Source organism: Lissotriton vulgaris, chromosome 3_1 (assembly GCF_964263255.1).
Source record: "Lissotriton vulgaris chromosome 3_1, aLisVul1.2, whole genome shotgun sequence".
Taxonomy (NCBI): domain Eukaryota; kingdom Metazoa; phylum Chordata; class Amphibia; order Caudata; family Salamandridae; genus Lissotriton; species Lissotriton vulgaris.
The window spans coordinates 1,063,966,227-1,064,038,315 of NC_141689.1; the positions used below are offsets into that span (position 1 = coordinate 1,063,966,227).

The 72,089-nt window shown below is 46.9% G+C and overlaps 1 protein-coding gene across 1 annotated transcript; it reads left to right on the forward strand.

Annotated features, from left to right (window-relative positions):
* Positions 1 to 28,124: 28,124 nt before the first annotated feature.
* Positions 28,125 to 49,119, forward strand: TZMP1 (transition zone microprotein 1). Its single transcript, XM_086963622.1, has 4 exons — positions 28,125 to 28,187; positions 39,757 to 39,826; positions 42,136 to 42,158; positions 46,569 to 49,119. The coding sequence occupies exons 1-4, from the start codon at positions 28,125 to 28,127 to the stop codon at positions 46,677 to 46,679; spliced, it is 267 nt and encodes an 88-aa protein (XP_086819748.1). The 3' UTR covers positions 46,680 to 49,119.
* Positions 49,120 to 72,089: the final 22,970 nt, after the last annotated feature.

A 72,089-nucleotide genomic window follows, 5' to 3' on the forward strand; every position in this document is an offset into this window, starting at 1 on the left:
AGTGGTGGTGTATGTGGTGGTGGTGGATGCGGCGGTGGATGTGGTGGTGGTGGATGTGGTGTTGGTGGATGCGGTGGTGGTGGTGGATGTGGTAGTGGTGGAAGTGGTGGTGGTTGTGTTGGATGTGGTGGTGGATGTGGTGGTGGATGTGGTGGTGGGTGTGGATGTGGTGGTGGATGCGGTGGTGGATGCGGTGGTGGTGGAAGTGGAGGTGGATGTGTTGGATGTGGTGGTGGATGTGTTGGTGGATGTGTAGTGGATGTGGTGGTGGGTGTGGTGGTGGTGGAAGTGTTGGATGTGGTGGTGAGTGTGGTGGTGGATGTGGTGGTGGATGTGGTGGTGGATGTGGTGGTGGATGTGGTAGTGGTGGATGTGGTGGTGGATGTGGATGTGGTGGAAGTGGATGTGGTGGATGTGGATGTGGTGGTGGTGGATGCGGTGTATGTGGATGTGGTGGTGGAGGTGGATGTCATGGTGGATGTGGAGGTGGTGGATGTGGTGGTGGATGCGGTGGATGTGGTGGTGGTGGATGCGGTGGTGGTGGATGTGGTGGTGGTGGATGCGGTGGATGTGGTGGTGGATGCGGTGGATGTGGATGTGGTGGTGGATGTGGCGGTGGATGTCATGGTAGATGTGCAGGTGATGGTGGATGTGGTGGTGGATGTGGTGGATGTGGTGGATGCGGTGGTGATGGTGGATGCAGTGGTGGTGGATGGGGTGGTGGTGGATGGGGTGGTGGATGTAGTGGTGGGTGTGGTGGATGTGGTGGTGGTGGGTGTGGTTAAAGTGTTGGTGGATGTGGTGGTGTGTGTGGTGGTGTATGTGGTGGTGGTGGATGCGGTGGTGGATGTGGTGGCGGTGGTGGATGTGGTGTTGGTGGATGCGGTGGTGGATGTGGTGGTGGTGGATGCGGTGGTGGATGTGGTGGTGGTGGAAGTGGTGGTGGACATGTTAGATGTGGTGGTGGCTGTGGATGTGGTGGTGGCTGTGGATGTGGTGGTGGATGCGGTGGATGTGGTGGTGGATGTCATGGTGGATGTGGAGGTGATGGTGGATGTGGTGGTGGGGGTGGTGGTGGTGGATGCAGTGGATGTGGTGGTGGTGGTGGTGGTGGAAGTGGTGGCATCAAGTGCGGATTATACAATATAAAATAATGATTTATTTTGCGCTGACTCGCAACCTTAACCAGCCATGATCATTTAGAAATAAATAAGACTATCCACTTAGCTGTGTGAATACAGCACATTCTACAGCCGATTAATAAAAAGTCACCAACACAACTAAATAAAGAGCATGAAAAGACAAATAAGAAAGCTGGTGAAAAAGAAAACACATTGCCCAAAAAATAGTGCTTCTGCAAACTGCATATATTGTGCAAAAGAAACGGAGCATTACTGACAAAGACCAATAACTTACTTAACAATTCTTTTTAGCAAAGAAATCCACTGCAAACTGCATATATTGTGCAAAAAGAAACGGAGCATTACTGACAAAGACCAATAACTTACTTAACAATTCTTTTAAGCTAAAGAAATCCATTGCAGCGCACGTTCAGTGACTAAAAATTGAAATCAAAGCAACCACATTCATCCATCAAAAGAACAGCTCAAGAAGGCTGTATGGTGGGCATCGTAAATAAAAAGTGCACTTTACACGGCAGGCCGGCCGTGAAACTGAAAGCACGGCCGGCCGGCCGTGAAAGCCTTTGATCTGGCAGGGGGTGGAGCGGCACCAAGCTGGGCAACAGATGGCTGGCAATTTGATGCTGTGCACGTGCATTTTAGGTCAATGCGCTTGCGCATTGACCTAAAAGCGCACGGGCACAGCACCAAATCGCCAGTTAGTAAAAGTTTGTTTAAAGCCCTATAGTCTCGCTTCTCTATCAATGCGCATGCGCATTGATAGGTCACGAGACCTAAACAAGAGGATGGGGGCGTGTGGGAATTCGGTTAACAAACTATCGGCATTGCTGTGGCGGGGGAGCGCATTCCTTTGAAGTCTGACGGGGTGGGGTGGAGGGGGGGCGGACACCAAAAGGGTTTCGAATCACATGGCAGGCTTTCAGTTCAGGGGCACGCTTTCAGTTCAGAAGTGACAGTGTTGATCTGGGATATCAAAACAGAGATTTGCACGCTTTTAAGGCATACATTCGACTATGTATAGGAGCATAGCAAAGTAGCAGAGCACAGAGAGCGAGGCTGCTCATACCCAGTGGATTTAGGAATCCGTTCCATAACAAAAAAACAAAACAAAAAAAACAAGTGTGAGAGAGCAGAAAGGAGTGGGGCTAGGCTGCAGCCTCAACAAGCTCTCGGCATTGCTGTGGTGGGGGAGCGCATTCTAGGGTGACCAACCGTCCATAAATTTCATGGACTGCCCGTTATTTGGGCCCCTTGTCGGTTGTCCGTGAACATTTCTTTCACGGACACCATTTGTCTGTAATTTTCGGGATGGCAGCCAGCTGTGCTGTCCCCCTGGGACAATCAGAGTCAGCTCGCACTTCTCTGAAGCTGCAGCAGCCCCTCCCCGACCTCGCTCAGTCTAAGTATGGCCCCATTGTCATTCTGATGTGGATGATTATCATCTAAAGAATGACAATGGGCCAAAGGTGTCGAGAAGCAGGGGGGGGAGGAGAGGGTTCAGATCAGTGTTCCATGGCCCTTCCTAACTTTGATCTGTGACCCGCAGATCAGCACAGGGCAGAATAACAAACAAATAAATAAAAGCAGGAATGATCACTGTGATGCAGCTTTGAGTGTTGAGTGTGTGTGTGTGTGGGGGGGGGGGAGTCAGAGGGTGCTGAAGTAGCCAAAAGCAGCAACAGAAAGAGAAATAATGATAATGTGTGGTATCTGGTTCTTGGTAAATCAAAAAGAAGCACAAGGCAAATGGAGTGAGAAAGCAAAGTAAGAATAGAAAGCAAATAATGAAAGAAAGCTGGAAAGATAGAGAAAGATTTAGATTTAACAATGGAAGGAAGGACAAGAGGATGGTCAAATGGAAAAAGGAACACAATATAAATGTTAATGTGGAATATGGAAATATGAAAAGAAAATGAAATATACATTTAAAGAATAGAGATAGTGAGACGAAATGAAAGGATGCACAGACAAAGATGGAAAGAAAAATAAATGGACGATGTAAAGATGAAAGTAGAGAACAAAGGTGGATAGAAAGGACATAAGGAAAGAAAGAAAATGAAAAGACGGAAAGTATAAAAGACAAACGTCAATATAGGTAAATGTAGTTTATGGCCAAGTTTCTTTCTTGCTGTAAAAAGCATACTTATACATTATTTTTGCAAATTTTCCTTAGGGGAACAATTTTCACAGACTTCAAAAGGAGAGACCGGGATAGCTCACTATGCTCCTTTATTTAGTGCCATATAAAACGGGGGGTATTTTAGTTTTTTGGCCTCTCCCTTCCAATGGGCCCTTGTGTAGTTACAGCATGTGGTGTGCCATCCTCTGCATATTTCTAAGGCACAGCATGCTGCTTTTGTGGAAGAGCAGTGCTGGAGAACTAAGCTACATTTTGAAATATCCGTCAGGATGAAAGGCAAAGCCTTCTGAGTGCTTTGCGCATCTGCAATTTGTGAGCCATAAAAAATGTCTATTTAACTCTGGTGATTAATGTATCTCTTGGAGAGATCTGAGGTTTCACTAATCCCGGTTTTGACTCATTATAAAGAAGCATAGAGGCAAAGAGGCATAATGCGCCTCTTGTAAAGCACAAAGTATAACATGCAGAGCAAAGTATTTATTTGTATAATAATTGTAAAGACAACTCCAACCACTATGTTATGTGTTATACCCACAGTTTGGATTTCGGGGTCACTGGAATTATGTGATTGTGCGGCTTCAACAGTTTCTGCATGATTATGGATTTGCCGGATTTGCCACATGTGTCACATAATCTATCATTAGCTGAATATAGCTGAAGATTCTAATTTAAAAAGTTTATTCCTCAAATGGTTAAAAAATAACTAAAAAGGCAGTTATGTGTTGCAAAGGCCCTATGTAAAGGTTGACCTTCCTTTGCATATTACTATATTTGGGTGTTATACGGGTACTAATTAGGTGCAACCTTTGACCAGCAAGTGTTAAAATGTGCAAAAATGAGAAAATAATATGGTAATACTATGACACAATGTGAAGCATTACGCTGCATAAATTCCCTTTTCTTGCCAAATAATTTAGTCAACCCTGCAGCATAATTTGGCGCTCCCTGTCGCATAATTCCAGTGGCCCTGCATATAGTACCTACCAGTATGGATGCCATGTGGCTCATACACCTTGTAGCCCTCCTTGTCTTAAGAAGCATTTCCTATACATTGATTTATGTACTTATGGGTCATTGTCTCTGAACAATAAGTATGTGAGCTAAAGTTCTCAGCACCCTACATTGGGCTGAGCAGCACTGTAAAATAAATGACACTTACATGAGAGAGGGTCAATATAGAGATGAGGGGCACCATGGGAGGTAGTTAGTGACTGAATCTGTGCAGAAGGAGGTCTTTGGTGAAGGGGTGTAATGAAGGCCTCTGCATCCCCTGCCGTGCGGGTGGGACAACACTTCAAAGGAACCCCAAACTGTAAACAAAATATCATATGAAATACCACAAAAAGACATGCACAGTTGCTCAAACCTGTGCACATTCCAAAACGGTGAGGTGCACGATTGTCTCAACTTATTATAAACTTATTTTGACGTACTTAAGTTGGTTGTCTATTTACTTACTTTTACACTATTGTACGACCTCCTCTGAAGTGTCTGAAAATGTACTTTTTGTCTGAAATTTCTGTCCTGAATTTTTCCCTTTTGTCCTGAATTTTGACCCTTTGTCCTGAATTTTTAAACTAACTGTCCTGAATTTGCAACTATGCCAGTTGGTCACCCTAGCGCATTCCTTTGAAGTCTGATGGGGGGGGGGGGGGGCGGAGGAGCGGCTTCCTTTGAAGTCTGATGCCGAGGCTCAGACAAATGGTGTATGGTGTGCGATGTGGCTGGTGATGTGTACGCACCTGGCTCACATGAACTGCACCTGATCCGCAGTTTGGGTAGACTTTTGAAAGCCTCTTACTATAATCTCGCCGAACAATGCTTACGCATTGGTTCAGCGAGAGCTAAAAAAGTATGGGCATGTTGTGACCCTTTGGTCCTGTTCACTTTGACCACTAGAATGCACTCTCTGATAATGTTTGCAGTTATGTGGTCAACCACTCCTCATTTAGCAAATTTGTCCTGCAATCATGGCTCTTGTCCCTGCACCGTGTTGCGCCATTGGCTCACATTTTGGGTCCATACCTCATTTAACCCACTCAAAGGACTAGCAACTCTTACTCTTTCAGCTCTTTATAATTGTGAATGTGTCTCCTTTCAGAGGCTAGGAGGGGAGAGCATCAGCACAGGAGGGTTCCTGCACAAAGCAGCTTGAGGTAAACATGGAGGAGCTGCAAATTCAGCTTTTGCCGATAAGTAGCCCTGAATCTGTTAATAAATACCATGCTTGGGACTTGTCTTTGAGTATGCCTTTAATTCTTCAGGTGGACAAAGGCACATGGAAACATATTTTATTTTGGTGAATATGCCATGCAATAGAGCACGTCTTCCCTGTCCCTGGTACTATCCAAGATTTGTTTTAAACCACACAGTTACTAGCAGCTTTTACATTGTTTACAAATTCTTTCTGAGAGAAATGCATTCAAAAAGTCATTCCACAAAAGCACACAAATTGGTCAAACGAATGACCAGGATCAAAAACCATGTCTTCTGATTCTCCATCTCCAACTATTCCAATAGCTCACAACTACAGTGGCAGTGATTCTAATGTAGGTGCCAACGGACTGCCCTTGCTATGGTAATGTTACTGTGTTTGTGGGCATGCCTAAATTACAGTGTTTATTTACAGCATATTAAGGTGAAGTAGTAAAACTGAGATTAGGTGTCAAGCCTTCTAGTTCCATGGGTAAAAGATTCTGTAGGACAGCTGCCTTTTCCTGTGGTCTCCCGAGATTTATTTTGCCTTTTGCTGGACTCTATATATTTTTTGCTGGCTTCAGAAGTCTGTGCACTTTACCCCTGCTTACCAGTAGTTAAAGGACTATGCACCTCTTTAAACTTGGTTGAATTGGCTTACTCCTTATTGATATATTTAACTTGTGGTAGAAGGGGCGATCCCAGAGGCCAGGTTATGTCTACCCGACTCCTCCGTGACCCGCCTCTCCCACCAATAATGCCGAGCCTTACGAGAGATCTCCGCCGGGGAAGACCTCAAGTATTGAATCGTACACACGAGGACCACACCACACTTATGAACAGACACCACACCGTGGGTTTTCGATATCAACTTCTTTATAATCACGTAAAAGAATTAGCACTCTTATATACAACGATCGAGGGATCGCAAAAGTCTCAAGGCTTCAGGGAGGGGGTAGACAGTCTCAGTCTCATAAGCCAGTACGAAGCGTACCCTGCGCACAGCTCTCAATCCTCGAGCCGGCGGGTTACGGAAGGTGGTAGTTGCACTGGTGATCCTACTCACTTGAGGATGACTCAACTCGTGTTGGTATCGTCGATAGTCCAGCCGGACTAGAGTACTCCTCGAGCCGCGACAAAGTCAGCAGGGCTCGCTCCGGAGGGTAGTTCGTGAGGAGCCACGACCACGTCAGCAGGGCTCAGAAGGTTCGGTGTAGATCAGGGTTCTTCAATCTGTGGGGCGCGCCCCCCTGGGGGGGCGTGGCGCCATCCCAGGGGGGGCGCGGGCTCCACTTCGATCTTCCCTTTGTGCCCGTTTCTTTGTCTGGGTGATTCTCCCAGGAGGGGGCCAATTCACGGAGTCAACAGCGTGCGAGGCAGGGGTCTCCTCTGCTAAAAACGAAAGCAAACAAACAGACACGCTTTCAGTTTTAGCAGAGGAGACCCCTTGCCTCCCACTGCAGCTGAAGCTGTCAGCTCTGTGAATTAACCCCCTCCTGGGAGAGTTAGCTCTTCCCAGAAGGGAGAGAAGGTTTCGCAGAGGTTTTGAGGCACGGGCAGGGTGGGCTCTGGTCCAGGGCCCCAGCCTTTCCAGGGGGTGGGAGTGAGGGGGAGTTGGGGGGGGCGGGAGTCCTTCAGTTATTTTGGGAAGGGAGGGAGAGGTTGAAATCCGGGTTTGGGCCATGAATCGGGACAGTGGGCTCTGGTCTGCGGTCCTCGTGTGGGCACCCGGTGTTCAGGGATGTTGGTCTGCAGATTCGAATTTTAATCATAAAAGGTGTGAGGGTGGAGTGGTGGATGTATGGGTGGGGGGTGGATGGATGAGTGAGGGGATGGATGGTGAGTGAAGGGGTGAATGGATGGTGGGAGAGAGGATGGATGCATGAGTGGAGGGATGGATGGGAGTGGATGATGTGTGTATGGTTGGAAGGGTAGATGGATGGGTGGATGGATCAGTGAAATGGTGAATGGATCGATGGGGGGGGGTGGATGGTGGACGAGTCGGTGGGTGGATGGATGAGAGAGGTGATGGATGGATTGATGTATTGATGGGTGAAGGGATGAATGAATGGATGGATGAGTGAAGGGGTGGATGTGGGGATGGATGGGTGATTGAGGAGGGTGGATAGACGGGGGGATGGATGGAGGAGTGAAGGGGTGGATGAGTGGTCAATGGATGGATTCATGAGTGGATGGATGAGTGGGTGGATGGGTGAAGGGTGAAGGGTGGATGGAGGGATGGGTGGCTGGGTGAGGGGGGAATGGAGAGAGAGGGGGAGGATGGATGGATGGATGGATGGATGAGTGATGACATGGATGAATGATTGGCAGAGTGGATGGGCAGGTGTGTGCATGGATGGGTGAGGAGAGGAGCATGGAGATGGATGGGTCAGAGAGTGCATGCATGAGTGGGGGGAGGGTGGAGAGCGGGATTGATGGGTGGATGAATGAGTGGGGGGTTGAGTGGGTGGACGGATGAGTGACTGGGTGGATGGATGAGTGGGTGGGGGGACGGCTGGATGGGTGAGAGGGTGGGTGGTTTGATGGATGAGTGGATGGATGGGTGGAGGAGTGGATGGATGAGTGGAGGAGTGGATGGATGAGTGGAGGAGTGGATGGATGAGTGGAGGAGTGGATGGATGAGTGGAGGAGTGGATGGATGAGTGGGAGGATAGCTTGGGTGAATGGTTGGATGGATGAGTGGGTGGATGGATGGGTGGAAGAGTGGATGGATTGGTGAGGGGATAGATTGGGTGAAGGGATGGATGGATGGATGGGTGAGGGGGTGGATGGAGGGATGAAGAGGTGAGATGATGGATGGAGGGATGGAAGGTGGATGGGTTTGCAAGTGGTTGAAGGGGTTTGGATGTGGATGGGACTCAGATGGAGGGACGGAATGAATGGTGGGGGAGTTGGTGGATGACAAGGTGTACATGATGGATGGGGAGGGTTGTGATGACTTCCTTTGCTTTCTTGGTGCCATGAGAGTTGTGGTTCAGAGTGGAAGGTATTTGAATTGTTTGGCTGCTCCCTTGCCTATGTGTTACTGTTCTGTATTCTATGTTTGCTCATATGTGGGATCTATGCATCATGCGTGTGACATTTTGCGTGACGTCCAGCTGCTACTTGAATGCGGGGCCCCCATGGGCAAGGTCGGGTTCCATGTTTTGGGTTCCGCTTGGTGAAGCACCCATGGTGTGTTCCTTATAGTGGGTTCATCACGGCGGTCCTCCCTTTGGTTCACTTGTGCATGGTGCTTTACATCCTACAATGTATTTGTTTATTTGTTGGGGAGTTTGTGAGATTGGGTTCTCAGCACTTGCGGTGTTATAGACTAGGTACCGTTTAGAACTGGATGTGGAGCACAGCCTAAGGATGGCAGTGGCAGGGATTCACCCACAGATTGAGAGTCTAGGTGTGGCTGGGCACCGGCACACCCGTCACATTCATGTTGGTGGTGTTGTTGTTGATCTGTGTCCTGTGTAAGGCAGGGCATCCTAGTGGGGAGAATTTGCGCACATTTTGTCTTGGAGGATTGTGTTTTGAGCTGTCTGGTACGCCTCTGTCGTTTCGTCACACCCACTCACAGGCCTGCAGTTTGCTAGGCACTCTTGTTGTGTTGAGCATTTTTTGCCGGATATGGCCCGTGGTGTGCGCATGGCAGTAGATCATGTGGTGTGCCGGATTCCCGAGGTTTCTGTCGGGTGGTGGGGGGGCCCAACATCTGGGGGAATTCAGCTGGGGGGGCTCAACATGGAAAAGTTTGAAGGCCTCTGGTGTAGATCTTCAGATTTCAAGCTTGAACCGCGATGAGGTCAGCAGGGCTCCGATGTTCCAGTTCCAAGAATGAGCCGCGACAGAGTCAGCAGGGCTCGAAGAGTTACGAGGTTCAGTTCAGCCGCGATCAGATCAGCAGGGCTTCCTTGTCCAAGATACAACTGCCCGCTAGTTCAGGGGCGGGCCTTGGTGTAGTCCAGTGGCCCTTTGATGTCCGGACCCTCGCAGGCGGAGATCCGAGGCTTTGGGGGCGGCCCGTGTGTGAGGTCCGGCGGTTGGTCCTTTGATCCCTTTGAGGATGCGTCCGGGAATTCCCAGACGCCCAGCAGGTCTGGAGCCAGCACTCGGGGAGGCCAGAGGTGCAATCGAAACTGGGCCCCAGGGGAAGACCAGAGTTGTGACAGAAACCAGTCACTCAGGTGAGGCCGGAGGTGCCATCGAAACTCCTTGTCTTCTCTCACTAGGGTAGCCCTCACCCTCAAAACGGGGGCTGGCGCGTCCGGAGGCTAAGCTGTGTTGGGGCTGGGGTCATGCTAGGCCCACGGAGTCAGGGACCTCGGGAAGGGAAAATGGCTGCCGGTGGGCCTATGGGGCCTTGCGGTTTTGGGCGTGCGGGCTGGGAAGGTGGCCGGGGACAGGCCGATGCGGGCCGTGGGCGTTTTGGCCGGACATGGGCAGGGTAGCTAGGGGTTTCTAAGTATGGGGCTGGGCTAACGGAGAGCTGAGTAGCGGGGGGGGGAACCACGCCACGAGGCCAGGTCCAACAATTTGTCTATAATTCCTAGTACCTGGTACAAAATGTACCCAAGGTCCTGGAAGTTAAATGCCACTAGTGGACTGCAGCAGCTATAGTGCCTTCCAGTATAGTGGCAATGCAAACATGGCTTCAGGCCTACCACTGTAGTTTGACTGTAACAGGGCAACATATACTCGGCGACCTGTCAAAATAAATCCTTTTTGAGAGCTAAAGACCTTTTTCTGTTCATATTAATAAGTCACCGATACATACACCTTGTACCCAGACGGCAGGGCGAATGGTATTTAAAATTAGGACATGTAGAAATTTGATGTTAACACGTCCTAAAACCCAAAAGCTAATTTCACTGTAGAAAAGCTGGCTGGCCGATAGAGAAACTCTGGTGAGCCATATGAAATAATGATACTGTATTACAGGAATGGAGCCAGCTCGAAAAATAATTAATTTACTTTTTTTAATAATTGTTATTCCTGGAGGTTAATTTGCTCGTAATTAGCCTTGAATATGTATTTACTGTCTCCCAGAAGCAAATAGGTGGCTGACCCAGACTGGACTTTAGTTTTAGGGTTTATAAACTACAAAGTCTCTCTCTTCAAGCAGTGAGACAACAATGACATGGAATGGTATTGTTGAAGATTCCTTACAGTGTGACATTTAACAGTTTTATTAACGTAGACCAATAGGCACTTTGAAACCATGATGACTATTGTCACAATTACCTCATGTTAAATCACTGAGTATTGTGCTTTAAATCTTTGGCATGAGGAGTAACCAGCAGCTGGTAGATATTGCAGGTAAAAAGTAACGAAGCATCCAAATTAAAAACCATTCTTGTTTAAGCTGAATGAAAGGAAAGTAGGACAAGGGTAGAGTCAGTTGCATGCCACATACAGTAAGACAATTGACTCTTCCCAACCCTGCATGCCTTTTAGAGGCAGCCTTCTCTTGTGAAATATCAAGCCTTTTGCTAGATATTCAGTCCTGCTATACAATCTTCTAAATACAGACTAAAAGTAATCAACATGAGAGTATGCATTAAATTCCTTCCATACTACTTTGATGCAGTCAACTGGAAAGAGCAATTCAGTATGTGAATATAAGTAACCTAATCACTGTCGGTAAAACAGATGTTTTGTTTTTGTCAGAAAGGTGTAGTTAAGAATTGCTAATTCAGTGCTTTAACCCCTTCGGTGCTGATGACGGCTTTCGGTCGTCATCAGTTATGTTGGGCGTGTGCTGATGACGGCCGGGAGCCGTCATGACCATGCTCGCGATCGGAATGTGTAGCACAGGCGCAGAATTCCGGCGGCGGCAGAGGGGTTAAGCTGAATACGGTGAAAATCAAGAAAAGCCCACATGAGGTCGCAAATTCAAGTTTATGTTGAATTTGTAGAAGGGGGGCAGGAGAGAGGATGGGGAGTTACGAGCAGTCGCGGCCAACATGAATCGCGGGGGGTTTGTGCGGTCCCGTATAGTCTCTGCTGCTCTGGAACAGGAAACAAGCAGCCTCCCTCCCCTCCCCTCCCCTCCCCTCCCCTAAGCCAATCACAACGCTGCAATGGCAGCGTTGTGATTGGTCAGGAAGCCGACCAGCCAGGCGCCTATGGGGAGGTCAATTTCTACATGGAGAAAAGGCACAGTGCGCAAACAGTCAGCGTCCTCAGCAGTGGTAAGCCATTCCTCCCCTACCCTAAGCAGCCCCTCCCTTTTATGTTTCTGCTTCTCGTGAGAAAGCAGTGGGGTGATGCTCCGCCACCCTAGTGGAGGAGCTGCCCCTAGTAACAAGAGCAGAGGGGACGGGGAGAGCACGGGGGCGAGAGAGAATGTAAGGGGCTTGAGAGAAGGGAGTGGGAAGAGAGGATAGAGGCACAGGAGAGGAGGGAAGGGGCAAGAGGATGGAAGGGGCGAATGTGGGAAGTGAGGGAGAGCATAGGGAGGGGTAGGGCAAGGAAGAGACGGAGAGAGAGGAAAAGGAGAGGGGCAAGAGTGTGTTGAGTAGGAGAGAAGAGGGGTGAGACTGCAGAGAGCGGCCAGAGAGATCAGTTTGAGTGAGAGAATGCAGAGGAGGGCAAGTTAAAGCAGAGCGAATGAGAAAAGAAAACCATTTATGTAGTACAATGTTTGATATTTAAGAATTACATTACAATGTGTTTTAAGTTTTTCTAAAAGCAGTTAATTATTTATCAGCTATTTTGTTTGTTTTTGTAAACCGTTATACAGATTTTTTTCATGCTAGAAGTGAATTCCGAAGGAAAAGGCTGATAGAAGTTCCACTGTGCAGTAGTTTGTTATCTTTTGATTAATTGTGTCAAATATCATCAGCACTTAGGTGACACATTGCTGTATTGTATCTTTCTTCACTTGCAACCTCAGAGAGGCTGTCAACGTTGGTAAACCCTTGGTGAATTTTGCTAGGTCAATGTACTTTAATGCTGCCTCTAGCTTGATTTATATTTTACACTGGGCCCAATTCTTACAATAATTTGTAGCTGTAGCCTCACTTTGTAGAACTTAGTGTTGACATTTCCAAATCCTAATTTAGATTTAGGATTTGCGGAATAGTTTGCCACAAATATTGAAAAAGCTTGCAGTGCTTTTGCACACATCGGTGTGTTGGGGTGACTGTTCTTCATAGGGGAAACATTTACCATATGTAGGGAAAAAGTCAAAAATGTAAAATGTGCACTGGTACAGTTGTGCCCTACTTACACCACTGGATTATCCAGAGTAAGTTTAAAGGATTTTTGATGATTTACAAGGAGTGTTTCTTAAAATTTTGAGCCACTCGACAAAGGTCAAATCTTAAAAGTAAATTTACGATGTGTGTGTTTTTTTATTTTTTGTATATCAGTGAGTAATAGTTGATGTTATAGTTATCTTGCATTGTAATTCTAAGTATTGGAAAAACAGAAAGTGACCATGCACCCCTATTTCTCTGTGTAGATGTAAATTCTGCTGTCAAGTCAAAAACAAATTTCACCAGGTAAAAAAACAATGTGCACACCCTCGAAAAATCTGATTCTGTGGTGTTGGTATTTTTCTGTGAGGTGTTACTGCATCATATTAGTGCAGCCCTTATAATGAGGGACTGAGTTATTGTAGTATTTGAATGGAATGTGAAGGAGGAAGAGGCCGCATCTCAAACAACTTTGGCACTGAGCAACTGTTTCTTGACTGCGTGCTTATTTATGGAATACCGACCTTCTACAGCTATCAGTTTGATAATATATGAGGTGGCTGCAGAGGAAGTACCCGATTTGTAGACTGTACTGTAAGGCATTCCGCCAAATCTTGAATAAGATGAGTCTGGCACATTTGCAGTTGAAGTCCTTCAGCATGAACATCTTTTTCTCCCTTCAAATTGCATGTAGGTTCTGAAGGAAGTGAAAGACTATCCACGAGAAAGTGCAGTGCTTAAAGTGGAACTTATTTTGCTTCTGGTGCTTTCAGAAAATATTCACACGCAATTGTGACGCAACCGCCACTGATGTGGCATTTCTTTTTTTTTATACCAGCTTTGCACTTCAATATTTTTCTTTGCAAGTTGTCAGCTGTTGCAGAAAGAACCTTCTTAGAATTCTCTCTATTTTTTGGGGTCTAGTGTTGCTTCCGAACCAGTGGTATTTGAAAAGAGGGTTCAGGATGCAAGGAAGAGAAGGATCATACCACATGCAACCTTTCGTATCACCTGGAAGAGTGCTGCCACTGCATCTCTATACATGAACGTGGCGTTATTAATGTGAATGTCGCTTCATGTAAATACATCTTTGAATGGGGGCATTACATTTTAAACAGTGAAGAAGTGGCTACAGCACTGTAGATGGAAGCCAGGAGTTGCTTGTTTGGCCCCACAGTGTCGCCTGACCAAGACCACGTGCACCATGGGTTATTCACAGTGGCGGTGCGTCCATTGGGGGCGTTGGGGCATTGCCCCACTGTCCAGGACGACCGTCACTGCAGTGTCACGCATGCCATTGCCATTCAATCGATTTATGATCAACGGGCTGTGTAACAAGAAGCACGCACCAGCAGCAGCACAGAATAATGATTGGATTCGGACCTGACCTCATTGCGGAAGGGTGTGGGGGCGGGCCTGTTGTTTTGAAGCCTTTGAGTGACAGGCAGCGTGCGCTGTGACAGAGCACAGCAGAAGGATGGCAGGGCAGCAGGCAGCAGTGTGCGCATTTTGGACAAGTCATTTTTATGACTTGCCCACGCATGCGCACACACGCTGCAGTACCTTCCCTCCTCCCCCACCCCTAGCAGTCCGACAGGCAGGGACCCGGCTCCCCCGGGTCTCATTATGGGCAGTATTAGCCCTGCTCTTGGCCAATCCTGGCGCAGTCGCACTGTTAATGCTGCGCCAGGATTGGCTGAGTGAGTTACCGCGCACACAGGATGGTTCCGTTCCACGCGTGGGTGGCGGCTGTGCTCAGTGCTGATGCACTGTGTAGGCCAATCACATGTGGCCATGGCAAGGCATGTAGTGGGGTTTGGCCGCTGTGGGCACGTCACCGCGCCTGGCGTACCGCCAGCAACACTACACAACAACAAGTAGAGTCACGAGGAGGAGAGTGAGCGCCGTAGATCTCGTGACTGGCAGCAATTCTATTCTTCTCTACTCAGTCTGCACTCTTCCTAAAACATTAGTTTTTTTGTATCACAGTCAGTCAGTGACTGTGTGTGTCAGTGCGTGTGCGGTGTGCATGCGCGGACCGGTGCGTGTGTGGGTGCCTGGTGGCATCTGGCATGTCATGATTTATTAAATCATAATGAGTAGTAAAGTTCAACTTCTGAAACAATTACAGAAAACACAGGTCACGGTGAGTCTGCCCTTCCCTTTTTTTGTCCTGCAGAGTTTTCACACCCTAATTGTAATCCCGGGCTGGCGGCCTCTACAGAAACAAGTTTCAGGGCCTGGGCCGGCTCGCAACTGTCAATAAATGTAATACCCATACATTTGAGCCTCGGCAGTGTGCACCGGCCTGGAAGGGGGAAGAGGTATTTACTTCATTGCTGGTGATGGGCGGGTGGCTTGAATGAATGAAACGATCCCTACTTTAGAGAGATGGGCCCGGACATCTCGGGAAACGGTTAATGTGTGAAGAGACGGGGTAAGGCCGGAGACCGCGTGCCGTCTGGAGTCAAGCTGCATCCACGGCAAAGGGGCACGCAGGTGGCACACCACACCTAACTGTCTGACTATGCTTGAACGGCGCTTATGTTGGTATTGTACCCTCCGGTGCCCAGTCTGCCCGGATTTCAGACACAAACAAAACAAGAGGCGAGACTACTTGTCTTACCCACTTACGTATGTAGTATTAGTCTCTGACTCAACCCTCCTCCTATCCAGTGACGTCCTCTTGGGGGGTGGGGGTGAGGGCACAGCCTGCCTGCTGCCACCCAGACACACCTTGGGGGGACGGAATGCCTCCCTCTCTAAACACTGGCTACACCAATGGGGGAGGTGGTAGCTGTGGGTTGGATTCGGGCCCGGCCTTTAGCTTGGGCGAGCTGGGCCCAGGGCGCCAATTTTCTGAGGGGTGGTGCCGGTCATGGGGCTGCGTGCATTAAGATTATACCAACAGCAGCGCCCTTCTCACCTTGCTCCAGCCTTGTCTCTGCCTGTTCTTTTCTGTCTGATTTCCTAGTGTAAAGTGGTGTTAGTTTTTCATTGTTGTACAGCAGGGGGTGTTTTTAACACCTCTTTACCTACCCCCTTCCTTGACCTATCTTTACCCTCTGACCCCTGCTGGCACACATCAACAAACCCATCCTCTGCGCGAGGCAACTAAGCTATCGGTGCTTTAGGTGAGCTGGGGGAGGTCAAGGGATGTTTGCGTTCAGGGGCCAGTCCCTGCACACCCCCGTACAGACCACTTCACACAAAAGGGGCCTCCTGCTGCCTCATTGGATTCACTGCTATCAGCAAGAAAGCCACATTTCTCTCTGCCCACGCCCTGGGCATAACGCATCGCATGGTAGGCGGGTGGGCTTTGAAGTTAGTGAATGGTATCCTGCACCGATTCGCATCCCAATCGCATGCACACCAAGGCTCGCCGCAGCCGCATACAGTATACTGATTCCCCCTAGGTCCAAAGTAAGTCTGGCCTGGCTGTTATCTTGAATCCCTACAAGCATCATGCATTGCTCCGAGACCGCATTCATTCAGATCATGTATGGAGACGAGACAGTTTTGCATAGGGTGCCAGGCGATGCATTATTAATCTTAGAGTCGGAGATCTGAGCGACTAATTTCAGAGAGATGTGAGGAGCAACTACAACAACGAGTACAGGTGGAAAGGTCAGCACTGCGGTAAGGAGTGGGACTGGGAGAGTGAATATTAATAATGAACTAGGCTGACATCCTTGACCCTGAGTGATATTCAGGAATTTCCGGTCATCATGTAACTGTGTACAGTCTTCTTGTTATGGCTGTCTTGACAGTGCGGTCGGGTTCAGTCAGAGCTGAAGACTTACGACTCCTAGCAGCACATCCACATGCTACGTTGCAGTATGAGAATGATTTTACGCCCCACTGCTTTCAAATGTCACCAGCCGCCACTGGTTATTCAACTTTCCTACCATCACCGCTCAGACTCTCTGTCCTTGGTGAAAGTCAGAGTTTGCCTTGTGGTACACAGACTCTTGGACTGGAAGAAAGCATCATTATGGGCTTGTAGTTGAGAACTGATAATTTAAGATGTAGAGCTGTTTGGATGCATATTGCCTTGTGAATAACACCTGCCTTCTAACAGTACAGCAATTTGACTTTAACACCACACATCCACAATTGTAACACAATGTTTGGTTTCTCTCAGAGGAGGAGTAAAGATGTGGATAACACCTGGTTTATGGGATTCTATATCTTCGCTGAGATATCCTCTTTGACTAGGGAACAGGTTCTGCTGTGTCTCCTTTACCTCTCCCCCCCTTTCATATGCCATGACCCCAAAAAAGTGTTTGTGAAAGCTTTCTACCGACAGGCATACACCTCTGGGCTCACGTTTGGATTGGAAGCCACAGAGTGATCTGATTTAGTACTCTCCAACAATGTTGTTCCAGCAAGTTGCACATTCTCATTGATCAAGAGAACACATTGCGCTATACCTCATTTTAAATTCCCTTATGATATTTAGATCAACTGGGATATGCGCTTCCTGATGTTTTGCAATGATGCATTTTTGGTGATAGTCTTTTATTGTGGGACATGCCGCATTTCTGTGAGGCGTTCTTCATCTCTTGCTCTCCCTCTCAAGTCTGACTCACTTGCTTTAAGGTTTCTGTCCCTGTCACTCTCTCTGATTCCGCTTCTTACCACTTCCTACTCTCCGATTCCACTTCTTACCACTTCCTTTATGTCTCCATCTCTGCCCTGGTTCTACCCCTCTACAGGTGCTCCTCTGCATTAATGGCTCTTAACCTCTCATTAGTTAAAGAAGTCTCTGGTGTACCTCTTTGAGCAACAACTAGAGCTGCATGACTGTGCTGTTCAATTGTGGATGCTGGAGGGCCCATTACAAAAAAAGAGGCCTCACCTTATTCGCTGTGCAGTCTGCATAAGTGGTGCTTCAATAGATTTCCTCATTTTACTCTTGATATTTTATTTCAATTTCAATCTTTATTATGCTTTGGAACTCGTTAGAGGTCCACATAAAGAAAAAGTACAATACAAAATACCATTCTCAGTGAAAGTAGGCAAATCATAGCAATGACAATTACTGGAACACAGAGTGACACATTATTAAGCATGCCGGTCTTCAAAAAATTTCTAAAAAACATTTAAAGAAGTTAAAAATATGAAAACAAAATCTCTCATTGGGGGGATTATATAAAGCATACATAAAGGAATTCACATTTAGAATACCCATTTGCAAACATACTTGTCTTATCCACTTACTGCGATGAGAACGCAACGCTGGGCATATCAAAAGTACATGTATTCGGTCTTGGGTAGAGAGATGACAAAAATTGCAAATTGCAGATACTCCGTGCCATTTAGACAAAAGATTATTTAGGGGTAACAAATCTTGTCTCAATAAAAACCAAAATCTCCTAATACCATGAGGTAAGTTCCAAGTGGCGTAAGGTTGGGCGGATTTTCTTGCAAATGAATCAGTAAGAAGATTGACACCCTTCTTATCAAAAGTAGCAGTAAAGTCTAGTCTAAAACTAAGGTCCCAAGTGGCTTCCTTCAGGACAGACTTTAACTGGGATGCAGATAAAGAAAAGAGAGTACTCTCTTCCAATTGCAAGAGGGATACAGCCTTTCTAAAGTTGCTAACAATCAAGGAGTGTTCCCCTAAACCTCCCAATAATTCAGTCCTTAAGAGGAACCTCATAGTCCCCTCTTCTCCTCTGGCTATGCTTGCGACCCAGCGCACCACAGCTGCCAAGCCTTGCACCCAGCTGCTGCGCAGACCGAACTCAAGTCTGCAGGCTGCCACGGAGCTGGCGGAACTGACTGAAGAAATACTTCTTAGCAATTTCCCCTCCACCTTATTTAAGAAATCCCAGTGCTTTATATCAATTAATTCTAAACCATATAGAAGGGTGGATGGGACCTTTGCCCTAAAGACCTCCAGTAAATGAGAAAAATGCCTTTTTCCCAGTGCCGAGTACAGTGAATTTAGACTTCTTCCTTGAGCTAATGCCTTTCGGACACTGTTGTCGGTGTGGGATTTGGCACTTAAATTATCACAAATTACTTTTCCAAGAAAAACATAATTCTTTACAACCTCCAGTTTGTCATCTCCCACAGACCAGGAAAAATTCCTGAATTTATGTTTTTTCCGGCCTGTGATGCACATAATTTTACTCTTACTTGCATTAATTTTTAGGAAATGAACAACTGCATACTCATGTAGAGCAAGGAGGCGTTTGGCAAGACCTTTGGGCATAAGATCCATTATTATGATATCATCCGCATATAACATACATGAGATGTGTTTTCCGCCCAGAATTGGAGCTATACCATCGCAAGAGGAGAGAGAGGCGGGTAAATCAGCAATATATAACGAAAAGAGTAACGGGGCAAGTAAACAACCTTGCTTAAGACCATTGCAAGAAGGAATATTCTTAGAAAGCCCCCTGTCTCCTCCTTGCAACACCTGGCACCAGGTGTCTGTATGCAACAGCCGAATCATATCTAATAGATATGTCGGCATTCTCATAGCCGCGAGCTTTCTCCACAGCAGTGGACGGTCAACCTTGTCAAATGCTGTGGAGAAATCTATAAAGGCCACATAGACTCTTCCGCCACGTACCCCTATGTATTTATCAGTAATTGTCTGAAGAGCGGAAAGATTGTCCAGCGTTCCGTGGCCCTTACGAAAGCCTACTTGTTCTAGGGGAAGGATTTGTTTTAGCGCCACCCAATCATTAATTAGTGATAATAGACATTTACAAAACACTTTCCCGATAGCGTCTAGAAGAGCTATTTGGCGATAATTGATAGGCAAATTCCTATCACCCTTTTTAAATAGCGGAACCAGAATACTCCCCTTCCAGGATGCTGGAATATATTTTTTAAGGTAACAAATCCTAAAAAGAGGAAATAGGATTTTGCTCCAGGATACTGGATTTTGTTTTAAGACTGATATCGGGAGTTCATCAGGACCCATGGCACCTGAAGAACGCATGTCTCTTATAGCTAATTCTATGGATAGTACTGAGGGGTATTCAGTTATGGGGGTAGTATTTTCCTCAATTCCCCTAAGTTGCACAAGCCGATCATTTTTTGCATACAGACTTAAGATGTAATTAACCCAGGTTTGTTCGGAGATAGGAATTGGAGATGGGCGCACTCTAGAACCACATCCTTCCCCAATAAGGGTCCAGAATTGTCTAGCGTTCCCATGGACAGCGGCTTCTCGCAATCCAATCCATAACATGTCCTCTTTTTCTCTTTTCATTTTTTTCTTTAACCTGCTCCGCCTCCTTTTAAGAAGGGATATTTTCTGTGATCTTTCTACCGCACCACATATATATTGTTCCCTCACCAATTTATTTATTTCCTTATTAAGGGAAACAACCGCTTTTGGGAGGATGTTTTTTTTCCTAGTTAGGTTCGATTTTTTAACAGCAGAGATGACCTCCTTTATAAAAACATCAAAAGAGCACTGTTCCACCCCCTGCCAATTATTTAAATTGGACACAGTTTTTTCAAGAAGGGGTTCTAGATCCTTCATGGCTTTATAATCCCAAAAACATCTTCCTGTGTTTTGAAAGGAGACCACCTCCCTATCCAACACCCAGGTATCAGAATTCGGAGGCACTAAAGAGAGCGTTAGTACCATAACATTATGGTCACTAAGGCTAGTGTCCATGACCACCAAATCCCTTAACAAGGGGAAAATAGGTTGGTCAACAATTATATAGTCTAAAATTGATTTGCTGTTGAAGGAGCTATGGGTATAGTTTGCAGGGACATCAGAAGGAAGCCTACCATTAACTATGAGTCCCTCCGTACTATATAATTCTTCCAGCAGCAATTTGCCCCTTTTGTTTGTTTTTATTTTATCCGGAAAAATGGCTTGGGGTATCAATAAAACCTCCTCTTTTTCTTTATTCCTAAATAATTCTAGACTATAATTGGACACTTTACAATTTAAGTCGCCAACTAACAAAAAATTAGAGAGAGGGGTTGTTTTTTTAATTTGTCTAATAAAAGTAAAAATTTGCTTCATCAAGGTGTTAAAAGGATCACCAGGCGGAATATAGGCATTTATTATAACTAAAGAGTGACTCTCCCCAATTTTGTCTAAGTTGGAGAGGGTCACAGCCTGAAAAAGGTTGCTGGGATCTGTATAATGAGAGAAACTCCACTTTATTGTATTTGATAAAAGACAGGCAATTCCCCCTTTTGCATGACCTCTGCTAGAGGGGGTTGCCGCCACCTCCAATACATAATAATCCTTCACTATATTCAATTTATCAGTACACCAAGTTTCCTGAATGCAGATTATATTAGCATTCAAGGAAAAAAGATATGACAATTTTTCAGGATTATTATTGATGCCAGCTGCATTCCAGGAGATGACAGAAAAACTATTGCTAAAGGTGAGAGAACAATCTAGGGTTGTCCGTCACCTTAGTCACCAGGGCACCGGGTAACCAGTTCCATTGCTGATCATTTTCAGATAAACCTCTGTTTATTGTTATAGGGGAGAGAATGGGATGCGTTACTATCCTTTTAGTTTTTGACACTCGAATTTTTAAGTCATCAAAAGGTTGAGAGAGACCAACCGAACTCAATCCCCTAAGAAGACCATTCGCCATGTGATTATCTCCACTAATGGCGGTAAATGGCACCACATCAATCCCCTGGCTCTGAAAAATTTCAGCTTTATTTAATATTAGATTTACTATCAAATTTGAGTAAAATCTTACCCTAGTAAATGACGTGGACCCTGATCCCAATACTGTTACTAGGTCAATGTCGCTAGATTTGATTAGATTCAGTCCCTCAATAACCTTACAACATTTCAACAGAAAAGATCTGTTCAGACTTAAATCATTATCAAATAATGGGACAAAGTCCAAAAACAAAGAATCAGTACAGAGTTCCGAGGATTTATGAACGGTGTTTTGGCCCACAATTGCCCCCTCTATCCGGGTCTGGAAAGAAGGTGCAGAAGGATTTAAAGAAGTGGTAGCCACCAAGGTGGAACGTCTTTCTTCTTCAACTAAACGATGGGGCAAAGATTTTTCTTTTCCTATACCCTGATCAGTTAGATTTAATTTAGAGCAGTTCATAATAGTTTCATCAGAATCAAGGGAGCGCCCCAAAGAATCAGAGGATGGCCTAATTGGATCAAGCTTCAGAAATACCTTATCCTTGTCCTTGTTATCTTCAACCTCCACAGAGGGGGACTTAAAGGAAACTTTGGGATTCTCAAAGAGAATTTGTCTCTGCCTCCTTTTTTGGAATCTGCGGAGAGCCTTCCTCTTTTTCCCCCCCTTGGGTTTTACCTGTTTTTCCGCTTTTTCCTCCAATTCCAACCCCTTAGATTCGAGATCGAAAATAGGGTATACTGCCACTTCGGCAATAACATTAGGAATTACCAAATTATTTTCCTCAGCAACAATACCTGGGATGGAATCACTTATACAATTATAAGCGGAGGATTTCAAATTAGGACACACGTCCTTCACTACAGGAGCCACCGGCGTATTCTCAATCACCAGGCAAGATGTATTAGCCCGAACATTAATGGGAGGTATTAAAGTGGGAGGATCAGAGCCACAACTCCTTTCACAGGTCTTTGTTAATAAAACCTTTAAAATTTGGGTAACAGAGTCCAGTACGCAATCCGAGCTACCCACGAATTTATTAAGTAGCGTAAGAATTGAGGATAGCAACTGTTCCAAAGAAAGTAAATATTCAGATATAGGTTTCTCTGAACATTTCAGGCTAGGATCATTGATGACCTCAATCCCGGTTATATTGAGCAATGGACTTGAAGACATGTTTGTTTTAAATGAAAGATCTTGCGAGTTGAGAGAAGGGGTACTACTAAAAAGATGGAGGCCAGAAGGAGTTGCGCCCATAGGAGACTTTACAACTTCTGATAATGCCCTAGGGACATCACCCAAATAACGTTTGCACAGCACAGGGTCAATAATCAGGGGCTGTGATTCTTCATTTATATCCTCCCTCAGCTTAGTGAAGGACGAGGACCCGTTGTGCAAAACATTTACAGAAGTTAATAAAGTCTTAGAGTTACTGGGATTAACTTGACTGGAAATTAAGCATTTCTCATTCTCCAGGAGTACAGAAGTCGTAGATGAAATATCCCCAGAAATACATGGGCTTAGACCAGGAGTTCCCAGTTCCACCACCTTCTTTTGGCAAGCCAAAGATGTGATAGGGGTTGAGACCAGGGAGGAGCTTTTATCAGAGACAATATTTTCCTGGGAAACACCATCTAACGCTTTCTCCCAGGGCTGGAAAATCTGGGTTTGACCTTTCAACTGAATCGTTGAAATATTCTTATTTCGAAGGGGGTTTGATCTAGTCTTAGCTGTAGATCTTCCCCCCAACACTCTTCCAGATCTCAACTTTTTGGCAGTCATACTATAACAAGGATCGAACTATAATAAAGTGGGGAATATAAGATGCCAATACACAAGTAATAAATAAGAAAAAAATAGATACTATCTAATCACACAAGCAAACAATCATAGGCAAGAATAAAGTCACTCGATAAACAGCAGTTGCCTACTTTAACACGCATTCAATGGGATTAATCGAAAATAATATCTCTGTTTAAAAGAAAATTAGGTAGTGGGCCCAGCCCAGCCTACTTCAGCCCACTGAGGGCCACAGAGGGCCCGCCCTTGTCCCGGGCTTCTCCCGGCGCGCTCCCGCGCGCTCCCGCTTTGCGGTACCAAGTAAGAAAATATAGCTGCGCTGAGGTGTGGGAGGAGCCAGCAGGGAGAGCGGGTCAGCTGGTGAAGAGGCCGAGGGTAAGGCGCTCCTGGGACTGGAAGTCCTGCGCCTCCCCTCGCTCGCAGCCCTGCTTTCCCCAACACCTCAGAAGCCCAAGCGCTAGAGTTTCCAAAGCGCTATGCCGGAAAGTGCAGGCGAAGCGGGTTCCACAACTAGTGAAGGCTTAAAAACCGAACAGCCGTCAGGAAGAGCGAGTCCTTGATGCTCGCAGTCCGAAACGCCTTCAATGAGAAAGAAATCAGCAGGTGAGCAATCAACCAAGGCAGCTGACGAGCAGGCTTTAGCTGCGCTGAGGTGTGGGAGGAGCCAGCAGGGAGAGCGGGTCAGCTGGTGAAGAGGCCGAGGGTAAGGCGCTCCTGGGACTGGAAGTCCTGCGCCTCCCCTCGCTCGCAGCCCTGCTTTCCCCAACACCTCAGAAGCCCAAGCGCTAGAGTTTCCAAAGCGCTATGCCGGAAAGTGCAGGCGAAGCGGGTTCCACAACTAGTGAAGGCTTAAAAACCGAACAGCCGTCAGGAAGAGCGAGTCCTTGATGCTCGCAGTCCGAAACGCCTTCAATGAGAAAGAAATCAGCAGGTGAGCAATCAACCAAGGCAGCTGACGAGCAGGCTTTAGCTGCGCTGAGGTGTGGGAGGAGCCAGCAGGGAGAGCGGGTCAGCTGGTGAAGAGGCCGAGGGTAAGGCGCTCCTGGGACTGGAAGTCCTGCGCCTCCCCTCGCTCGCAGCCCTGCTTTCCCCAACACCTCAGAAGCCCAAGCGCTAGAGTTTCCAAAGCGCTATGCCGGAAAGTGCAGGCGAAGCGGGTTCCACAACTAGTGAAGGCTTAAAAACCGAACAGCCGTCAGGAAGAGCGAGTCCTTGATGCTCGCAGTCTTGATATTTTATATTTTACTTTAATTTTAAAAACGTGTGAGCATGTTTTCAGATCCCACTTGCCCTGTAAGAATATCCGTCTGAATATGAATATAATGAAGATCCCTTTTTCTCCACTATTTCTCCTCCGTCATTCCTCCACAAATAATTCACCAGTTGAGCTTTCTTTGTTGTCTGGGTGCGGATTATCGAGAGAGTACTTCTTCAAGACCTTACCATTTGCTCTTATTTTGTGCACGTTATAGGTTTTACACAAGTGTTAAGGGTTGGCATAGAATTTTTGAGCTAATCTACTTTGCCTTCTCTTTTTGACACACTAGTGGTTGCATTATGCCTAATTAGCAGGAGGTCTACTCCCCGTGCCAATCTTGGCATTCAAAGATAGTCTTGTGTCAGAGATTGTTTTCAAGATATATGCTGCCGATATTGCAGGTGTGGGTTAATCTGTGTTCTCACCAGGGATGTTTTCCACAGTGTTACCCCAGCTCTTTCTAGATTGGGTGTACTTAACCAGTTTTGAAAGGGTTGTTTATTTACTAGCTTGCCTTTCTCCAATTTTGATAGGCCTTACTTGGGAATAGGAGACTCAGTTTGTTATATTGCAGTTATGCAAATCTTTCAATTATCGCCTGGGTTCCACTGACCTACCTGCATAGGCACAGTTTGAGGTTGGATATTGTATTAGCCGCCCGTTTACAATAACAGTACGCTCTATTGTGCTGGCTAGGTATTGTTTGTTTTTGTCTCAAAGTATATGCCGCAGCCCCAGCATATTTGCTATTTTGACATGTGGTGACTGATTTCATTATCTGTGGGCCAAAGCATTTTTGTGGTAAGGTGTTCACTCCTATCATTAATGGTCTACCTTAGTCTTCACTCAATGTCTTGCAGCAGAGTGAGTGTCAAATTGCCATGTATGGGCCTTCCCTCTTGCCATGTCTCATGGTGTGAAGGGAAGGCAAGGACATCACTCGTAACTCTCAACTCTGTGTCAGAGTCCTGAACAATGTCATGAGAACTGCAGTTGGCCATATTTCCAGTAATACTGACTGAAGCGGGCGTGTAAAATAGCTTCTCTTAAACAGACATTACTCCTTTCCATTGGACGCCAAACTACTGGGTCCATGTACCCCATTTGGCTGAATTCCCACAGCTTCTGGACTTCTGGAATAATTCATTGAGACTCCTTCAAGGGTGGTGCTTTTCCACTTCCACGGTCCCATCTCCTGCAAACATACCAACTATAGCCATCAGTGTGAGTCCAGCCATCCTCTTAGGCAAGACGCAGCTGGTGTACAATACAAGCACTTGAAAAATGTGCACACTTTTTTCGTAATCCGCTATTGCTCACCTGACGCACATTTCTCACCTGACGTACATTTCTCTTAGACTGCTCCTAATTTGCAGCCTAGCGTATCTTGTAATTGTTCGATTATGTGACCGTTCTCAGTCGCATTCCTCCTGCTCCTCTTATGCTTGGGCCCTGTTCCTTTCTGCCAACTTCATAACTCGTTAAAGAAAAATGTGCCTGTGTCCGCATTTTTTGAAAGCTGAATGTCTTTGCTAAATAGCCAAATCCAGTGTATTTATTTTCACCTTTATATTATCACTATTTTTTATTCTTGCCTTGCCCCCTTGGGCCTAACTCCTCTTTTTTCTGAACTTCATAACTCAGCACAAAGTTTTCAGCAAAGAGTGTTTATAAGTAAGCCACAAAGTGAAGGGCATCCGGTGGCATTTATGGAAGGGTTGTGGCATGAGGAAGCAACGACTAGGAGTCATTCATGCACATAATTAATTTGTCCACTTAGTCGCTCCTGCACTCATCAACTCACGTAAACATTCATCCAGCCACTCATCAATTTATCCCTGCACCCAGGCATTTACCCATTCATCCATCTTGACACTCTCCAATCCGTCCATGCCCTCAGCCACCCTTGACTCAGTCCCTCATTAGGTTTCGAACCTGGCGAGGAGAAGTGCCCCTCCCAGTTTGAAAACTATTGTCTTCAGTATGGATGTCGGCCCCGCCTCTGCCTCTCATTGGCTAGCTCCATAAATGGAGGATAGCCATTGGGAGGCAGAGGCTGTCAATTGCGCTTTCTCTCGAAAACGCGATTCGGGGGCGTTTCTGGTGCTTTTTTTAAGCCCCGCCCCTTTGTCCCGGGCCGCGCTGCGATTTGCTGCCGGCCCGGGACACCCCCGTGACGTCATTCCCGGGCCGCGCTGTGATTGGCTGCCGGCCGGGACACCCCCGTGACGTCAGCCAATCACAGCGCGGCCGGGACCTGACTTGTCTCTGTTGTTGTCTTTGTTGAGGCGGCCGCCTGGGACTCGTGGGGCGCGCTCTTCGGGCTGGTTATGCTGGGCGTTTTGAATGATGCAAGTTGTTAATGACTAGGTGGGGTTAGTGTTCCTTCAATGGCGCTGGAGCAGGTTCAGCACTAGGTGACTTGTTCCAAGGAATGCTCTATTATCGGTTGTCTGTACCAGGTAGAGCGTTTTATCAAAGCTTCATGAACCGTAATGAGCTCTTTCAATTTCATGTAGTCTTTTAACGCCCCAGCCTCAACGCCCCACCACCACCCACTCTGGGGAACTGCGCCAATGGATGGATGGCTATGGCATGCTGCAGCAGGCCTGGCAGACACCTGATGCCCGGCTGTTTGTGGCTATGAACCGAGTCTTCGTTGTTCGTAGCGAGAGACACCGAAAAGCTCCCCACAGGGGAAGGAAGGGGTAAACTGGAGGCCGACCAGGCCGCAGCGCGCGAGAAGCTCCAGTTTTCCTGCTGACGTGGGTTTAAAATCTGAATATTCAGCAGAAGGCGCCTGGTGTGGGATAAATACCAGCTCTGGGGAGAAGCGGCATTATCTGCTGACATGAGCCTGCAGCAGGATTAACCAGAGCTCTCAGCGCCCACCCCGCCAGGCAGACAGGGTGCAGCGCACTGCACGGCATTGCCAACCACACAGCGCGCTCAATCGCTCCCTGCCAACCACCGACGGCCGCGAGCGGCCATTTAAAAGACTTTCCCGGCAGGAGACACCACTGGTCGAGTGGCTAGGTGCAGCGAGGACACCACTGCTGGAAGAAACTGACAAGCACGCACGCAAAGCGTCATCTGGGAACTGAACTGCTCTCGTGCCACTGCGTGAATTAAAGCACCCCCTTGGGCATCTCCAGGCATCTGCATCCGATCTCACTCACTGGATCACTGCAAGGGCCCAACAGTTTACCCGTGCTACACTGCATGGACTCCGATCACAGTGAACGATATACTCCCCCGTCACTGGAAGCACTGAAGAGCATACCTGTGCTATATTCGGTCAGTGTATGGTCATGCCCGTGTCGTAATATTACTTTGTCACTGCGTGGACTGAGATCACACTGACCTATACTCCTTCGTCACTGCATGCACTGAAGATCATACCTGTGCTACATTCCGTCAGTGCTTAGTCACTCCCGTGCTACTGCAGTTCATCACTGCATGGACTGAGGTCTCACTCGTGCTATACTCCATCATCGCATGGCCCGAACACCGCATCCGCGCGGATTTGTCAATTAATGGAATAAGGGGCATACTCGGGCAAGTGTATTCCTCATAATAATTGGGGGGGGGGGGGGTGACACAATTATCGCACTCTGCCCGCTCAACGGTCCCTGTACACAGCATGTCTGTGCATGCATCACTGCTTGGGAATAAACACATCAACGGGCAAGAGATCTGCAGGGTGTGTCATGTGGACGAGACACAGAGGGTGGGCTGTGCCCTGCGACAGAGCTCTCCATGAGTGATGTGCCCTGCGAGGGAATCTGCAGCAGCGAGATCTCCATGGAGATGGATCAGAGGGTGAGATCTGCTCTGGAAAAGAGGTACAGAAGGGGCAGGTGGCACTTAGAGGAGATATGCAGTGGTGACGATCCGGGGACACCTCAGATGTACAGGGGGAGGGCTCCAGATCCGCAGAAGTAACGTGCACTGGGACAATGCTGCTGAGGGGAAATGTGCCCGAGGGAAATCAGGGGCGCTGCGGTGAGGGGAGGGCTCGCGGAGGCTATCCTCGCTGCAGAGGTGTCACAGGGGGGATGCTCCGGGTGTTGCTGGGGTGGGAGTAGCGTAGAACACAGTCTCGTCTCTCTACGGCTACGCAGTGACCAAAACTCTCAGTCTCAAGTGCGGTGTCACTGGCGTGAGAGGGCATCAGTTCACTGCAGTGAGAGCAGCAAAGGGTAATAAACAGTGCAGTGAAGGCCGCCCGCAGTGTGGCACTGGTGCAACGGTAGGTGCGCCCAGTGTGATGCAGTAAGAGACACAGCATCATGTGCGCTGTGACTGCAACAATAGCACACATGAAGCAGTCCCTCGAGTAAAGACCGCGGCCACTGCCCAGAGGCTACAGCAGGGGATCTCAGTGTTCTGGACTGGAGTAAGTGCAGCTCTCGGTGTGATGTCCCTGCAGTAAGGTACAACATCCTGTGATTAGCGACAGCAGCAGGGGCTAGCTCCCAGTGTGATGGGCCTTGGGGGAGCGCAGCTCGCAGCGTGCTCGTGTTGCAGTACAAGCTAGCTCCCGGTGTAATATTGCCGGGGTAAGACTAGCTCCCAGTGTGTGGTTACTAGCACCTCTGGTGCAGTTCTCCTTGTAAAGACACAGTGCAGTCAAAGAGGTAGGAGTCGCTAACGTGCTGTCACTGCACGGGGCGGGAAGGGTGGGGGTGGGGGGGGGGGGGTCTGTTCCCAGTCTAATGTCACCGACATGTGACCCGATGCATATCTGATGTAACTAATAATTACAGCTACCAGTGTGCTGCCACTTTAGTAGGGGTCCGCTTCCAGTGTGTGTCAATGAAGCAGGGACGGCTCCCGGAGCCCTTCGCTGCTGCACCAGATAAGACTTGTGACCTCTCTTTGCACGGGTTCTTTTCTGTGTGATGTGCAAGCACTATTTACAATGGGCACACTGCCTAGTAGTGCACACATCCGGATGACACAATACACCCCTGAGCGTGCTTGCACTCGCATCGGTTTTCGGAAACGGAATTTTATTTAGCCAATCATATTGCCTTGTATTTTAAAAAGTGGCCCCCCACGACAAGGATGGAGATATCGGCTGTAACACAGCATGGGATCACCGAGTGTAAATAGACACAGAGAAACACAGTACCCTCTCAGCAAACAGTGCACAGCGGAAACCGCATTTCCAAAGGCGGGCCCACTCATGCGCGTTCCCAAGAGGTGTCTCTCGAGAGTGAGCTGGGGCCGTGGGGAAATGCAGACACCGTGGAGGGGATGTCAGCATGAAGCACCGCGACAGCTGAACAAATACAAGGATGCATTTAACGAAAAGCCCCGGTATTATAAAGGACAGGTCATCCTTGCCGCCCATCTTAGTCCTTCCCCAATCATTCAATCACAGCTCATCAGTCATTTGCATAAAAGATCAGTGAGCCATATGCAAGGTGGGGGGGGGGGGGGCATGATGCAAGCAACAGGCTTCAGCGGAGGCCAAACGTGAGCCAGTTTGTGGCTTGCTGGACACCAGGGCCATCTGTGGCAGTCACCAAGCCCTTCACTCACGGACTACCCGGAAGTGAGCAGATAGAAAAACACGGACAGCGGAAACGTCCAGATCTTTATTGCTGAGTGGGGACAGAGAAAGCCCAAGTGCAGGGCCAACAATGGTGCCAGAGTAGGTACTGGAAGACCTGCATCTTTACTTCTCGGAGATTTAACTTGCTGAGCCAGAAAGGGCAATTTAATGTCATCGCAAGCCCAGTAAAACAAGAAAGATGGCTGGAGGCAGCCAACTTCAAAAATCGTGCAATGGTGAAATATGTAACTAACTGACTGAAATATTTTTAGAGGCTTTGTGAGAAAGGGCAGACATAATTTGGCTGGCGAGATGAGACCAGGTGTTCATCGACGTGGGAAAACAAAGCAGCTGTTGGAAAGGGCCTGGCAAATCTCGAACAGACAGGCCTGCACTAGATGTCACAAGGGCGCACCTCGGCCACTAGCTAGATGTACATGCATTTTTACTCGCCAGTACTTACAACCCAAAAAACGGGACGGTGTCCCAGGGGGAGGGGGCTGTGGTCTGTCTGGATGGCATGACAAAATGCTACAGCACTTCAGTGAGCAGTTACACAAGTCCGGGATCTTGGAAAGGGTGGGTGGAAAGCTGGTTTCCGCAACTCAGTAAAGAGCTTTGGCAGGAGTCGGGGTTTTAATTGACTTCTATTACAACTTCCATCTGTGCCTCCTGTTTTTAGGTTTCGAACCTGGCGAGGGGCACAGCCCCTCCCAGTTTGAAAACTTTTGTTTTCAGTAGGGACGTCGGCCCCGCCTCTGCCTCTCATTGGTTAGCTCCATAAATGGAGGCTAGCCATTGGGAGACAGAGGCTGTCAATCGCGCTCTCTCTTGAAAACGCGATTCGGGGGCGTTTCTGGTGCTTTTTTTAAGCCCCGCCCCTTTGTCCCCGGCCGCGCGGGCCGGTGTACCGTAGTTATGATCTTCCCTCCCATCGGAATGATCTCGCGGCGCCGGCCTGCCAAGTGTCACACAACGGACGTGACTAACGCATTTCAGTGCGGTGTTTCGCAACACCGCACTGAAATACATAGTCACGCATTTTAAAGGCACTGTCTCTCTGCTCTGTACCAGCCGCGCTGAATTAACTGGCAACGCCAGACTGCCGGCGCCTGCCAGTGATACTTGCGAGAGTTAATTGTGCACTGACTGCTGCTTGTTTAACATAGCTGTGCTGAAATTGCGGGCGCGGCTGAGTCACTCACTCTAGAAGAGCCTGAGGTCACCCAGCCGAGTGGCAGTGTCATGCCCATTCTGATACCGTAACCTGCGGCAGGTGGGGCCTCCCCTTAGCATTGGTTGCGTACTGGCTGTGGCGGGCGGGGGTGTGACCTCACGTCCGGTTGTGAAGGGAAGTGAGGTCGGATTTGTAGGAATTTAAGCGGAGACTGGATCTGGTGTTTGGCATGCTGTGCGCCGGTAGGCACATGAATTAACTAGTGTGTGCTGCGCATATTTTACCGGTGTTGGACGCACCGGCAGGCAGACTGTCTAACTAATGCGTGGGTCCGATTATAATTTGCTGCCGGCTCAGCCTGTCCGTAGCGACCACCAGCATTGATGCCTAAAGGTAACTTTCTGGGTGCCCGTCCTTGAAAGTGGCGCCATGAGGATTGTGCCGACTGTTGTGTAGTTACATGATTAGGCTCACAGGAGGTGGCTCGTAGTACTGGAGGATTTACTGCCGCTGTGGAGGCCGACACACAGAACGGCGCAAGAGAGAATCCTAACTATGCTGTGTCCCAGTGCCCGAAGAAATTATTTCAGTGTTGCAGTAAGCTCTTACATTTAGGGGGTGCTGTGGAGGTCTCTCTGGCTGAAGAGCTCGCAAAAATGAAGTGTCACTACCAGCCAGTCAGGAGGAATAATAAACACTTTTAAGCGAAAACAGGTCACTGCTTGGCAGGGTCCAACGACGTCTGTTCAGATAACCTCTTTAACTTCCGCCTGGCGCCTGCTGTTGTAACTTGTGCCCCCTTGGCCCCCATGTCCAACCAACCGAAGAGTTCAGGCCCAAGACGAAACCAAGCAGCGAAGCGCGCTCAGTATGGAGCATACACTCCCCAGCGCCTGTTTACCAGCAGCAGTTAGGTGAGTCATTCATGCATTCTGGGTCTTCTTCAGACTCTACTTTGAAGTTGATTTCTGCCGCATTTTATTAATACTGGGTCGCAATGCCAGTTAGTGCACACCATTCATTTGAGACTGTGCCTGGCAGTTTATTTTTTACACACAGGACAAATTGCACTTATGTTGTAACTCCGATAAATTGTCAGGCAATTTCTAGCGCAGAATAGCTGTAACCAGAGTGGAACAGAAGTTTGTCCTTCTTGGCTCAATAGTGGCTAGTTATTTCTATATTATAGTGCTACGAAGACACAATCTGCAACTGTAGGCACATGAATTTTCACATGGTTGTAAAATTGTACACAGTATACACACAGTATAAGCTAGCCTACCACAACATTTTCAGACAGTTCATTATAAGCAAGTGTAAACTTTCATTTCAGGGGTTTTGCGCCAGTTGCAAGATATTATTAGAACTTCTTGGGGATAATTTCTGATATTTTTTTCTTTCCGTGAACCTCATTACATGGTTTTCACTCATGAGAAAGTGTCACTCTAAATGTCACACAGTTAGCAGTTAAATGTCATTCACCAGTCTACAATGGACTACTATGGACATGCCACATATACGCAATCTGAAAACTTGGCAGCTATGATGCCTGTTCTGCACTCACATGGAATCAGTCTCCGGTTAAGTATCTTCCATTTCCAGTGCCGGCCGGTAACAGTAACTGCACTGCAGGCTGCCGCTGCATGCAATGCACACAAACCCGGTGCCTGGTGCTAGCACTGTACTAGCGAGTACTGGGACATGGAAGAATACCAGAATTAACCATTACTAATTAAACACATGAGTCACTTTCCGAATTAATAAAGTGCGAATGCGAGCTTCTTTAGAACAAACGGAAATGATATATCGTTCTCATCATTTGTCTGAACTTGCTGCAATTAGCATTCAACATTTATGAAAGGGAGCGGCGGGACTTAGTTTTGGCAATTTAAAGTCCGTCCCGCGTTTGCACTGTGCGGCTGTGCCTGCTGCCTGCAGTAGTTACCGTCCGTTACTGTAACTGCCTTGCCCTCGCTCACACTAGTCCTCCAGGGCCGTCAATCAGTGGTAGTGTGCGCGGCGCGCGCGAGCACAACCAATGACGGCCCTGAAGGACATTTTTGGCCAGCCCTCGCTGTTGCGCTCACTGCCCCCTACGCTTGCCCTTTGTCGTGTGGAGGAGTCCCCTGCCTGCCCCTCAAACAGCCCCAGCCCTCCACCCATTCCAAGCGAGCACTTAAAGACACACCCAGTATGCAGGCTTCCAGCACAGAGGCCAAGCAACGAATGAACAATGCTTTCCCTAACACTTGCTTTCCCCGCGTGTCCACAGCAGCGTACCGACCTGCCATTGGTTGTGAAGGGTGTAAGTGACATGACATCGAAAAGCACCGGGTAGGTAGACTCCTGGACTGAAAGTACCCAAGTAAACAAGCACTGGCGTTGCCAATAGGTTTCGCAATTGGAAAGTTGGAGCTATTGGTTTTGTAAATGACATTTTATATTTATATATTGTTATTGACAATGCCAATAACGATATATAAATATAAAATGTCATTTACAAAACCAATAGCTCCAACTTTCCAAAAGTCGAAACCTATTGGCAACGCCAGTGCTTGTTCATGTACCAATCAAATAAACTATGTGCACACACAAAGTTGCCAACTGGTGAAGGAGCACTTTCTCTCATAAAATGCCAAACCTATAGACTTTGCCAATGCTTGTTTGTTGTATTGTGTCCTATTAAGAATAATCAATTCTGCACATTGTTTATTTTTTTACTTCTTTTTATTAAACAGAAAGACAACATTTCCATTCACAATTCGATGAGGTAATACTTGTCACTGTTATACAATACAGTGTTTGCTATAGTAGTGTGGCGATAGCTTTGGCGTTACAGGATCTTCAAAAGAGCAACCGGGGGGACACATATATTACCACGGTAGCTATTCCATTTGCTCCATATGTCAATCCACTTTTTGGGGCATCCTCTAGCAACGTACATCGTTTTTTCCCGTAGCATACACCAGTCCATATCTGCTTTCCACTCCTCAACTTTGGGTGGCGTCCCCGCCCCCCCAAATCTAGACAGGTTCCTTTTACCTACCATCAGCCCCAGCGTAACCCATATTCGGTCTTTCCTACCTAAATCTCTGGGTTCCCAGACATTCAAAAGACCTCTCTTAGCCTCAATTCCTTCCACAAGTCAGAGTAACTCTCTGAAACAGTCATGTACCCCCTTCCAATATTTCTGGATATACCCACATTCCCACAGGATATCCATAAACGTCCTCTCATGACCACATTGCCTTCTGCACATGCCCTCGGCCACCCTGCCCATACTGACAAGCCGAGTCCCTGTGATGTAAATTCTATAGAGGATCTTCAATTGGACCAGACACAGCCTGGAGGAGATTGCTACTTCCCATTGTGGGGGGAGAGGGGGACTGGGGGGGGTTGGCTACTCGTCTTGCCACTTCCCGTCGTCAAGCTCCAACCCATCTTTTTCCCAGTGCTCCCGGATCAAATTGAAAGGTTCTGGTGCATTATTGACCAGCTTCTTATATGTCAGGGACATCGCTTTCATTTGCAGGTATCCATCGAGCAAGCTATTTTTCAATGGCGAGGCTTCTGGGGGGGATACTCCCTTCTGCAATTGCGATGTTAGTGCATGTCTCACCTGTAAATACCTAAAGTAGTCTGTGCTTGCCAGGTCGTATTCTTATTGCAGGGTGGCGAATGAGATAATTTCTCCCTTTTGCCATAGATCTCCTATTTTCGTGATCCCAATCAAGTCCAACTTATCAAACCCCTTCGGTCTTCTCAGGGTGCCCAGTTTCTCCGAGTCCCACAAAGGAGTAGCCATCGTGAGCTTCTGTTCCCACCCCAGGCTCCTGTTAACTGCATGCCATACGTGCACTGAATGGCTGGTCAGTCCCATTAGAGAACATTTCTTGGGCTTAGAGTGGAGGGCCATGTTGTAGTTACCCCCAGTAATAACCATTTGTCCATCTTGTAACCTTGGTCGTCCCACTGTCGGTACATACACTTATATTTGGCTGCCAGGTGGGCCGCCCAGTAGTATTTTGTAATGTTGGGTAGCCCTATCCCCTGTCATACCAAGACTAATTTTGGAAGAGCTATGTGAGGGCGACCATCCCAAAGCAGTTCCCTCTGGAGACTTTCCACCTCTTCAAAATATTTCGGTGGGACCGGACTTGGGAAATTATGAAGCGCATATAGAAAACGTGGCAGAGACATCATTTTAAATAATGCAGCCCTCCCCAATAATGAGAGTGGGAGAGTCTTCCAATTGACCACGTCTTGCTTTAGTTTCTTCAGCAGGGGAAGTAGGTTTTGATCTTAGCTATCTTTGGGGTCGACTGTGATTAAAAATTCCCAAATATTGGAAGCCCTTTCGCTTCTTGCATGGGACACCCTCTTGGTAGGGGAGGTGGCTCGCCAATGAGGACATACTTTAAGGATTTGCTCCAGTTGATTGTGTACCCAGAGTATTTCCCGAAGTTGGTGAATACATTAGGTACTCTGTGGAGCGATGACTTGGAGGATGCAACATAAAGCAGTATGTCATCTGCATAAAGAGAAATGCGGTCCTCTCATGTATCAGCCCACTTTAGTCCCCGGATTACTGGGTCTCCACGAATCCATGCCGCCAAAGGCTCCAGGGTAAGAGCAAAAAGCACGGGAGACAGCAGAAAACCCTGTTGATTCTCACGACTCAGTTCGAATGCTCCCGATTTCTTATTGTTAACGACCACTTGCGCTAAGGTTTATACATACAATAGGCGCACCCACTAGATAAAATTGGGCCCGAATCCCATCTTGGCCAAGACTGCAAACAGATACGGCCACTCTATGGTGTCGAAGGCTATCATGGCATCAAGCAACACCACGATTGCTGCTTCTTGGATCGTGCCCTGGTGCCCCAATACAGCATGCAGTCTCCTCAAGTTTAGTGCAGTATTTCGGTGAATCATGAAGCCCGATTGGTCCGGGTGCACTAGTTTGCCTATCACTTAGACCACACGTCTGGCTAGTAGTTTTGCAAGTATCTTGGGCTCGGCATTTACTAGAGAGATGGGCCTATAGGACGAGCATGTGCTTCTGGGCTGGCCCATTTTGTGTATAGTGAGCAATGTAGCCACCCTTTGATCTTGGGGGAACAGCCCGATTCATGGCTTTCTTTAAACATGGCTCGCAGGTATGGGGCAATTAAATCCGGCTTCAGCTTGTAAAGCTTGATCGGCAGCCCGTTGGGGCCCAGAGCCTTACAGGACTGGAGGCTTCTAATTGCTTGGGCAACTTTGTCATTAGTAAAGTTGCTTTCTAACAGGTCTCTTTCATCTACAGCCAGGGAGGTGAGCCTTATGTCCCTGATCAGAGCTTGCAAGTCCTCTTCTGTAAAGGAAGAGCTTTCTCAATAGATGGAGCGATAGTGATTCGCAAACTCGTTAGCGATCTCTTGTGGGTCTGTTATAACTTCCCCTGATCCTTTCAGTAGTTCCGGAACCAGTCTGCTCGCCAGTTCTTTTTTTTTTTTATCCAGCCATGCCAGTAACTTTCTGGTCTCCCAGGTCATACAACCTACCCTGTGATCTGTTCTCAGGAAACCCCCGCGCCGCACGGCCCCCAGCTGTGTGTGTGCCCCTCGTGTGCCCCTCGCTACTGCTCGTAGTCTCGTTCTGCCGCTCTGCCAGCCTCCCTAGCTGGTATTGTATCCACTGCCTCTCTGTACTGTTCCCCAGCTGTTTCGTTGTAATTTTGTCTTAAATTTGTTGTATTTTGTGCCTTTCCCGTTCTGCCTGCCTGCCCCGCTCTCCGCTTCCCGCCGCCGTTCTCGCGGCCACGCCCCCTTTTTTCTGTATCCTTCCCGCTCCCACCTCCCAGCTGCTCCTCCCTCCTACTTGTCCTTAAATGGCGACCGCGCGTCGCAGGTGAGTGTGAGCTGTTCTCAGGACACCCCCGTGCCGCACGGCCCCCAGCTGTGTGTGTGCCCCTCGCGTGCCCCTCGCTGCTGCTCGCAGTCTCGTTCTGCCGCTCTGCCAGCCTCCCTAGCTGGTATTGTATCCTCTGCCTCTCTGTACTGTTCCCCAGCTGTTTCGTTGTAATTTTGTCTTAAATTTGTTGTATTTTGTGCCTTTCCCGTTCTGCCTGCCTGCCCCGCTCTCCGCTTCCCGCCGCCGTTCTCGGGGCCACGCCCCCTTTTTTCTGTGTCCTTCCCACTCCCGCCTCCCAGCTGCTCCTCCCTCCTACTTGTCCTTAAATGGCGACCGCGCGGCGCAGGGGAGTGTGACCTGTTCTCAGGACACCCCCGTGCCGCACGGCCCCAGCTGTGTGTGTGCCCCTCGCTGCTGCTCGCAGTCTCGTTCTGCCGCTCTGTCAGCCTCCCTAGCTGGTATTGTATCCTCTGCCTCTCTGTACTGTTCCCCAGCTGTTAAGTTGTAATTTTGTATTAAATTTGTTGTATTTGGTGCCTTTCCCGTTCTGCCTGCCAGCCCCGCTCTCCGCTTCCCGCCGCCGTTCTTGCGGCCACGCCCCCTTTTTTCCGTGTCCTCCCCGCTCCCGCCTCCCAGCTGCTCCTCCCTCCCACTTGTCCTTAATTGGCGACTGCGCGGCGCAGGTGAGTGTGACCTGTTCTCAGGACACCCCCGCTCCGCATGGCCCCCAGCTGTGTGTGTGTGCCTCTCGCTGCTGCTCGCAGTCTCGTTCTGCCGCTCTGCCTGCCTCCCTAGCTGGTATTGTATCCACTGCCTCTCTGTACTGTTCCCCAGCTGTTTAGTTGTAATTTTGTCTTAAATTTGTTGTATTTTGTGCCTTTCCCGTTCTGCCTGCCTCCCAGCTGCTCCTCCCTCCCACTTAGCCTTAAATGGCGACCGCACGGACGCGCAGCGGTCACGCGCAGCGGGTGCGCTGAAGCCGCGCCGAAGCCGCGCCAAAGGCAAGCCCGTCCGCGCCTGGACCGTGCCCAGCGCCAGGACCCCTGGCCCCCGACGAAGTCTGCCCACACGACGGATCTACGACGCCGCCACCCTCAACGCACTCAACGCCGGCCGAACTCCCGCCTGCTGCCGATCCACCCCGAAACGCACCCACAGACCCTTAACCTGCCAAGCCTGCAAGTTCACCTGCCTCCGGACCTGCGCCGCACCCCCCAAGCCGAGCACCCGCGGCAACCACCTAAAGTGCATCCTTCTCAACACCCGCTACGTCCACAGACACGCCGTCGAACTCTGGAACCTGCTCGACACCACATCACCAGATGTCGCCTTCCTCACGGAAACCTGGATGAACATCTCCTCAGCGCCCGACATCGCCATCGCCATCCCGGACGGATACAAGATCATCCGGAGGGACTGCGTGAACCAGACCGGAGGAGGCATCGCCATCGTACACAAGAACACCATCCGCATCACGACCGACTCCAGGGACACCTTCCCCGCCGCCGAGCACCTCCACTTCCAGATACACACCGACCCAAAGACAACCCTCAGAGGCACCCTCGTCTACAGACCCCCAGGGACCACGCACACAATTCAGCGAAGACATCACTGACTTCATCAGCCTGCACGCCCTCCCCTCCGCGGACTACATCCTCCTAGGGGACCTCAACTTCCACCTGGAGAACAACAAGGACCGCAACACCGCCGCCCTGCTGGACAACCTCGCAAATCTAGGACTCAAGCAACTGGTCAACACCCCCACTCACTACGCAGGCCACACGCTTGATCCCGTCTTCTCATCCAGCAAGCACATCACCTTCAGCCACTCCACCGGACTTTACTGGACCGACCACAGCTGCGTCCACTTCAGCTTCAGAAGAACAACGACCTACCACCACCCGCAACAGGTTTCTCACAGGAGCTGGAGCAAGATTACCGCCAAGCAGCTCACCACCTCCCTCAGCCAGAACCCGCCTGCAAGCACAACGGACCCCAAAGAAGCAGCCCGCAACTTCACACAGTGGCTGACCGCCTGCGCAGACGACCTCGCGCCACTGAAGAACCCTCCCAGCAGACCCAGAAGCAAGAAAGCCACCTGGTTCACCGATGAACTCAAGGACTCCAAGAAGAACTGCCGCCCGCTCGAGAAAGCCTGGCTCCTCAACCAGACCACAGACAACATGACCACCCTCAAACAAGCCACCCGCAAGCACCACCAGCTCATCCGCACTACCAAGAAGAAAACACTGAAGGAACGACTGGACAACAACGCCCACGACAGCAAGGAACTCTTCAGCATCATCAAGGAGTTCTCCAACCCCAGCACCGGCAACAACGACATCACTCCTTCTCAAGACCTCTGCGACTCTCTCGCGTCGTTCTTCCACCGTAAGATCGCCGACATCCACAACAGCTTCGGCGCACTATCCACGCACCCTACCGTCGAACCAACGCCTCCCACCGCCACCCTCCGCACCTGGACCACGGTGACCACCGAAGACACAGCCCGCACGATGAACACCATCCACTCCGGATCTCCAACCGCCCCCTGCCCCCACCACGTCTTCAGCAAGGCCGACTCCATCATCGCACCCCAACTGCGGGACATCATCAACATCTCCTTCAACACAGCCACCTTCCCGGAGAGCTGGAAGCACGCCGAGCTCAGCGCCCTACTGAAGAAACCAACAGCGGACCCCACCGACCTCAAGAACTTTCGCCCCATCTCGCTCCTCCCGTTTCCTGCCAAAGTCATCGAGAAGACCGTCAACAGACAGCTTGCCGCCTTCCTCGAGACGAACGGATCCCTTGAACCGTCGCAGTCCGGTTTCCGAGCCAACCACAGCACCGAGACCGTCCTCATCGCAGCCACCGACGACATCAGACCCCTGCTCGACAACGGGGAAACAGCGGCCCTCATCCTCCTGGACCTCTCCGCAGCGTTCGACACTGTCTGCCACCGCACCCTAGTCCAACGCCTCAGCAACTCAGAGAGTCCGCCTCCCCCTGTTTCGATCCGAGGCCACCGAAGTCATCTGCGGCGTACCGCAAGGATCATCACTCAGCCCCACCCTCTTCAACGTCTACATGAGACCCCTTGCAGCCATCGCACGCCAACACAACCTCAACATCATCTCCTACGCCGACGACACCCATCTGATCCTCTCCCTCACCAGTGACCCCGCCACCCCCAGAACTAGCCTACACGAAGGAATGAAAGACGTCGCTGAGTGGATGAAGAACAGCCGCCTGAAACTGAACTCAGAGAAGACGGAAGTCCTCATCCTGGGACCATCGCCCTCCGCCTGGGACGACTCCTGGTGGCCCCGGCCCTAGGCAGCGCACCCAAGCCAACAGACCACGCACGCAACCTGGGCTTCATCCTGGACTCCTCCCTCTCGATGACCAGACAAGTCAACGCCGTCTCCTCATCATGCTTCAACACCCTACGCACGCTCCGTAAGATCTTCCGATGGATCTCGACCGAAACCAGGAAGACGGTCACCCAGGCACTCGTCACAAGCCGACTGGACTACGGAAACTTCCTCTACGCCGGAACCACAGCCAAGCTACAGAAAAGACTCCAACGCATCCAGAACGCCTCCGCCCGACTCATCCTGGACATCCCCCGATGCAGCCACATCTCCGGACACCTGAGGGACCTGCACTGGCTCCCCGTCAGCAAGAGAATCACGTTCAGACTCCTCACCCATGCACACAAGTCCCTCCACGACCTGGGCCCCAAGTACCTCAATGACAGCTTGACCTTCTACACGCCCACCCGCCAGCTACGTTCGACAAGCCTCGCCCTCTCCGCCGTACCACGCATCCGAAGAGCCACCGCCGGAGGAAGATCCTTCTCCTACCTGGCGGCCAAGACATGGAACTCCCTCCCCACCCACCTCCGGCTGACCCATGACCATCTCGCCTTCAGGAGACAACTCAAGACCTGGCTGTTCGAGCAATAGCAGACCCCTCTTCCCCCAAGCGCCTTGAGACCCTCCGGGTGAGTAGTGCGCTATACAAATGGTATGATTGATTGATTGATTACCCTCTTTGTCTCTGCCCAATGACTTGGCCATGTCAGTTGCAATGGATTTATATTAATCTTGTTCAAACTTCAGAGCATGAAGTCTATCTTGTGCCTGGTCCCTAGTTGTCCTCCTCCATGAAGAGGATTACATCTTCTAAGTGAGTTAGTTCTTTTGACTTTTCTTTCCTCACTCCTGCTATAAGCGAGATTGCTTGGCCCCTCACTACAAATTTTAAAGACTTCCCATAGGATTTGGGATGAACAAATGTATTCCCTAATTTCTAGAAAGTAATTTTCGATAGCTGTTACCACCTTGTCTTTTACCACTGGGTTCCGGGAGTACCACATGTTAATAGGCACTATTCTTCCCACTGTTTTCTCACCCATGACCACTTCTGCCCACAGTGGGGAGTGATCAGATATACCTCGAGCGAGGTGCCTGATTTCCCTAATGTTCCCTGCTTGGGACGCCGGAGTGAGAAGGTAGTCTGTACAAGATAAGCTATTGTGAGCCCCGCAATGGAAAGTGTGTTAGATGTGTCCCAGGTGGTACACTCTCCATATGTCCACAAGGCCCAAGGCGTCAAGGAAGTCTGGGAGCCATCTATGCGAGGGGCTTATGGTTCGGGGGGACAACGGTCAAGGGAGCCAGATACCATGGAATTAAAACCTCCACCTATGACCAGGTAGCTTTCGGGAAACGACAACATGATTTTACCTAGGCCCTGGAAGCATTAGCCCTGCAACCCTGGCAGGATATACACTGATGCCAACGTGAGTGTTTTTCCCTCCCACTGTGCGGAAATTGCTGCATATCTACCCATCCTGTCAGTCCAAGTGTGTTGTATTGACAGCAGAAAGGAATTTTTTAATAGGATGCCCACTCCCATGGAGCCCGTGGTAAAACCGGAGTGAGCCACCAATCGGTAGCCCTATCTGCTCATGGCCTTGCAGGAGTTACCTACTAAGTGCGTCTCTTGGAGAAGCACCACCTCTGGGGCAATTCTGCACATTGTTGTGGATATATGAATGGTAAGTTCTCATGGAAGTTAGGCTAAAGAGATAACACTATCAGCTACTTTTTAAGTCGAGCGTAGCGATGGACCTCTTGTATACTTTAGTATACCTATTTGCTTACTTGAATATGTGGACACAAGTCGGACGCGCGCTTTTTCAGTCTCGGATTTGTCCTCGTGAGCGCGCTTTTGCTGCTGGCTGTTTGCTGTGAATGTGTGCGAGCGCGACTCTGCCATGCGCCTTGGAAACCGAAACCTAAGAGCCGCGCGACGTGAGCTGTCTACGGTAGAAGTTCACGCTCGCGGCTCTTAGGTTTCGTTTAGACTTGTTTTATGTAGGTATAACTTTGGGATCGTGTATCCATTATCCGTCGGCGGTCAACCCTATTGGACAGCTCCGACAACTGCACTAAAGCACCCCCACCCCCCGAAGTACAGACGAACCTCGGAGCTGTCACCCTCGGCGTGGGTACGCAGAAGCTTTATCGCTTGGAGCTCGGTGCTGCTGTCATGACCCCTATCACTGCCCTGAACAGGACTTCCAGGATGAATATCATGAAAACACTGAACGGGCTCGGTTTGATTACTGAGCCTCCGCACTGACTAAAAGCACCGATGGTCGCATGTCGAGAACTATATTTGTGCTCCTTTTCACAAACTCAAGATACTGAGAGATGATCAATAAGAGCCTTTATCCTATATTCATTCCTCCGATTCAGCTTGGCGAAAACGCACACACATCGACTCGGGGCACATTCATTAGACAGTCTTCGGTGCCGAAAGTCATTTGCATAAAGCCCCAGCTTTCTTAATTAGAACTTCATTTTTCCCTTGACGTATTTTGGAGTCTAAATTCACTATTTATCACCTGCTCAGAAACGTTTGAGGGTCTTGTTAGCATTGCAAACCACACTTACGACTTCAAAGCGCTGCAACAAAAGATGTTACAGTCAACCAACGCAATCCCCTGCAGACCAGATCTGCCCCGAAATTACATTTTCCAGACGGTGATACCAGAGCCTTTGACTCCACCGGCTACAGAAGGAGCCTTTAACGTAGCCAGCTGGAGAGATGCGGGGATCGCTCTATCTGATTGGACGAGAGACGGGCGCAGAACTCCAACTCAGTATTGTGGTTTGCGAAGCCGCTTAATTAACCCCAATCCCGTACAAATTGATGTAGGCCAGGTACAGAATCAAGCCCTGCGTGCCCCGTCCAGGAACAAACAGAGGGCATGGCGGGAGTGCTCTGTGCAGCTGACGGTGCCAGAGTAAACTTACAACTGTTTCTTCTAGGGTAGGTAAAGTTGTGTCTCTATGCATGTAATTTCGATTTATAAGGTATGCACCGGAGAGGGACTGTCCGATTGGTAAATACGTGCATACACACATCATCATAGACCCACCGCTTCATAAATGTCCGGGTGGCAGGATAAGGTTGAACCCCATTGGTTTGGCATACTTTATTTATTATTTATTTATACTACAGCGCGGTGGGTTCACGCACTGCATCTGCTACCCACAGGTTCGGAAGCTTCACCCCGGGAGGCTGGCGGTGAGGATAATACCCGCTGGCAGCAGGGAATAGCGCCCACCGACGCCAGTCGGCGCTAGGATGAACACTGCACGGTGTCATGGGTATCCCGCGGTATGTCCTCTCTCCAGCAGCGCGGGCGGAAAGCGCCATTACCAGACCACACTCATCACAGGCTCCCTGGAGCCGAGCCGCGGTTAATGGCTCTGAGGAGACAAAGTGCCTTCTGTGATTTTTTTTTACTCAGCTCCACACTTACACAATTCACTAACATGTGCGATAGTGGACAGATCACTACATTTCCTTGTGCCTCGTGTCCACTACCTGTGAAAAATCGATGCGGTTAGAAGCACTCCTACGCCACTGTTAAGCACCATATCAAATAACTGTCGGACAGGACTTGTTCTTCCTGTAGCGCTCTCTTGTTGGCTCTTAGTATGTCTCTCTCTGTCTCTCTCTCCATATTTCTCCCGTCTTGGCTCTGTCTTTCTTAGTATCTGTCTTTCTTTTGCTTTCTCTCTTTCTATGCTTCTCTGCCTCCCTTTCTCTCCTCATCTTTCTCTAGCCATCTGTCATTCTGACGCTCTCTCCTTGTCTCTCCGCCTCTCTTTCTCTGCCACTTCCTGTCTGTCTTCTTTTTCCCTCTCTCTGTATCTTTGTGTATCCTTGTCTCTGACTTTCTATTTTTTCCCTATCTTTGACTTTCGTTCTGCTCTCTCTCTCTCTCTCTCTCTCTCTCTCTCTCTCTCTCTCTCTCTCTCTCTCTCTCTCCATCCCCTCCGTTTTATTTCTCTCTCTCTCTACATCTCCCTCCCCTCCGTTTTATTTCTCTCTCTTCCATGCACTGAGCTATGGGTGTTCTTATTGTCCCCGTGGCGAAGGGGTAAACAAAGAAAGTGGCAAGGTCCTCGCAATGTTGCTCAGACATAATCACGGAGGCAGTAGAGTTTTTTCTAAATCTGAGATCCTTAAGTATTTTGAAAATACACTTAGCCGGGTTGCGGCTTAACTTGATTTAACATTACTTCCTATGTTAAAACGCTTGGAAAACAATATAGGGTGGAATATATATATATATTTACATTCTACTTTATTATCTCATTTCGTTATTCTAGTATTTTACATTCATAATTGAATGTTTTGTTATTGCATTATTTACAAATGATGATACACATTGGGAAAATGTGCAACTCTGAAATGTAATTCTTCCATATTTGTATTTCTGACCCATTGCTTATTACAGTTTGCCACATGGTGGCACTGTTTATCTAATTTAGGAATGCGTACCGAAATAGTTGTTTATTAATTACATATAAATAAAGAATTGCTAATACTGCCTCCAAAGCCATTCTTATAGCTTTGGGAGCCTGGAATAGGTTGAATTACCACAGTTGTGGTGGTTGGTAATTGTGCTGGTAGTGTAACTGACAGTACTGGCAGGGGCAATGGGTGGTGCAAACTGCAGTGGACTCCTGAGGAGGGCCCTGGTGCTTATTTGTTTTTAAAACATGAGCATTAATTCTGACCGTGATCGGTCCAATACTTGAAAATAACAGTGCTTGGTTTTTGAGGGTCAAAAACATTCATTATAAAGTTAAAAATCCACTTCCTGAAGGGAAGTCTTGGGAAATGGTAATACTTGTGAAATATGACTTTACAGGATGCTCTTTAAAAATGGTAGACCGAGCCTTGCACATGCTTTCCAGGCAAAATAATGCCCCAAATCTAGGTAAAATATAAGCAGTTCCATCTATTTAATCTAACCATGTCTTGCTATGCTGATTTGATGCTGCCTGATCAGGCACCATGTTGAGGGTAAAAGAAGTCTAGATGTAGTCAGGTAGTAAGTTACAACAAGGCGGTTTATTAAATCCAGTTACAGATTATGTAGATGGTAAGTATGATGTTAGATAGCCCCACCAGGAGCAGCCTCCCTGCTGTTCACCCTGCACACACCAACTGACACTCAGCACATCACCAGGCCCCCCCCAAGCATTCCATGACATCACCACACATTCCAACACTCATCCTGGCTGAGCAGTAGGTAAGAAGTAACTAAGGGAAATGAGAGGCGACAATCAACTCACAACACACCACAGCAACAGATCCCACCCACAGTGTTACTTATGTTTTGCCCCAAAATCGACCTGAAAATACAAAAAGTAGCATTCAGGTTTCACCTTGATGAATGTTAATGCTGTAACTTCTACAATCTTAGAAAAGTGTTGTGCTTAGGGCATATATTAAGGAAATCAAGCGATGAGAGGAATTAAACAAACGAGTGCTAATGGAAACGGTGTAATGTTTTTGCAGACTTACATTTTGTTACCAAGGTTCACTGAAGAATATATCTGATGAGTATAACATTGATGGGGTTGTGCTAACAGCCATCAGGCAAGAGACATCTATTAAGATCGGAAAACACCTCCTGCACCAGAGTACCATGGATTCTACTCAGGGTCTTAGCTTCGGGGGTGGGTGTTTGGGGTGTTACACCCCCTGAAAAATGTATTCTGTCGTAAATAGTTGGGTGCAGGTGCTTTCAGTCGGGTATGATGAAGAGTGTTGCATTTCACCTGGGTTTTTTACATGCCTATATTGACTAAAACACACTCTCTCTTTTCTCTGTTTTGAAGACCATAGAATGTTAAATAGTTTGAAAAATGTGTCTTAACTGCCCTCAACTACCTGCCCACCTCTTTTTCCACTGCCCCTTAAACCCCCTCCCTGCTTCTCATATAATGTGTTAACAAGATATCCCAGCGTGACTTTTGGGAAATCTGATGCTCACTCCCTTACCTCCCCCCCTATTCCCCATTCTTATTGCCCAAGCTAGGCCCCTGATTCTGCTTAACATAAAGAAGTGGCTTGGAAGTTAACATTTACAGCTGGGAGCATTGCGTTACACAATACTGCTATTTGATAAAGCAAGGCGTACGCATGATTTTTAAAAAGCGTTTTGTCTTCTTTATCGTTTACAGATTCTCTCTGCTGTTGTGCTACTTTCGTGGGGATATGTCATTTATGCAACCAGGCTTGCAGCTTCATGGCAGCTTCAGGCGAAATTCCCAAACCAGAAGCTCGGTACTTAAGGAAACTTTACAGAAAGCTCATCTGGATTTTCAAAGTTCTCCTCATTTAAACTGTTTTTATGGCTAGGATACATTGACTGCTTTTGGATACTTTTTATGAGACTCACCCTTCATATTCAATGTTTTAACTGCTCTGTTTGTAAGGGCGTCATCGTTATTTTCAGAGGACCATGGGCAAATCTCTTCTCACAGACTAAAGGCCGAGTAAACCGTATACTGGGATTTATTCTGCAAGACTTTGAGCACACCAGAGAGATGACTGCACTGAAGAACGCTTGATGGGTTTTAGCAGCAGGAAGGTGGCATTGTTGCTGAAAATGCATGTATACCACGGTCACACCCTTGACATTTAGGAATACCAAATGTATCCTATTGTACGCTTGGATTTTAAAAACGCAAAACTACATACAGTATGACGCTCTCTAATGCAAAGTTCCCTAAAACAACCATGAGCCTTTAAATCAGAACATTATTAATCAAAACAAATAAAATGTACAAATGTTCCATCAATATTCAACTCGGCACGTGAATGACTCCTACTAAACGTGCCTAATTGTCCGTAATTAAGTATAAGAAAGACATACACACTGTTAGGAAGATTTAGCCTCCCTCAGTTATTACCAAGTAGAAAACAAATAAGTAACAACATGTACAGAATTACTTAAGACTGTTTACTACGAAATGGCACCACAAACATTAAAACTATTTTGCTAGATTTAGAAATGTCACTGATGAAAGTAATTCAAAGGCATACATGGTAATATAATGAATTCGGGAGGATGAGCCTCGGATTTCGAAGCAAAAAAATGGCTTTACTTTGACCGTGTCACCCCTCAAATTGTCTCTGCTTCAATTGAATTCAATGGGGGAAATGCGTTCTCTCGATTCTTCTTTTAAAATCTCCCATGTTCCTATTCTGAAATGCTGGCATATATGTAAACGCCATTTCCATACATAAAAATTTGATTGCAGTGTGCTTTTCACATATTAAGTAATCCGTTTGAAACAACATTAAGAACTGTACACCACCACTATTGCAATATTGCATACTTTTGGTATGGTGTTGCTCTTGTATGTGTCCCTGTTGATTAAGTATTTTATGAAGCGATTGCAGGAACCAGAATACCTAGACTGATCCAGAAAAGAGCATTGAGAAAATGGAGGATTTATAAACCAATGAATGAAATCAGTGAGTAAAGAAAAACAATTGGAAAATCGAATAGTGTTTATAACTGGTCTGTTTTTTAGGACACTTCCTATGTAAATAAAGATATGTATTTTTGTAAAAGAAAAAGAATACTTGAAAAATGTATAGTTCCTTGTTTACTATTAAATTATATTACATATCTTCACTTTTCTATAAAGTCAAATTGAATGACATGTAATTGACAGGATGAAGTTCTGGACCCGGTGAAGGTAAGTATAGTTAAATCTTAGTCATAAGTGTTAAGGTTCTGTGCCTCTATCAGAGTCATCACATATTTCAGTAATTCATAAACAAAACAGTTTTTACCATCTACCAAATGATGCATGCTAACACAAACAAACCGTTGCCACAGTTAGGGATAGACTGTACAAGATTCAATTAAAGAATTTATGTAACACTGGTGACATAATTTTCAGCAGAAAAAATTCAACCAAGTGAATTGCCTAGATGTCTTTTCCAATACAAGCAAGATATGCCTGAATTAGCCCAACTCGAAAAAAAGGTCGAAAGAACCAAATCAAGTTAGTGGTACACTAAGTATGTCACCAAAATAAAGAACAAGTTGAAGAATCTGGAATAGTATGCAAAGCTCCTGTCACAACATAGATTAGTCCAGTTACAAGACCTGCAGGAGAGGTTATTGCCGCAGAGAAAAGAGGGCAAGACATCTGCTCTATTTAGAATATTTGTCTATCCCCCTGGATGGGTTCAAATGAGATCGCTAGTAATTGGGATTGGTAAGGCTTATTGCAACCATCTGCCATCTCCTTTAGTGTGACTGATCTAACACCCTAAGTGACCAACAGTTTGCCCAGACATGGGTCCCTTGCTCACTGTGCCATTGGAACCAAGTTACACCCAAATGAACAGCCCCAATCAAGGTGACGCCAGTCTTGGTTTGCCTGTGTTCTGGTTCACAGAGTACCTGGCGTGGCAGTTCGGGCTGGACTTTTCCTACTGGAGCACAGTCCAGACTGATTTACATATGGCTGGCTCTATTCTGGGCTGGCATGTTGGGCAGAAGACTGATAGGTTGGAATGTTACCCCTAGCAATGCCAGTGGTTAGACTTATTGCAAGCATCTTCTCATCACCTTTTGTGTGTTTGAAATTCTGCACGTTAATCAACTTAGGTTTTGAAAAGTGTTCCTTGTGAAACCTCACATTAATGTGAAAATTTCTTATCCTTTCTGGAATCAAAAGTAAAGAAAATTAAAGGCACCATGTTACTACACATTTTGATTTTCTGTACATTACTGCTCTGAGCGTCAACTGCTGATCTGTCATACCTGCTGTCTTTGCTTTTTACTTGCTGCTGCAGCCTGTTTACTGTTCTAAGCAATCTGACAATTGCTGACCTGTGAAGAGGAGATTGTGGATGGTGTTGCCTGTGTGTTCGGATGAGTAATTTTTACATGCTCCATGACAATTGGCACAAGATCGGAGTTACCTGCAACCCTGCCCATCCACTGCTATGTTCACTTCTCTGTGACCTTGAATGAAACTGTCTACCTGTACATTTCTGCTCTTTGCTTGCTCTACAGCGATCTTATCTACATTTGTTTATCTGCTGGCGGTGGAGAGGAGTCTGGGGATAGTGGTGCCTATCTGGTCGTTGATGTAGTTACCACTTCCTCCATGTGACACCTGCTGATCACCACCTTTAGTAGTGCTCAAAGCTCTTGGTGAGTATGAGAGAAGATCAAGAATTGTTACGCTCGTGGGTGATGGTGAGCTGTACAAATGCACGTAACATTGGTGCATACCGTGAATCATGGTATACAATCCTTGTCATTCCATGATTCAGCTAATTTCTGGAGAGCAGACATAATTCTGCATTAATTTATGTCAACTGTTATTCCTTCAGCCTTGTATCAAAATTAAATCCGTTTCTTGTGATACATTAGTACTGACCCCGGTCTGAAAACAGCATTAATTTTACTGAAGTTGAGATCTTGCACTGTGGCAACCTATGTTAGATGCAAACAAACATTATCCAAGCTTTTACATTGTACACTTGACGAATGGTGCAAGAGCTGTCACTTACTCTGCTTATTCTGGCCAAAAAAGAATGGTAGAAACACCGAATGGAGCTCTAGAAAATAAGCTTGCTTTGGACTAAGTGGTGGCTTCAGTGAACGTTGGGGTTGATAAATGTGTGACAAAATATCTGCTCTAGTGAAAGATATTACTTCAGGCAATATTAATTCTACATTAAGAAATTGAATAGAACCCACGTGACATTGTCTGATCTTCATACCAAAGGTGTCAACTCGCAAAACAAATTGGTGGTATTCACAATTTTTAAAGCAGCACTACTAAAAACAACCCATCTCAGTTAGTTCGAAAAATAAATATTTAGAAGGAATACTGCCCCAAATTTTTTTCCCCAAAATATATTGAAGTTAATCCAGTGTGAAAGGGTTTAAGAGTTAGAGTGTGTAGAGGGTAAGGGTATGGAGTTAGGGGTTACAACTTTGGGAAATATGGTTTAGGTTATAGGGTTTAAAGTTTGGGGTATAGGCAGTAGCAAGGGGGGGGGCGGTCAGGCCACTCTCACCTGCGACCGTCGCGGGGCAGTAAACGCACAGACCGTTGCGGCAAACACCCCGAAAGCCACAGGCAGCAAAACATCTAGCTCAGCCTCTGGGTATAGGGTTACGGGTCAGACATATATAGGCTGTAGGGGTCAATGATTTGTGGGTAACAGTTAAGGTTATGAGGCTAAGGGTTTGGGATTTGGGGTTAAGGTTTTGGGGGAAGGTATAAGGTCTGGGTATAGGTGTGAGGTTTAAGGGAATATAGGATGAGTATAGGGTTAAAGGTTTGGGTTGTCGGTTTATGGGCATTGAGTTAAGGGTTTGTGGTAAAGGATTAAGGATTTGGGGTATAGGATTTAGGGTTCGAGGTATGAGGTAAGGATAAAAGGTTATTGTTATAGGAATAGGGGTTATGGAAATGGGGATTAGAGTTTGGACTATAAGATTAGGTGTTTGGGGCATAAGGTTACGGGCTACAGGTATGGTTTAGGGTTTGAGTAATTGATATAGGATTAAGGCTTATGAATTTGGGTTTGGAGCTTAAGGCACTATAAATTAAGTGTGTAGGGATTAAGATTTAGGGGTTTGTGGTTAAGGGTATAGTGCATAGAGTTGATTAGTGTGACCATAGGGAATGTTACTTTTCACATAAACACTGAACTGTATTCATTTCAATTCAGCACACTTCATTTTAGAAGTGATGTGGTTAGAGGTGTTAAACAGTATTGACAAAGTTAAATAACATCTGGCCTTTAGTGCCAGCTCAAAGAGCTACTGACTTAGCCAATGCTTGTTTTCTTGTAGACGGTCAAGTTGCAGTGGTGTTTCTCATTCTTAATTATCAAACAAAGTATGTCAAAATCCTTTCAGATATGGCCACCCTTCCAGATGCACACAAACGGGTGGCCATAGTTGAGTGTTTTTCGAATACTTTGCTGTTCTTTACCTTTGTGATAAGGGCAGGTGTGTTGAAATCACATATCCGCTCTCTTACAATAGTAAAGATTGACAACATTTTCCAAAAACATTCATTGATGGCCACCACTGTATGTGAAGACGTTCTCCATCCTCAATTTAAAGGTATCCCTCCTCATAAGGATAACTGACTGCGTCATCCATGCCAGAATTCAAACCTTCAAATCTCTGCACATGTAAGCAGTAAGTATATACCTTTGCTGCCACTGTCCCGTTTCACACATTTTCCCCTCTACAATCTTTTATTTACTACTGAAGTACTAAGGAATGGTTAATAAATGCAAACCACTGAGAGTGACCAGGGCAGCCTCAGCAAAAGGGATAACAAAAAGGCAAGTCAGGAATAACAGCTGTTTACCCCTCATCTAAATCAATAAACATGTGATCCAGAATTTTCATTTTACAGCAATTTTGCCACATGATAGCCTGCATCTCCCTGCTGGACAAAGGGTGCCTAACCAACGTTTTCAAAAATACGTCTAATACTCTGATCTATTTATCAATAGAGGTGTTCAAATTTAATTTGTTGGCTCTTTACCAGCCAGTCCCCCTCTCATATCCCTCTTTGCTGGTGGCAAACAGCACAGAAGCGCAGTTGTGTAGTGGTCCGCAGTCATAAAAGTGCATCAAGGCGCTAGGTAATTTTACCTTGTGATTTGTATGAGACAGGTAGGTTCTCTCCATATCCTTTTATATTTTCACTTTAACTAAGCAAAGGGATCCATATCCAAGCCCTGATGAATGCCCGATACCTAGTTAGGCTGTCTATGGGTAGAAACATGTCAGCACCTCAGAGGTATGTAAGGGCCATAGCACCCAGTAACGTCGTCTGATCATACTTTATAGTATTTTTATTTATACCTAGGGTACAACCTAATAAAGGAAACTTTGTGGTTTGCTCTAAGGTATTTTTAACAACATCAACTGGATCCCAGGTATATATCCAGAAAAAAATAATTTCTAAGAACTTCCCCAAGGCAGCCCAATTTGAGTTCGAGTTCGCCCTATAGTACCATTTACCCTGGATGAGATGAGGTACCCTATGATGAAGCATGTCGCACTACGTGAGTGAGCCCTCCTCTTCCAATTCTTGGAATTGCAAGGATTCAAAGTAGGAAAGTAGTAGCCAGCAGCCAGAATCTTCAGGGGGGATTTAAATATCTTTAAATGCTCCTGTACAGGTTACCACATCATTTTGTGTTTTGTTGCAGTCATTTAGCACTTTATAAGAAGGTTCAGAAAGTCAAAAAGTATGTTTCTTGTAAAGGATGCACCAGAGGCCTGATAGAGATAGGTCAAAGATGATCAGAATGGACTGGAACAACTGGATTGCTGTTAAAAATTAATGTCAATCCTGCTGCTCTGTCTGTCTAAAGAAATAAGTATAGGTTATGTCGGGTTTACACACCCGTGTAGACGCGCACTGTGCACTTGGTGATATGCACCTTCATCATTTTAAAACATTCTACTCAACAATATACCAGAAAACAATTGGTTGTTTTAGTACATATTTTTATCCTTTAGTCTCTTTTGCGCACTTTCCTCAGTGCTAATTACTTCATCATGTTAACTCAAAATTAATTTTTACATTTGATTATTCATTTACAATATACATCTATTTCAAAAGCGTTTTGGAGCACACTGGTATCGTGAGAGCGGTTAGAGGAATATTTTCAGATCAAACATTTAAAGTACAGAAGGTATAAAAATACATCGACAGCCTCACAGCTTATCGACAGTAGGACACTGTTCAGGAATGCGCGGACTTCAAGCGCAGTGATTTCACACACAGATTGGCCCCTGATGAAGGTACCAAGGAGTACCGAAATGCATTGGGCAGAATAGTGATACTGTGTTAAAAATTGATAATACAATAATGAAATGTATATTGTAAATGCATAATCAAAGGTAAAAATGAATTTTGTGTTAACATGATGAAGTAATTAGCCCTGAGGAAAGTGCCCAAAAGAGACTAAAGGATAAAAATATGTACTAAAACAACCAATTGTTTTCTGGTATATTGTTGAGTAGAATGTTTTAAAATTGTGAAGGTGCATATCACCAAGTGCACAGTGCGCATCTACACAGGTGTGTAAACCCGACATAACCTATAGTTTCTAACAAGGAGTGACTACCCTTATTAGCCGCAGCACCGGTGGATTAATTTGTAGAGTGAGGCAATTATTGGAGTGCTCCTCACACCCCCATAACCTAAAGAAATAAGTAGCCGGCGGTGGCAGGGTTCCAGTTAGAATTAAGGGCCTTGGCAAAAAAATGTATTTATGCTTTTGACAAAACTGCTTAGGGTTAATTTACTTACTAGAATAGCTAAAGTGCGAGGACGTATACCCAAGACAATATTTTATTACATTTTTATTACGTAATTGTTCATGGTAATTGACAACCAAAAAGGACCTTTAACACTACTGAAAGAATTTTTAGGTCCCGCCTAAGGGCCTTATTACGATGTCAGTGGGAAAGGCTCCGAATGGCATTCGGTTTGACTGAACCCGTGTCGGAAGCCAAGTTTCCAGCAGACTCGGAAACATTTCCGACTGACCGATTACCAAGGTAGTCGGGCGGTCATTCCGAGTCGGTTCCGACCTGCATTCGGAGAGTCCGAGTCGGTCTGAGTCAAATCGTGAAGCTCTACGGGCTGCATTTTTGACTGACCGATTACGATGTCCGATTCCGACAGCTGTTCCGACTCAGTCTGTCTGACACGGATCGGCTGTCAGAAACCGACTTTGTAGGCCTGTAGTAGAACCCCCTTCACCCGGAGGCCTCTGGTTGGGGCCCTTGGGGGTACCCATGGGTCCCCTTTTTGCAGCCATGCACAGTGTGGTAGGCACCATGGGGTGCCCATCACAGGTTGCAAGGTTTTCCGCAACCACCCCTTTCTTCAATGGGAGACTGTGTTGTTGGTCGGAACACAGGTTCCTATTGAAGTCAATGGGAGTCCTGCCGAACGATGTTCAGAACCATCGTAATTGGTCGGTCGGACTTCCCGAAACAGAGTCTGTCAGAAAGCATTCAGACAAGAAGTCGGTCAGAATGCTTTCAGACCGACATCGTAATGAGGCCCCATAAACGCACTGGTGCTGGCGAGAGATATTGTTTACCTCAAGGGGCTTGGAGCCTACACAATCCTTATCATTTACTGGCTTCATTGTCACTCTTATTTGATTCCTCCTAATTGGCCAGTGCCTGCTAGCTTCACTTGCTCTTCTGTTGTGTGGAGCATGGACCAAGTACTGAGTGCTTCATTTTGATTTGAGTCCTTTTATTGGTCGCGCAGTTATTCGGGTACTATTTTTCTTTCTTTCTTTCTTTCTTCCTGGTTGTCCGTGTTGCGTTTTCCATGTTTCTTCTTACCTCCTATCCCCCCTTGTCTGGGGCGCTTTTTCCCCTCACACCCTCACTGTCTGTTGCTTCTTTCCTTCCGACCCCGTTGTCCATTTTGCTTCTCTCCTTTCACCCCCTCCCCACCCCTTGTCTGTGTTGCTTCTGGCCTCCGACTCTCCCTTTTCTGTTTTGCCTTTTCCTCCACTCCCACCTTGTCCATATTGCTTCTTTCCTCCCACCCTCCCATCGAGTTGTTTCTTCCCTCCCATCTTCCTGTTGTCCATGTTTCTTCTTCCCTTCCACCATAAGGAACAAAAAACCCACTATTATACGGTCAATCACAACACTTTTGTACCCTCTCTTTGTCCGTGTTGCTTCTTCCCCCCCTCCCATTGTTCGTGTTGCACATTCCCTCTTATCCTCCTTTCAGTTATCTATGTTGCCCATCCACAATAGGAAACAAGCATTTTCAATGCAATAGGTCTCACATTTTTAAAGTTTGAGCTATTGCCATTGTAAATGACAATGCCTTTTATTCATTTGCATCAGTGCGTGAACAAGGACTTTGTACTTATAGTCCATGCTCATGAGAAGCAAGGCTGGCAGTCTCTTACTGCCAGCCTTGCACATCCTAAGCAAGGACTATACGTTCAAAGTGCGTGTTTATGCACCGATTGCAGGGGGTCATCAGAGACCACAGCAGAGAAGGATGCTGTGGTCTCTGCTGACCCCTACAGAGAGGAAATATGTGGTCTCTGCAGACCCCTACAGAGAGGGATGCTGTGGTCTCTGCTGGTCCCTGCAGAGAGGTTTGCTGTGATCTCTGCTGGTCCCGACAGAGAGGGATGCTGTGGTTTCTGCGGACCCCTACAGAGAGGGATGCTGTGGTCTCTGCTGACCACTACAGAGAGGGATACTGTGGTCTCTGCTGGTCCCTACAGAGAGGGATGCTGGGGTCTCTGCTGACCCCTACAGGGAGGGATGCTGTGGTCTCTGCTGACCCCTACAGAGAGGGATGCTGTGATCTCTGCTGGTCCCTACAGAGAAGGATGCTGTGGTCTTTGCTGACCCATACCGAGAGGGATGCTGTGGTCTCTGCTGACCCCTGCAGAGAGAGATGCTGTGGTCTCTGCTGACAACCTACAGAGAGGGATGCTGTGGTTTCTGCTGGTCCCTACAGAGAGGGATGCTGTGGTCTCTGCTGACCTCTACAGAAAGGGATGCTGTGGTCTCTGCTGACCCCTACAGAGAAGGATGCTGGTGGTATCTGCTGACCCCTACAGAGAGGGATGCTGTGGTATCTGCTGACCCCTACAGAGAGGGATGCTGTGGTATCTGCTGACCCCTACAGAGAGGGATGCTGTTGTCTTTGCTGACCCCTACAGAGAGGGATGCTGTGGTCTCTGCTGGTCCCTACAGAGAGGGATGCTGTGGTCTCTGCTGGTCCCTACAGAAAGGGATGCTGTGGTCTTTGCTGACCCCTACAGAGATGGATGTAGTGGTATCTGCTGACCCCTACAGAGAAGAATGCTGTGGTATCTGCTGACCCCTAAAGAGAGATATGCCGTGGTCTCTGCTGGTCCCTACAGAGAGGGATGCTGTGGTATCTGCTGAAACCTACAGAGAGGGATGCTGTGGTCTCTGCTGACCCCTACAGAGATGGATGCTGTGGTCTCTGCTGAAACCTACAGAGAGGGATGCTGACCCCTATAGAGAGGGATGCTGTGGTCTCTGCTGACCCCTACAGAGACGGATGCTGTGGTCTCTGCTGACCCCTACAGAGAGGGATGCTGTGGTCTCTGCTGACCCCTACAGAGAAGGTCATAGAACCCCACCTCCCACCACTCTTGTGTTTAACCCGTTCCGTGCGTGTGACGGAACCACTCTGTCACTGTGCTCATGACGGAGTGGTTCCGTCACGCCGCGGCTGCTCCGCCCTCGCATCAATTTCGCGCCTGCGCCGCTGAATTGATGAGTGGGCGGAGTCATGATGGAACCACTCCGTCATGAGAACAGCGCGCCCGTGGCTCGTGACGGAGTGGTTCTGTCACAAGCATGGTGGCGCCCTGCGACCCCCCAGCGCCGCGGCGGAAGTACCGCCGCAGCCAAGGGGTTAACTGAGACACCAACTGCGCCGCCTGTTTTTAAACACTGGCTTTTTAGAAAGGTTAATGCGCCTCGAACAGCAACAATTCAGCAAGAAGTGAAGGGATCAATCACTGGGTAATCATTGGCCAGCCTCAATGAAAGTCCACCTGTGAGACAGCTCAGCAGGTTTGGCACATGCTGCAGAGTTCTGCGTCTCCCCTGCATGCTATCAGCTTCGACCCCGGTGCAATGGCCCAGAGGCGTGAGGGGCGGCATAAGTAGCCATGATTTGCAATGTGTACTTCTATAGCGCGCATCTTACCCCGGAGGGCTTCCTGGCACTTGGAGCGGGGTGCCCCCCAAGGGTGCTGGGGGCGCCGTTGTATATTCATGAAAATATCAACAGGTTTTAATTCGGCAGATTACGACCCTTTTGTGGAGGTGCATAGAGCCCCACCCCTGGCACAGCCAGATCTGGCTGAGTCATAGCACTTAAAACAAGCTTCATTCTACTGCTGTCATTCAAGACGCCTACCATGACCAGATGGAATGGGTGGCCTCTGGAGTGCTCCCTTCAACCTCTTAGAGGAGGGATAGGAAGGAAGAGAGTGTGGTGTGCTTACATGATGCTCGGGTGCCACTCACCATATATTGCAACAGGAGGTGCAATTTTGCAATATTACAAAATGAGTAAATTATTGTATTCCAGGCAGCAAATTACTTTTTCTCAGATATATGCTACTTTCCAGTACCATACAAGGTAATGCCAAGTGACTGTAGGCCCGAAAAGAAATCCCATTAAAATGAGCCGTTGGTGGGACATGCGAGGTATATGACGTGGGTACGTTTCTGCCAGCCCTTGGATGGATAGCTCACGTCTCTCTGCTAGGCACCAAAACTGGCATTTGAAAATGGACAAAAGTTCTCCCCCCAGAATGGACTCAGCAGTCTGGTGCACTGAATAGCCACTGCACAAAACGCCTCCATATCCTGTTAACATGTAACCACGGCAACCGGGTCTCATGATGTCATTTTTTAGTCTGTAGAAGGACTCAGTAGATGAGTCTAGTCGGTGTCCGCCACGTCCCAAACAGGATGGCTAAAGTTTTACCTCAGTCGAGCTCAACTTCTATTAAAGCCACGTGAGTGATATGGTAATGATGGCCACCGCGAGGTCTCGGCTCCCAGTGGGAATCAATGGCCCTTTTCTGCGCCCCCGGGAACAGCTTTGTACCGGGGACCCTAAATCTGACAGGCAGTTCCCTGATCGCCAAAGAAAAGGCTGCGATGTATCACAAAATAATTGCGTCGACTACACTCGGATAAATTAGTATGGGGGGTATTGTTGGCCCGAAAGGGAAAAAGAGCGGAGCCTGAGAAGAGGCAGCAAAAGCAAACACGAAAGGAGAACTTTGAACCCGAGGGAGGGACAGAAAAGGGCCAATGATTTTATACTCTTAATGCCTTGCGATCGGGAAAACAAAGCCGCGAGTGGTGCGCGTGCCTTTCCTGCCATATGCTTTGAATTATCGCGCCCGTGTCTGGGCGCGATAATTGAAAGCAATATGTCAGGAAATGCGCGTAACAGACACCAATAGGCATGGGGGGGTGCCATGCGCCTGCCTCTGACCTATGGTATGCTCGCTTTAAAACAAAAACACACGCGATGGCCAATAGCAGACCGGAAAGGAAAAAACACACGCACGAGCGTGTGGAATTTGTGGAATTTACAGGTCCATTTTTAAAACCCCTACAAAAGGGCTTTTCGCTACGCTTTGCGAGCCCTAAAAATAGTGCTATGACTGGGCCAGCACTGGCTGTGACATAAAAAATAAATTCTAAATCCAGTACTTGTATAGCGCACAAATCACCCCGAAGGGATATCTCGGCGCTGGAGGCCGTTGGGAAGATTATGCAAGCTATTGCCCAGAGTCACATGGTGCTGGGCAGAACCCTACCACCAGAGCCAGGGATCGAACGTGATCCCCAGCGTCCAGCGTCGGTTGTCCTGGCCGCGGCGCCACACCCCTTCCCACTTTTTTCTAATATTTAGCAATGCTGCTGAGCAGCCGTGCTGCTCTACAACGAATGTATGACGTTTCAACGAATTCCGTTGCAACGCATGCCTTTACCACGCATGCGTTACAACGGAATTCGTTTACCACGCATAACCTTTACCTCGACTATTTGCGTGGTGACGTCATACGTCGTTAAGAGGAAACGGAATTTCTTTTCCGATTTCTCTTAAGCGACGCTGATTACGTGCAGTTTCCGTCGTGACTTCTGGTGAGTTTTTTTATTTGGGGGGAGACCCCCCAAACCCCCCTTTCTTTTACTCTTTACCTTTACTACATATGCCTTTACTACAAACATCGTAGTAAAGGTATGCGTGGTAAAGGCTTTAGTGGTAACCACGCATGCGTTGTACTGCATGCGTGGTTAAAGATTTCGTGGAAACGGCTTCGTTGAAAAGGCCGTTTCCCCTCTACAACATGGCTAAAATACATTGGCAAGGCCGATAGCTCTTGCATTGGGAGACCTATTTGTTTTGCTAATTCTTGTTACTTAAAAACCTCACTCACTTCATTTGTGACACTTAAGAAAAAAACATTATTTATGTGTGATTTAATTGAACTGTCCTTGCTCCCTTCTTTGCTTTTGAACATACAGAGGTTCTAATTGGTGCCCAAAATATGATTTACTATATCACTAGTCCATGCATACCGCTATAGGCATCGCAACTGAAAGAGCTCGTTTATCTTCAAGTCTTTACATTGCTAATCATCATCTTTATTCGATCTAAAATATTGGACCATAAAAGCACAATACAAATATACAATATGAGTATGAAATAAAATACTCTCAGATATTACATATCATATAAACTCATATATAGAAAGAGACAGTGTGTAAAATACATGTAAAATGCCCTACGTACATAAAATATTCCTTACCATAATCACTAAAAAATAGTCTAAAAGTAATATTAAATTATGCTGATTAAAACATTCTAGATTTAAGGTCGTAAAGCAACATACAAGAGGGTAAGAACCTCAAAACTGGGTCTGCTGTACGATCCCGATGTGCCCCCACAATCCAACCCCTGTACACTACAGTATATCAATAGCCTACATATCACAGAGTTGTTAAAACAGACTTCATAGCATAGAGAACACTCCGCAGAAAAGATGACATTCTTACGCAAATATTAATTGTTGATGGTGACTGTAGAAATAAATATGTTGGGCGACATTCATGGAAGTCTAGATGCTTCCGATAGCTTAATATGTAACACTTCCTCCAGTCTTTATAAAATTTACAAAAACGAACAACATGCATTGTTGTCTGGAATGAGGCATTATCGCTGGGGCAATTCGATAACGTGACGGACTAATCATTTAGTTCAGGAAACGTAACCACGTGAGGAAAGGTAGCCATCCTAAAACGAGTTAGGACATAGCTATGCTTTTGGTGTGAAACCTCCCGCAGATATAGTTGCATATCGTAACTGGTTAAGATTAGCTGATTTCTTTGAACTGAGGGTTTTATAAGTTCCATGGACAACCTGTTGTTCTCCAGATGTACTAAGCAATCAGCTTTTAGATCTTTACTGTTCAAATTAACTAAAATGTCAGGCTTATTATAATATTCAAGGTGGCCTAGGTCCTTACATAAACATTCTACATACTTTAACCATGGTATTTTTGTATAATGCATCTCAGACGATCCTTAATGACAAGTTGATTCAAAGCAGTATACTCAGTAGTCCATACTTTATTCCATAGGAGGAGCGGTTGGATCTTAATTAAATCCGCAAGGAACGATAGTCCCAGCTCTGCATGACAAACAAAAGTTGGTGCGGATTTGGGAGTTGGGAGGAAAAACCTTAGAAATGTGTTCTCCACTATTTGTATTGTAGTACAGTTTACGTGTCCCCATAAACTGCTTTGCCTTATATATGGTGAGCATTTCCCTCAGTGGATTAATACCTAATCTTAAAGCAAATTTGCGAAAGGCCATGCTGGCACTTCAAAAAGCGGCTACCTTGTGTTAACCCCTTCAATGCTCATGACGAGCTCAGCTCGTCATGAGGCACGGTTGAGCTGTGCTGATGACGAGCTCAGCTCGTCATGAACAATGGTAAATCTGCGAGTGCAGCACCGGGGGGAAAACCTCTAGCAGCCAAGGTGTTAATGGCTTAGCTCCATGACCCACATTTGTCAAATAACACGCCAAGATGTGAGAAAGTGTTGGTAAATTCGATGGATGTATGAATCCTGTATTCTCATAGTTCGGGAACCACCTGATTCCTTCTCACACTTCATTACAAAGGTCTTGACCTGGTTTACATGTAGGTCAAGATCCTCCATGTATTTGACAAAGTCATTAAATACCCGCTGCATTGAAATTGGGGTGCGCGCCATCAGTACGGCATCGTCTGCATAGAGAAGTGCGGGCACAGGGCAGTGTACCACCTGGGCTAGATCTTTTGGTAATCGTACCAGAGCAGTGCCCACGTTGATGATATAAAGTGTAAACAAAAAAGGTGCAAGGACACAGCTCTGCCTCACTCCTCTTTCTATGCTGAAAGATTGTGGACATTCGCCGTGGATTCCATATCTAATCCTGGCCTAGGCATCGGAGTATAGGTCCCTTCAAAAATTAATTATTTCAGGATCCACACCAATCTCGCCCATGATTGCCCAGAGCTTAGAGTGATTTACACAGTCAAAGGAGGAGGAGAGATCAACAAAACCCAAATACAGGCTACTGCCTTTGATCTTTGTGTACTTCCCTATAAGAATGGACAGATTGAGGCTCTGTTCGATAGTCCCCACTCCAGTGCGAAACTCATATTGTAAAACATTCAACACCCCCTTATTTTCATTCCACTCTTGTAATCTGTCAAAATTATCCTGCCAACTATTTTGACCAGGGATCAAGGAGCGAGATCGGCCTGTAGTAGGAAGGGTTGTGACAATTCCCTTTTTTATAAATGGGAACTATTATAGATTCCACCCAAGTTCAGAGGAATGCTGATGTACAGCAAGCTTTTAGAATAATAGTTAAAATGGGGCCCCACAGCGGAATATTTGCTTTATACAGATCCACCGGGATAGCATTAGGGTCTGGTGGTTTGCCCCTTTGCTAGAAGCTATTGCCTCAATCACCTCATCTAGGGTAAAAGGTGCTATAGCTGGTAGCTTTACGGTGTCTGCGATATCATCATTGGTCATAAAATTAGGGGCATACTGTGCAGCATAAATAGTAGAGAAGTGTTTAATCGAGTCGTCCTCTGGGATTGCGACCACAATCCCTAAACCAGTGCCTTCTCTCAGTGGGGCAGAATTTATTAACCTCCAAAATGTATTATTATCGTTTAAACCACTTGCTTTGCACAGTGCATCTCAGGCCTCTTCTCTTAACCTTATTTTCTGCTATTTCAAAGCCTGTCTGTAGTTCAATCTACACTGCTTGACCTCATTTGTGTTCCTGGGGATTCTGTGAAGCCCCATTTTAGCTTCTTTTTTGCCTTGGTACAGTATGTGTCAAACCATCCAGCTCTACTCTTTATTTTTGTTGTCGACTGCAAATTCTCTTTCACAGACTTGCTAATGGCTATAAACAAGTTAATGATGTCTTCTGGGGGTGCACTATCGTCCAGGAATAATGTGAAAGCTTCTCCTGCATTTCTAATTAATTTTCTGAGGAGGTCCCCTGGGATGATCTTGTGCCATCGCAATGAAAAACCATTGGTGGTGGCTAAATCAAGGTTAATACAAAGAGCCTCATCAGCAACTTTAGCACCTTTAATCAGTATGGACTTTGTTATTTGAACAGATTTAGGATAGTGATCAGTTAATGGGCTAAAGGTGGTTTTAAAATGTAAGGCTTCAGGGCTCAGATTGTTTGAGTTTAGGACATAATCAATAATACCGGGGTTGCTACACCTGTTAAAAGTATATTTAAAAGGCACATATGGTACTGACAACTCATTAGAAAAAGATAAATCAAGCAAATACATCAATTCATTCAACTTATCTCCATAATTGTTATGTAAAAAATGTGTCTTACTTGAGCCATCTAGATTGTTTATTTATTTATTTAAGTAGCTTATACAGCGCGCAGCTACCCCCGGAGGGGTGTCCCGGAGCTAAAACAGAAACTCAGGGAAGAAGGAGTGGATCAAGCTGATTACAAGACTGGAGTCATAATCTGGAGAACAGCCAGGTTTTTAATTTACTACGGAAGATGGATTCAGACGGGCAGAACCTGAGGTCGAGTGGGAGGCAGTTCCATAGTTTAGCAGTAATTACGCTGAACCCTCTGCCGCCCATTCTGGAACGTCGAAAGCGAGGTGCAATCAAGAGGCGTAAGTTGTTAGATCTCAGTGATCTGACAGATTGAGATATTGCCACTTGCTTTTTCAGGTATCCAGGCCCAAGGCCGTTGATAGCTCGAAAGGCGAGGGTGAGGATCTTAAATTGAATGCGGCTTGCAATGGGGAGCCAGTGGAGCTCTTTGCAATAGGAGGCAACCGACTGACGGTAGGGGATATTTCCGATCAGTCTGGCTGCCGCATTCTGAACGATATGAAGACGATCGATCAGATATTGAGGGGCACCGGCATATAAGCTGTTGGCGTAGTCTAGGTGAGATGTGATGAGGGCCTGAGAGATCGTTCTGCGGGCGTCCAAGGGAGGTAAGGAAAGATCTTTTTAATCATGCGCAGCTTCGTGAAGCAGGCAGAGGTGACCTTGTTGATTTGCGCTTTGCAAGAGAGTGAGTCATTGAATTGAAAGCCCAGGTTACGTGCTGATTGGACAGGGGTGGGCGCAGGGTTAAGTACTGTGGGCCACCAAAGGCTGGGGGATATTGGAGTTTTCTGGTTAAAAAACAGGACTTCTGTCTTGTCAGCATTAAGTCTAAGGTGGTTGTTGGTCATCCAGGCACAGATGTTGTCCAGACATTGGCGGAAGTTGGCAAAGGTGGAGTCTGAGTGGTCTCTAAAAGAGAATATCAGCTGAGTAAAATCAGCGTAAGAGACCACTCTGACTCCACAAGACTCCACCACTGCGGCCAAGGGTGCGAGATAAACGTTAAAAAACAGAGGGCTCAGGGCAGAGCCCTGCGGGACACCACACAGCAGGGGTTTACCCTCTGATTTGAAAGGCTTGAGCGCCACCTTCTGAGTTCTGCCAGTGAGGAAGGACTCAATCCAGGCGAGAGCGGAGCCACCGATTCCGACCTGCTTTAGACGGTTTAGTAGGATTTTATGTGAAACCGTATCAAAAGCGGCAGATAGGTCGAGGAGGACCAGCATGGCCTCCTCGCCCCTATCCACACACTCACGGATAGTCTCAGCTACTTCCAAAAGAGCAGTCTCAGTGCTGAAACCTGCTCTGAAGCCGGATTGGGAGTCGTGTAGTAAGGAGTTATTTTCTAGATATTCTGTTAGTTGCAGCTGCAAGGCCTTTTCCAGAATTTTAGCGGGTTTGAGGAGGAGGGAGATGGGGCGATAATTGGAAAATTTTGTAGGATCGGCATCAGGCTTTTTCAGAATGGGGACCAGCAGAGCTTCCTTCCACGTAGTTGGAAAGATGCCATGATGGAGGGAGGCATTCCAGATAGAAAGAAAAGGGCTAGCGTGTGGGGGGGTAGGTCACCCATGGTCTTGGCAGGGATTGAGTCGGAAGGAGAACCAGATCTGCACTGGGTGAATAACCTGAGTGCGGTCTCAAGAGTCAGCTCGTTATAAGACTGCAAGGGGCGGATTTCGGGGCCATCACAGGGGGGACCAGGGGCGATACCTCAGTAGGAAATAAGGTTCTAATTTTATCAATTTTTTCAAGGAAATAGTCTGACAGTCCATCGCATAGTGCCTGGCTAGAGGGGTTCTGCGCGGCCCTGGCGGGGGGATTTACAAATTCTTTGACAATATTAAAAAGAGTTTTAGAGGAGTTCTTAGCGTTGGAGATTTGTAATGAGAAGTAGTCTCTCATGGTAGCTTTTTTTTGTTTAAGAAATTTTTTCAGAGCGGTTTTGTAAATAGCTTTGGATTCGGGTCATAGTTCTGCCGCCACTTGCGTTCAAGTAGTTTGCAGCGGCTTTTTTCCTCACGGAGGGTTGGAGAGAACCAAGGGGCAGAGGGGCGTGTTCTGGCAGAGGTGATGGGTTTGAGAGGGGCGATGGAATCGATGGCAAGGAGCAATGCAGAATTGAGTTTAGACACATTTTCATCAATGTCACTAGTCAGAGGATCCGGCTGATAGTTGAATAAGGGGTCTAAGGTAGCACAGGTAACTTTATGCCACTTTCTTCCCAGCTCTTTCCTGAGGACAGTAGGGGAGGGTCTCGAACTTAGCTCTAGGTTAAAAGGGACAAGATGATGATCAGACCAGGTAAGAGGGAGGGAAGGAAAGACTGTGATATTTGAGAAATTAGCAAAGATTAGGTCAAGTGTATGCCCAGCTGTGTGTGTAGGGCCCTTGACTAACTGAAGCAAGTTCAGGCTCTGCATCGTTTCTAGCAAGTTGTTAGCTTTCGAGCAGAGAGAGTTGTCCACGTGGAGGTTGAAATCTCCTAGCACCAGAAAATGTTGGTGCTTGAGGGAGAGATCAGCCATCAGGTGGGTAAATGCCGTTAGAGAGAGAGTTGAGGCAGTAGGAGGGTTATAGACTAGTGTACCCGCCAGTACTACTGCCGCGGTGTCCGAGATAGTGAAGTACATAGCTTCAATCATCCCGATATTCGTCAGTTTGGTGATAGACAGATTGAGGTGGGATTTTAGGATAATGGCAAGACCACCTCCTAATTTGCCCCCTTCACGATTGATGCCCTTTAAGAGGTAACCCGGAGGGGTAGCAAGGTGGATATCGGGGGTAGAGGTATCTCTAAGCCAGGACTCGGTAAGGAACAGGATATCCCAGGCGTCCGAAATTATTGACGTCCAGATCTCGTTGGAATGGCGGGGCAAGGAACGGCAGTTAATCAGACCTGCTTTCAGCGTCAAAGGGTAGGACAGGCGTTTCGGCAGGCTGAGGCAGGGAGAGGGGCGAAGGCTCCAAGGCGGGAGCGTAAAATTACATTGAAGGCAGTGGAAAGGGGCATCCTCCAAGTGACCGGGACTACAACGTGTAGTGGACGGGCAAGTTGTGGGTTTTAGAAGGAGGAGCTGGGATCTGGTCCAGCGCGTGCGACCAGAGACAGCCTGAGAGCCAGGGGGACTGGCCCTAGGCACGGGCCAGGCGCGGACGGGCTTGCCTTAGGCGCGCCTTCGGCGCGCAAACGGCGCTCCCGCTGCGCTCGTCCGCTGCGCTTGCATGGGAAGCACATTTAGAGAGAGAGGGGGTGGGCGTGGCCTGACGGGTGGGCATGGCCTCGCGTTTCAGCAGCGATGGCGGCCGTGTGTTCTTTCCCACTGAGCAGCGCTAAGATCCGCTGTTTGTGGGGTGCCTGCTTGGCGGTGGTGACAGAGAAAAGCTCTGGGTAAGGTGCACAAAGTTTAAAATAAGGTTTCAACACAAATCAAACAGTTTTAAAATACGAGTGAGAACACCTCCGGCTTCCGCCTCAGAGGTCTAGAGTTCATCCCATATATTTTCTCATCCGGAGAGTAGCATAATTGTGTATGAAATTCACCTCCCCATACAATCGATAACTTTTTTTTATTAGTATGATCCAATTTTTCCAGACACTCATGTAGATTGTTCAGATGAGACACCATGTCTCTATTTTGGGCGTAGTTATACAGGTTCACCACAGCCTTCCTAGCCAAACCTGTCCCTTCACATATTACCACATGAAAGTAAAGGTTAGGTTGCCTAATAACTGGTTGAACAGTTGGTAGGTCATTGGATACATAAACCACCTTTGGGTCTACCATGTCTCCCCGGGACAGCAGGGACAAAGAACGTACTAAAACCGTTTATATGTACAGGTTCAGTTAACCATGTCTCTTGTAAACATACAAAACTATACCCAGTTACATAGTCTAACCATTCTTGGTTATTGATTTTAGTCTTAAGCCCAGCCACATTACAGAACAATAAACCAATACGTTCATCGGCGAGTACGGTGGCTCTCCCTGACTTCCTCCACCCAGATGACTAAGCATATCTGTCCCTGACTGGTTCTGCTCCGTTGCCGCATGACCCTTTGCTGGTAGTCATTCTATATCCTCTAGGTTTTCAAGGCCCTGGAATCTGTTAAGAGTGGGACATTATAATGCTGGTGAACAGGAAGTAATTGGGGGGCATATTATCAACAACTAGCGATATTTATCCCTAAAGAAGCTTAGCAACATTTTTTTTATCGCCAAGCAACGCCGGATTTTATCGCAGAGATAACGTGCTATTAGCAACGTTTATCTCTAATGCGATAAAATAACCGGCGATAGTGGGGAAAAGCGTGAATATCACTGGAAAACCAGCGATATTCACGCATCATCGCCAATAGGGTCTTAGCCAGAATATCCACCTCCCATTGGATATAATGGCTAAGAACTGGTCTGAGCAGGCGTTAGTTTTCAGCGATATTCGCGCTTGGCGCGAATGTTTTAATCGCTACGCCTGCGTTGATAATAGGCGATAGCGATGTTAGCGACTGCTTTCAGTCGCTAACCGGTTGGGTACGCCCACTTTGCATGTTGTTAGTAATAAATATCGCTGACATGCAAAGCGGGACCCAAACCACTCGCTATCGCCTACAAACTATAAACTGTCGCCTACTAACTGTTGCTAACTGCTGTTAGCGACAGCTTGCTTATAGGGCAATGAAATTATTGCTGCTTTGCGGCCCGAAAACAGCCGCTAAAGCGGCGATAATTTCATATCGCCCACCTTGTTAATATTCCCCTGGGTTCTTTGTAATGTAGTCATTTGGATGGGCCCCAGTAGATCTGGTTGGTAAAAGTAACCCAAAGGTAGTGCAGAGATCTAGTCTTGGGTAATATGAGTTGGTCTAGTTCTATATAGCACAGCCTCCACAAGTTTCTGAGTTTTAAAAGATAAGACTATGCAATCACCTGGTGGTGTTTTCTGTTATCTATCCTCCCATTTAATTCTTCAAGTCTGCAAATAGGTGTTTGGTTAACCTTGATCTTATCCCCAGCTAATTTAAGGACTTCTTTTTAAGAGAAATCCAGGATTCAGTGGTCTTATGATTTAGGGTCGGGACATTTGCTAAATTATAACATATGGGATAGCAGCAGGAGGGAGGTCTAGAAACTCGGGTAGATTCAGCGGCAAGGCATCTGAATGAATTGGATCATTTTACGGATGCGTCGGTCTAATCAGAATTGTCCCCTCTTTCCCTGCTTTGTTTGTTTGTCCCTGTGATATAGAGCAGTGTGGGTTATGTGTATTTACATTATATAATTGCCTCTCCGGATTAAATTATTTTATATTACTATTGACCATCACAATCCCTGTAGGCTCATTTATTGTTCGGGTATTTAATTTGTCCAAACAGGTTGCACATTTGGCTTCAATCTCAGTTAGTCGGATGTTAGTGCTTTCTACACTATTTATCACAAATAGCTCAAGGGATTTAACAGCTGTGAACAGTGTATCCAATTCCCCACCATTTAAACCGCCACTCTGTTTCTTCTGATCAGGGATGACCATAGTTGCTTTTTGGGCGGTTTTACATTGAGGTTTAACCTTTATTTTGGTAGTAGCCTCTCTATTTTGAGTGTTAGTTGTCGAACACATACGTGCTAATCAATTATTCAGTACTTTCATGACGTTACTTACATTTGTGTAATATTCAGTGTTTCTCATTGTAAAAAGTTGGAGCACGAAAGTGCTAATTGTTGAAATCCCCCAAAAATATATAAAGTGGTGTTCTATTTTACATACGTTTTCGTGGGATAAAATCTACAGAACTCCTACAGTGTTGGTTTTGGTAGTAATATATACATTTTTTTAAAGTATTGTTTCAACAACAAACTAAACAGCGCCAAGCTGTACAGTTGGCCTATAGTGTGCTCTATTAGCATCAAAGTCATCACATAAATCTTATGCATGGGTCTAGTGGCTCAGGTGTTCGTTTCCCGCTGGTTTCTTTCCTCCCGACTATACATTTCCACATTTCAATATTACCGCTCCTGTCTCACAGTACTGAAACCCAATTCCTTTTCGGTCCATCTGGCTATACCCCATAATCCCAAATTCTATGAATTCATATGCCGACCCATTATTGCTTAGTTGTTTTGTTCATATCTTCCAAATGAGTTGTGATACCTATCAATCACTTCTTAGTGGCTTTTTGTATGAGGAATCTAATAACCTGCTCATCATCACTATGCAGCATAGTGTGACCGACTGCCTTTACTGCTACACTTGGGAGCGGGCTGGACTGGCCCCCACCATAAGTCTTTATGCACTTTCGGCCTCACTTATGAAAACCCTGGAAGCAACTGCCTGAGACTTCACGCCAATTCAGCCTTAGTTTCCTATGGTCAGATCTGATGTTGTTCTGAGATAACGGCCATTTGGGGTGTTATTGCCAAGGCCTCTGCTTTCACAGGCAGCCATCTTCTCTCCAACTCTCCACAAACTTCCCTCCTGAAACTTATCAAAACAAGCATTGGCACAGCCAATAGGTCTCGCTATCTCTTTCTATATGTTGTTATTTTATGGCTGCACCAATTCTCAGTAAAAGCTACTATGGCTAAGACAGATTCCATTTCAGCTTAGGCGGCCAGGGTAGGTTGCGAAAAATGCTCAACATGTGGTAATTCGAAACCTGTGAGTTACTTTACACATTATATGACTGTGGTTTGCAGTTAAGTAATTTGTCCCTGCCTCTTGGTGCCAAGAAGCCCCAGGAGGTAATTAACTGTACTATATAAACTTGCAAACGATACCACCATTTCTCCTTTTATTTAATTATATCTTACAATTTCGGTGTCGTTTGTAAAATGCTTTGGCACGCTGAGCTATAAGTATAAGGAATACAGTTTTTTAAAACTTTAAACTGCTACACTTACTCATCCTGATAAAATCTAATCCTTGTCATTCCAAACTTTCACTAAGATAGCCGTTCCTGGTACAAACTATGCTGCTGCCTACTGATGAGCCTGCATCAAGAGCGTTTACTCAGTAAATCAGAGACGTGGATTACAAAACTTGAACTGTGAAGGATGCATAGCTGTATTCCTATTTGGGATACTGACAAAAATTGCACTTCAATCTCTGGCCTGATGCATTCCTGACTTGCAATTACCTCTGGTGCTCGCGAAAATTGGCAGCATCTGAGGGGTGCTTTTCAGTTGTCATTTCACACCAGTGTTCCCTAATTTGGTTGCAATATCAAAACAAATTGAAATTGTTTGTTTGAGACTGGAAAATTTCCCAACGACTCTCGCAGCTTTCATTTAGTTAAATGGTTGTTGGCTGGTGTGCACTTTAAACATCTCTGATGAAGCCTCCGCCGTCTGTAGTGGGCCTCTTAAGCATATTATACTAATCTGATGGAAAACGAACCCTGACAATTTACGGAACCGGCACGGCGGTGAAGAGATAACGTTGCGCCGACTAGGCGGAGACAACATGAATGTTTAAGCTAACTGGAGCATGAAGACTTAAAAGAGCAGGCTGCGGGCACCTAAGGCCTTACCGCGGTGCCCACGGAGGCCGCAGCACGTGCTGCCTTCACGTGACACCCATGAGGCATCAGAGAGGCCTGACTCCACCTCGGCAGGCTTTCACTGATAATGCAACAGTAGCCCAGCCTGCCTGATGCATGAAAGCAATGGCACTACACCGTAACAAAAGCCGTCCCACAAACTATTAAGCTGTCCAAAAAAGTACACCGCCCCTCCGAGCAAATCCCTTGCCACAAGCATGGGCTTGCACAAGTCTGATCTGATATCTACACACCACCCACTACGTGGAATTCAAGAAAGGAATGCGGCTATTTTGCATGATAAAAATTATTTGAGAAAAAGCAGCCCCTGCTTTTATCAGTTCAAACCCTTTCATAGAATTCCAAACGCCCTTCTGGGCCTGGTTGTAACTTTCATCGAAGCAAAGACAACATGAAAACAGGATGTCGAGCGGGCAAGAAAGTGAAAGCGATCGTGAGCGGGCAAATGTAAACAAGCGCACGCGGCCACGCAAATTGGAAATAGATGGCCCTTGGGCGCTCCTGCAAGTTGGATGCCGCCACAAGCAACAGTATTTGAAAAGTGCAGACCGATTCCAAAAGGTCATCTCCTAGAGCAGCGCATGCACACTGCGCTAGGCCCGACCTAAAAACAAATAAAGGACATCAACCCCAGTCTAGATCTCTTCCTGCATGGCACCAAAAAAATAAGACATCACCCTATCTTCAGGCTTGGAGCTTCATCTAGTGGCCAAATACCTAACAATGAACTTTTTCATATGAACCAGACATCCCCAACATGTAGATCGTGAGCTGCCGGTAGCTCTCCAGGTCTCTTGGGTGCTGCCCAGCATATTATTATAGGGGCTTATGCTTTTTTGAATTATTATATGCATACCAGAAGCAAGTTTATGAGAGAAAAAGGTGTGTATTTTTGTTGCTCGTGGGCTGATGTTTAGAGAAAAGTAGTTGAACTCTCAATGTGTATTTAAAGCTGTTCTGTTTAGGGAAAAACAACGGTGGAGGATTCCCAACAGAACAGCACCTAGTCAAATATTCTCCCAAGATTAATTCAAACCCACACTGTAGTACATGGGACAATATGTGTGCACACTTCAAAAACACCCACCGTTACAATGTTGGTTAAAAACATGAACTATGAAATACTTTAAACAAGGTCAAGGTGCACCACTTCAATGTTTGCAGAAACTGTTAACTTTGATAAAGTTAACAGAAATAATCACATTAGTTGTTACTTGTGTTCTTTAAAAGTTCTTTTATTCAATTCAGTCGAAAGTGAAAAGCACACACAGGAGCTACAGCCGACGCGTTTCGTCCTCTTGGGACTTCTTCAGGGCAAAATCAATCTTAAGATAATGTTCTTAGGTCTTCTCCCGTGGTTATTGGGTATGTGGGTATATCCGTGACGTTCTACTATGCTGAATGGGGCATCCTGTTTGACAAAAAGTTCTCAGTGGAGGAATCTGGTCTGTCAGAGCCGTTCTTGTTATTAGGCGGTGTGTATCTGTTTGTAGTCACGTTCAGCCAATACACTCATACAATGAGAGATATTTCAATCTTGTGCATATAATTCTCATCAAAGTGTGGATGATAGTCCAAATAGTGCTGGAACCAGGGTAGTAAG

What these genes read in the sequence shown, in the direction of transcription:
- TZMP1 (XM_086963622.1), top strand. Translation starts at nt 28,125, where the DNA reads ATGAGTGATGTGCCCTGCGAGGGAATCTGCAGCAGCGAGATCTCCATG. An exon ending in CCATGGAGATGGATCAGAGG is followed by an intron (nt 28,188 to 39,756) that starts GTGAGATCTGCT and finishes TTCCTGCCAAAG; the next exon opens with TCATCGAGAAGACCGTCAAC. An exon ending in TGGACCTCTTGTATACTTTA is followed by an intron (nt 42,159 to 46,568) that starts GTATACCTATTT and finishes TATCGTTTACAG; the next exon opens with ATTCTCTCTGCTGTTGTGCT.